The sequence below is a fragment of the Vigna unguiculata genome, chromosome 2 (genome assembly GCF_004118075.2).
Source record: "Vigna unguiculata cultivar IT97K-499-35 chromosome 2, ASM411807v1, whole genome shotgun sequence".
Lineage (NCBI taxonomy): Eukaryota > Viridiplantae > Streptophyta > Magnoliopsida > Fabales > Fabaceae > Vigna > Vigna unguiculata.
The window spans coordinates 14,595,772-14,667,860 of record NC_040280.1 but is presented as its reverse complement, the minus strand read 5'-3'; the positions used below and the strand labels follow the sequence as shown (position 1 = coordinate 14,667,860).

Here is a 72,089-nt window from a genome sequence, read left to right as displayed (position 1 = left end):
TTGGATGCTCAACTTCATATTCTACTGCCATTTCAATCAAATCTGCAACTCAAAAACAAAGCAACTCCAACAAAAGTCAACGACAGGAACAACAAAATTGTGTTTATGTTGGAGAATGGAACCTGAAGTGTCTTATGATGAAAGCCGCCATGTAATGCTATTTTTAAGCTGGAGAATGGGTCCTTCTGCTGTCTGCTGTTTGCTGCATTGACGTATCTGATGACCTATTCCATTTGTTGTTAAGCATTCATTATTCAGTAAATAAATTATGAGAACCTTGCTATCATAAGAAAAACTAATTGGAATCTGCTACAACAAAATATTATGCTTCTCTAATGCTATTAATTAACGATTGCCGATAAAAAGAAATGCTATTAATTAACGAATACTAGAGTTGTCAAGCCCAATGATTTGCAATAATCCGTTGACAATGTAACCGATTGAATTATGCATTGAATCCTTGAATACTTGCAATTGGATTATTCTTTTAAAAATATATGTAGTTACTATTCCAAATTTTATTTTGATTGTATATGTTTTAAGTATTGTAAATTATATTTCTAAAAGTTTTATTTAATTAATTTTTTAGACATTATATTTCATTTTGAGAGTTTAAGTAATTTTTTAAGTCTTTTATAATTTTATATTTATTAAAATTTATTTTAAAAATACTATAATTAGTTAATTAAATTTTAATTATTAAAAATAAAAATACCATATACAAGAACTATTAGGAAACTCTTACTGACCTTAACCCACCCTTTGTTTTTGTTTTTCTTTTCCCTGTTCATATGAATAAGTGTTTGGTAGGATAGGAATCTGAGTTATTCCTTCTAGACTATCGATGCAATCGTATCCATTTTTAGTGGATAAAAACCGGACGTTATTCTTAATTTGCATGAGAATATTTAATGGATAAAATAGTTTTAATATATATATATATATATATATATTATTTTTAATGAGTTCGTGTAATTTAACTAGTGATCCACATCAATTAACTAGTAATTCAGAGTCGATAACTGTAAGGTCCAATTTTCTGCCCTAATATTTTAAGGGTTGTCTTTGATCGAATGGGTCTAAGGGCTGGCCCGAAAAGGGGAAAATCATACCTAATGTGCCTAACCTTGACTTCTATGCTCATTTCGTAAAAACAGAATCCCCTTGCCTCCTTGAATAGCTGCACTCTCTGCTAGGGTTTGTTTCCTCATTGCTGTCAAGTTCGTCCGAGCTCTTTCCTACTCCACGTAAGTCATCCTACATCTCGTACCATCCATTCCTTAGTGTATGGTGTTTTACCCAACTAAGACTCTATAACAAGATTATCTTGCATTTTGTTCCGTGGTTTTTTCCATCTCCTAAACATACTCCTTAATCTGTTGCGTCCGTGTTTGTCGTCGAGGTCTTGCTTTAGCTTATTCCAGGTAAGGGATGCTAGGCCCTATTCTTGTAGTTCGATTTTCTGTCGATTCTATTGTTGTGCTGCGATTTTATGGCTGGTATGTTACTGTGAGAGCATAAATGTCTTTGTCTGTTGTATGGAATTGTGGGTGTGACTGATGCAGGGAAACAGTGGCGAGAAAGACGTGTTCTCGCCCAAGCGAGCCTGTCTCGCCCAAGCGAGACTTGTAGAGACAGACTAGACCCACACTCGAGCTCTCGCTCAGGCGGAGAGCTCTTGTTTGAGCGAGGCATCTCGCTTAGGCGAGAGGGGCTCGCCTAAGCGAGAACGCGTGAGGACTTTGGCTCGCCGCTGCGGTTTTAGCCCAGGCGAGGGACTTTGCCTTTGGGCGAGGGGTGGCCTCGCTCAGGCGAGGAGGGGCTCGCCTAAGCGAGAATTCGCGTTCCAACAACCCTCACTATTGGTGTTCTCACCCAAGCGAGGGCATGCCGCTTGAGCGAAAGAGCCCTTTCGCTTGAGCGAGGCTAATGCATGTAGTGGTGTGATGTTTGCTGTGTTTTATATATTGACTGGTGATCTACTGCATAATTTCATTGCCTTGTTTAAAGCATGAATGAGTTAAGTATGCAAGAACTGTGTGATCTTTGGATTGAAAATGATGGGTTGGATATGATCTTGGCTGTGATCTAATTGAGATGGTTGGTATCAATGTGGCATGGTATTGATATGAGATGGAGTTCCATATTCATGGTTTGAGAATAATGGGTTGGTAGGGATTTTACTAGGAACATGAAAGAGGTGGATTGTGAGGAACTGGTATGTAATATATATATATATATATGTGTGTGTGTGTGTGTGTGTGTGTATGCATGTTAAACCCTTCTTGATTGATTGAGAATGATTGGTCTGTGTTAGTGCGTAATTCCTTGGAGCCTCTAGATAAGACTTTTAGGATCGCGCTTCAGTGGTCGGGATGTAATTCCATGGCCCTGTTAGTGGGTGTCCATGGTGGTGCCCCATCTATATGGTCTGGTAAGGATTCAAGGTAAGGTTGCATCCTGACACTCTAAGGAGTCAATTAGTCTCACTTAGAGCGGACTAACTCTTGTGGTGAGAATAACAGGAGGCCTGAAACTCATTAAGGGCTAACTTTGTGTGGGGGAATTGATTCATTGTAACACTTGTAACACATAGCTCGGGGGTGAGCAGAGGTATCCACCACAAGTGCGAGCAAATGTATCCACCACAAGTGCAAGCATCCGTTGAATCCGACCAGATTATATGTATCTGGATGAGTCAATTCGAGTCTTAGTGTATTGAATTGAGGAGTCATAACATGCTTGGATGACGTGTGTATAATTGAATGTGAAAGTATATCTGATTACATGATAAAACCACTTTTGGCTTTAGCTTACCCTTCTGTTATTTGTTGTGGGTTCTGCTGTGTGGTTTTCTCTTTTGCGATGATCATCAACTTGTTGATGTGAGCAGATGCGAGAAACACCCGTGGTCAACAGGGAGGTGATGGTTCCGCTGCTTAGCCTTTGGATTGACTTCTGCTTTTGGGCTTTTCATTTAGGGCTAAGGCCCATGTATTGCTTTCTCTGGGAATTTGTTTAAGTCATTATCACTCTCTTACTTTACTTTGTACCTGACATCGTGGTGTGCCTCTTTTATTCGTCCTTTAAGTAATTGAGATATCTGTAGGAGTGAAGTTATACTTTATTATTCTCGCTTCTTATATTATACTGTGTGACATATCCTTTATGAAAGTATGTGTCAACGAGCGGTCAGCCACTTCAGCAGCACCATACGAACGACTCGCCGAGTCGTTCAAGTTGCGATGTCAGACATATGTAGATGTGTGTCAAACAACAACGTGCGGCAAGTAATGCCAAACGACAACAAAGATAAATAGGTCCCTTTATGATTAAGATTAAACATGTCAGTAATCAAGCTTGAAAAGCAAATGGGCCTTGATTAGGCCAATCCTAATTAAAGGCCCACGTAGAAAACTATAAATAGAGGTCAAAGGTAATGTTGTTAAGACTTTTCTCTCTCATTTATTACAGCATTAATTGCGATTACTGATCAAACCATTGCTGACTTAAGCATCAGAGCCTCTTTAGCAGGTACAACAATCTGCGTGTTTCACCAAACAAGCGGCAAAGGAGTTGAACGGACGAACGACGCGAGGAGTAGAAGACTAGACAAAATTGTTTAAGTAGACGTTAGGTCCCTACACCTGAAACACAAGTTTTGCATAAGTTTAAGTATGGGTAAACTTTTGTAAATTTAGAGTATTGAGGAAGTCTCTTATTTCTTAATCTAGACTATTTTTGTGCCTTACTTTATGTGTCAGCTTTGTTTTGTTCCGACTAGTTGGTATCCAAAGTTGAGGAGTTTGTAAATGGAAATGTGAAGGTGTGAGAGGGTAAGTACTAAGGTTTAAGTATCTTTGAGGAGAATGTAAGGATTCAATTTTATGTATTACGTGTTAAGGTAGATGAAAGTATAAATAAGGGTGTTAGATGATAAAGGGTAAATAAGTAGGGAGAACCTAAAAATAAACTAAAAAAGTATAGAATCAAACCAAGAAAATAGAGGAGTACAATAGACAAGTCCTACGAGGACAGGTGGAGTAGACACTATGTGCAAGGAAAATTATATGAAGTAGTAAGCATAGTAGGTGTAATAGGATAAACGAATCATATGTAGCAGGGTTGGGGTAGGCGATTCAAAGTTGATGAGACACGTGTGCATGAGAGAGAATGGATTGTTATGTAGGACTGAACAATGATCAGGTTGGGCCGAATTCGGGTCCAACAATCTAGCACAATTTGATTTTAATATTTGAAACCCATATCCTATCGTTTATGCTTTTGGGTAAGGCAGGTTCAAGTCATTTCAGATCTGGTTAAATGTGAATGGATAGGGAGTTATCCATAATGAAAAATGAGACAAGGAAGATAAGAACTTCATCAACTTACAGGCTTCCTCCAACTTCCCTACCGTCCTCATTTCTCTGCATCACGACATCACCACATAGACCACTGATACATACGACATGAATCTGTCACCTACGAAACAGGTCAAAACATACCCATCACCTACGACACAGATCAAAGTAGATCCATCATCTATGACGCATATCATAGTAGATTCGTCACCTATGACGTAGATCAGAGCAAATTCGTTATCTATGACGAAAATCAGAGTAGATTCGTCACCTACCGACACAAATCAGAGAAGATCCATCACCTACCACATAAATTCAGCAACTTCGACATCAGGTCTTGATGTCGACGTCAGAGAGAGATCATGAGTGGTGGCAATGGTGAAGAAAAGTGTTGCGACAAGAGTCGTGAGGAAGGCTTTGACGAAGAAATGCGTGAGATTCCATGACTCGAGAAAGTAAAGAGAGAAAAAAGAAAGATGAATGAGCTGCACAAAGGAGAAATAAGAATAGGTTGCAAATTAGGGTTTAGGAAAATTTATAGTTTTACATGTAATGGTTGCGGGTCGGGTATCCACAAAAAATTAAACCACTATCCATACCCAACCATTTATACTTTCATTTATCCATATATGGTAATTCATTTAACCCAAATCTGAAAAGAACTATCCGAATCCATTTTTTACTTTCTGGGTTTTATGGGTTCTAACGGGTTAAATAGTTGTGCTGAGCCCTACTATTATGACATAAAACTAGATTATCTTAGTATGACTTTATAGGTCATCAAGTTTCCTTTTATAAACCCTATTCTCTTGTTACCACCTATTTCTCTTTTCTCTCTCTCACCCTCCCTAATGCCGAGTATAGTTTTCTTTGGGATTGAAGACTTTATAGCATCATAGGACTTGAGATATTAGAAGCTAACTTATTAACTCATCAGAAGCATGAATTGAGTAAGTTCATCCTAAACTCCTATTTTGGGTCAACTCAATGATGAACTAGCATGTGAATCGATTTACCTAGTGTATGATTCTTTTAAGATTAAGAGAATCCTTTATAGGTTAGAGCTCTAGAGTATGTTTAGATTTCTTATTTGTAGTTTTCTTTATATAAAGTGGAAAACTTAAAGAAAACTTTTGTGGGTAGATATCTTGAACAAAGAATGCTTTAAGTTAGTAAGGAAAGTTAATTATTTGATTGATGTTTTGGTTTGTTTATTTTTTATGAAGTGATTTCATGTCTGGTAGATTTGTGTTATTATTACTTGTATATTGTGATTGCTGATTATTTTTTAATAGTGACGATGTTTAGTATGGCTAATATGAATGATTATTGACAATGTAGTCATTGTGTTTGTAGTATGGCCTCATTGTTGTGACGACTTATGAGATGGATGAACTTTGTCAAAATCTACTATTTTTGGAATTTCTTTTTTGTAAATAAGAATGTGAAAATCTTAAGTATATCAGTTTACTCCAATGGTTGATATGTAGGAAAACAATTTAATACTACGTTGAAAATTTCTTTAAACCTTGTAAATGAAAAAGGATACTGAAGTAGGCCAATAAAATCAATTGATGCATGTAAGAGTTGTGTTGTTATGGTGTAGAGAAAATCCTAAACGATAGAATAAGTATGTGAATTTGACTTAAAAAAAACCCTTTTATGAACTAAATTATAATTTAATGAGGTCTTCAATAAAATGGTTTCAATAAGAGCCAATAATATTAAACTAATATAACTATTTTTCGTGGGGATTGGACGGATGAGATGCCCTCTAGGTGAGTCTTCTATAGGCGAAGTACACGTTAGACGATGTAGGAGATTCATTTGTAGGCTAATTATACGCAAAATAATGTATTTGGTAGATTAAGTACTCATTATACAATGTGTTAGCAGATGCAACACTCGTCAGATGATGTACTCAGTAAACTAAGTAATGATCAGACGATACACTCATTGAGCAAATCTTTCATCCATTTAGTGAAAAAGATTTTTAAAATCTCCATAAAAAGCCCTGGATCCTTACTACTTTAGTTTAACTCTCTAGAAGAGCATGATGGAAGGTATTTCCAAGGGTATGAGATCCTTGGAGCGAGAATGAGGAGAGAGATTTCTTTCAGTTTTGAATTTGGAAAACCATGTACGTATTGATACTCACAATTATGTGTTTTGAAAGGCTTAGTAGAGTCCGGGTAGTGAGGTGATAATGTACATTATGCGGTTGTGTAGAACCTGGACTCTGATGTAAAAATCTACCAAGTGATTAAATTATTATTGTGTGTAAAGTGATTTAAACTAACTAGTGCAACAAAGGCCATAAACTACGATTATTTTTTAGCTTACTCAACGATTATAAAACCATAGTATATCAAACTGTAATAAAATATAAGTCTTTCTCACTATAGTTAAAACCATAGTATAAAAGTTACTTATAAAATATGCTTCTTTTAATAAATGTAGTCTATTATCACTTCTAGACTACGATTCTTAAAGAGTCACAGTCTATAGGTGATAATAGACTTTGTCAATTTTATCATGTCTCATTTTTATTCTGACTTTTTGTTTATTGTATGACATAAACTTATATTTAAATTTTTTTACCACTACAATAATATAAAAAAATACCACTATAACAATTAAAAAGAAAAATAGAAAGTGTAAATGTACTTTAAGCCAATATCATAAGATACACATTAACTTGTTAAAAATAATGTGTAAAAGCTAAAATGGAATAATTTCAAATATATATATATATATATATATATATACAAAAATAAATATGTAATTAATAAGTTTTAATTTTTTTTGTACTTGAGAGGAGAATGGATGACCTTCTAGAGAAGAAAATTAACGAGAGAAGACCATATCAATCCCTAGTTGCCCATCCAAAGGACTTCCTTGGATGCTCAACTTCACGTTCCATTGTCATTTCAATCAAAAGTTAAAGATATGATCAACAAAACTATGTTTTGTGTATATAATGGAACATGAAGTGCCTTAAGAAAGCTAAGTAATGTTATTTATAAGTTAGAGAGTGGGTCCTTCTATTGTCTATTGTTTTCTGCAATGACAAATTTGATGACCTATTCCATTTGTGCTTAAGCATTATTCAATAAATGTTGGCTCCTCCTCCAAGCAATGTTAGCACAAGGCAAGAAGGAAGCTCCTAGGTTGCGAAAGCTATGATATATGGATGATAATGGCTCGGTGATGGTGAGTATGTTGTGTTGCTTATGTACTGATAGAGAACTATCCATGGAAACCATACAAGACGAATGAGAAAAGGAACCGTGGCAATACAAGATGCCTATAATAAGGTCAAGAAGTCAAAAGATTGAAGAACAAATATCTTCAAGACTTATGATGATTGAAGAAGTTGAGAATCCTCAGAACATCAAGATCATAGCTTATAGTTCACTTTTAGCATAAATCATAGAGCATTTATAGTTGGCCCTATTTTTTAGCATCACTTTTAATTTTAATTTTATTTTTTAAGTTGGTTGTTGGGCCTTTATAAGTGGGCCTATTTTTTTAATATCTTTTGTTATCCTTGGATATCTTTTGATATTTTGGATATTTTTTTTATATCTTTTGATATTTTTGGATATCTTTTGATATTCTGGATATCATTTGATATTTTATTTCGTTCTTATCTTTTATTTTTTATCTTTTATCTTTTAAGGCATACATATATCAAGGTCTACAACAATTGTAATCACTTTTCATTCATTAATAAAGTTATTTCATTAAAGAGAGGATTATCTTGGTTCTTGGCTTAGGCCTTAAGGTTCTTATAAAAGACATGATCTTTGTGGCGAATCTTCCTTGACTTATCAAAGTGGGTTCTTTGTAGTGTCAATATTATTAGGTTCTTATCAAAGATAGGGATCTTTGTGGCAAACCTTCTTCAGACTTATCAATCTCCATCGTAGCGTCTTGACTTATCAATCTTGGATTGGATTGTAGCGTCTAGACTTATGTATCTTTGATTGTGGCATCTACCTTTTTGATTAGCTTCTTATCAAAGAGGGACCTCTTGTGGTGAATCTTCCTTTGCTTATCAATCTTCTAGATTGTGGCATAATCCATCTTTGTCTTATTATGCGTTCTTTACTCTTATTTTAATTGTTCTTTATAGAAGATATTCAAATTCAGAAAAGATTATCATCTTTTCGGTAAGGACCGTGTAACATCCCGATAGGATATTATAGGTTTTAATTAATAAAATAAAAATAAGAAAATAAAAATCACATTTATTATAAGTCCATTTCCCAAAATGCGGGAAATTTAAAACTTTAATATAACATAATTCAAATGTTCGCAATTACATTATTACAAAATCCACCAAAATTCAACATAATAAATTTTACATCAAAAGTCTAAATATGAAAATCCTTTCAAAAGCCCAGGTAGCCCCTGGACTCCGCCTCTAAGCATCTCCTAGCTCACCTGTCAAATCAGCTGCTCCCGGATAACAAGTTATCCGATCATCGCCACACACACAGATAGGGTGAGCTATGCAATATATATGAATATATACATGAAATAAATATTCCACCATCCCAACAATAACATGATTCAATATTTCATTGTTTTCAAATTACCCAACCATGATCTCATAGTCCTTCATGAGTCATATACATGAACTAGGTCTTGGGACTTCACTGTGCTCCCACGAAACTAACCCATTCGTGGTCCAACCCTATGAGCCTATCCTGCTCATAGTCCCGCCCTACAGACTCCTCGTCTGTAGTAAAACATCCAAGCCTCTCTCGCTCGAACCATGGCACGCACGCAATCACCATACTATGGACTCCTCGCCCAATAGCAGCCGACGGGAACATAACAGTTCCTTGCCCATCGTGCGCCCAACGCATGTAATCATCATCATACTAGGACTCCTCGTAACTTAGCAGCCGACGGGAACTACACAGTTTCATGCCCATCATGCGTCCAACCATCGAGCACATCCCAGACCCCTATTGGACTTAATCCTTCAAGCCCAAATACCACAAACACAAGCATATAACCACTACACTTTAAGAAATATCAAGCCAATAATCCAAACAGTGCATATAAGCTCGGCTTCCAGCCATTCTCGCTTAGGCCATGTGCTTTCGCCCAAGCGAGCACATTAATCTCGCCTAAGCTGAATCATCTCGCTTGAGTGAGCATGAAACAGTGGCCACACCACAACATGTCGCTTAGGCGAGCTTGTCTCGCCTGAGCGAGTCACATCTTCACCCAAAAACGCATAAACACCTCGCCTAAACAAGAATCTGACGCATACTGCCTCAGACCTCGACTAAACCTCGCTTAGGCGAGCCACCCTCGCCTAAGCGAGAGTATCTGTCGCTCAAACACCAAAATCCCTCGCCTGGACGAGAAGTCGTGCTCAATCATGCACAGGTCTCATCGCGTCCTCGCTTAGGCGAGCATGCCTCGCTTGAGCGAGTAAGCAAGTCGCTTAAAACCAAGCCAATCGCTTGGGCGAGATGCTCGACCCCTAAACCAATAGTGCAACCCTGCAACTCTCGCTTAGGCGAGAGCGACCCGCTTGGGCGAGAATTGCAGTATTCCTCTCCTGGTCTTGCGCGAAAACACTCCACACCCATACCAAGACCCAAATTAGACACTACCAAGCATTCTATCTCATTAAGCCGTCACAATAACATGGTTCATACAAGTTTGCATCATCAAACTAAAGGTTTGCCAAAGACCAAAACAACAATACCAAAACCCTCATCCCATTCATATAAACCACCCAAAAGAACTTTGTGCCTAACTTCAATCCACCAATTCTCATTTACAGTGCAGATAATACACAATCATACCATATAGAATCCAATTCAAAGCAAAACGCAGAAAAACGAGTATTATTGGAATACACATAATTCAACACCCCTAACCTGAATTCTTGATTGAAATTGAGAAGGAAGTAGGGATTCCTTAGTTCACCAAATTCTTTGCTTCAACCTCTCTCCCAACTCAGCCCCTCACTCTCCAATTTTCGCTTTCCTCTCAAGCCAAAACAAATTTACCTTTTATATGTGTCTTATGGTTGGGTTAAAGGGCTAAGACGAATTTAGGCTTTATGGTATGTTTAATTCTCATTTAAGGATTATTATAGGATGGTTTCCAGCCCCTCTTGGCTGCCCCTTCTAGGTTTACTTTTGCCCTCTCATATTCCCTCCAAAACCACACTTAAAAAATAAAGTTCTAGTTTATTTCCCAACCAGGTTTGAACCCACAACCCATCAATTATCAAATCAAATGCACAACCAATTCAATCAAGTCGAGTTTTGTGATACACTCCAATCAGTATAAGCTTACATTACCAATTCCATACCCATACATATTATTTAAAATTAATAATAAAACAACAACACATAATTGGCATACATAGGACTCAAACCCAAGTCCTTTCACACAATTAAAGTACTCTCAACTACTTGAGCTAGTACTTTTCCACATCACATCAAACAATAATTAATGTCATAAAGGCTCTTTCTACCCGCATTTATTAATTAATTAATTAATTATTTAATTAATTAATTTTTACGGGTCTTACAAACTGTATCATTTTGGTATTTAGAGCAAGGTTCTGGTTTTAATTTCTTCTTCTATCTTAATTTTTTTGTTTTTTCTAAAAAAAGGATTAATAATTGTGTAATTTGTTCTTCGTCTTGAAATAAAGTATTTCTGCATTTGATTCGTAGAAATTATCTATTTTTTTGTTTTTTTTGTTCCAACTAATTGTTTTTGGGTTTTGTAGAGCATTGTTTGTACAACGATTTGTTATTTTAATTCTTGTGTTACGACTACAAATTTAAGAAGAAAAAAGTATATAAAAGGAAAAGAAAAGTTCAAAAAGTCCAACATTGTTATATGTTGTAATATTTGTTTATGTACTAAATTGTTTTTTCCAATCAATATCTAGAAATCTCCACGTTGTTTAAATAAAATTCTTTTGGTAGTCATTTTTATTGTGTCTAGCTTTTATTGTTTTTGTGTCTTTAAAATTCTTAAAATTCTTGGACCTCTTAAGTCAAGCTTGCATTTCATAATGTTTTTTACACTGATTGTTTACTCTTTGTTTAAGCTACTAGAGTTCTTGGCCAAGCGTTAAAGAGAATTTTAGTGGTAAAAGACAAGAGAGTACATTTGTGAAAAAAAAAACCTACAAGTGTGATACACGAGTAGACTTTCGAGTGTAACACGCAAGCGAGTGGTGAGGTTTTAATAATTTCTATTATTTTACTAACCATTTTGCAAGATATGGCTTCTACACAAAAAGAAGCTCCTCATTCACCTAAAACTGCTACAATCATGGCTACGCTTGAAAGAATCACTACACAAATAACACAAATGCAAATACAAATGGAAAGGTTTCAAACAACCACTGAAGTAGTTAGTATGAGATAAGACAAGATGGAAAGAACAAGAGAAAGAGGTGCAAAATTGGTTCAATCTCACCATACTAGTGATGAAGAACTAGAAGTAATACATAGAAGAAACAAACAGATTCCTAGAAATAGGAGAAAAGAGGCACATAATTTTCGAGCAAGGAGAGGATGATGGATTGACCTAGAGCGGGACAATAAACAATAGTGCAAAAAAGCCTTTTTATACCAGTTAAAAAAGGTTTTTTATACCAGTTTTGGAATTGGTATAGATACAAGCAGTATAAAAATTTTTGACTTTCTATATCACATCCATGACAAGTATAAGAAATTATTTTTTTATACCGCTTCTAAAACCAGTATAAAAATCCACTTGGTATGTGAAAATTTTGTATTAAAAAGTGTCTTATTATATTAGTTATACTTCCAATCGGTATAAAAAGTTTCAACTTTTACACCTATTGTGGCCTTAACCGATATAAAAAGTGATTTTTTTGTTTTTTTATGAAAAAATCATTTATGCTTCTTACCACATACAAACCTATACATAATTACCCAAAGCATCCAAATAACATATTTCATTCAGTCAAATATTTACATGAAATACAATATAATGTTTATATGAAATATAATATAACTCCAAACCGAATGACTACATATTTAAGAAAACTCATAAAATACATAACATCATCTCCTATAAACACTTAAAAGATACGAAGTCCACTACTCATGGACTTCCTTCAAGAATCCTTGCTCCAATGGAGATGCGTCAAAGAAAATCTACATTGAGTCAACAAATTACCATATAAATTGTGCAAATTGGATTAAGTTCATTGTTATTCATCTTAAGGTTTGAACTAAAATCCGGATTCTGATATGGTAATTGATATTGGTCATATGAGGCTTATAATTGACTACCGAATGCTAAATAATATTGATACTAAGACCAATTGTGGTGATTCACCGTGAAATGGGCAAATGAGTAGTCTACTTATTAATAATCAAGAAATGAAATATAAATTAATAGATGAAAATTTATAGTCACGTCATCCCCATCATACATTTGAGTCTCATACAGTATGGCATATACGAAGGGTGAAGGAATTGAAAGTATTCATTAAAGTGCCATTGGGAATGTACTCATACACTAGCATTTGTTCACCCTTCTCAAAACATAAACCTACAAGACTAACGAGATTCTTATGATGGACCCTTAATAGAAGTTCAATCTTGGATTTAAACTCAACAACACCTTGCATGGATGCTTTTGTAGCCTGTTTGATAGCCACCAACTCCCTAGAGGGAAGAGTTCCTTGGTAAACCTTGTGAAAGAGGACTAATTACGTCTTGCAGATAAGTAAACAAGAAAAAAACTATTTGGGAAAAATACTTGGTTAGCAATAGTACTTATAACAAACATAAACAACGGTTATAATCACTTCTTAATTATTGAAATTTTATAATCACTTCTTAATCTGTTAAAAAATTTCATAATCAACATTTATATAATTCTTAATTCTTGTAAGTTAGCAGTAGTACTCATAACAAACATAAACAATATTTCTTAACTTACTTAAAACTTAAAAAGATAATCATATATCTATTTTAAAACTCTACAATCCTAAAAAAGATGTATATTATACAATGTTTACTCTTAAATACTATATATGGAATAAAATATTTATACGACCAACTATGAAATTGGTTTTCACACAAAAAGTATTTGATATGTAATATTCTTCTCATATATTTATTATGTAATTGAATTGTATCAAATTCATCTTTCTGAAACTTAAAACTCGTAATGAATCTAGTTTTAATGGATACACTAAATGAAACCTACTCTACCCAAAGCTAGGGGTAATATCCTTAGAAAGGATGGAAATAGAGCTCATAAAAGGGATGTGCAAATCCTCCCCCAAATCAAGTCAAGCTCCATCTACAAAGGCTTAAAGAATTTATGGTCAAATTCTCTCCAAGGAAGGGAGGATGATGAAGGATTGACCCCAACCAAGGATGGAGGCACATGCTTAAGAAGACTAAGCATGTTTAGAAAGGAAGTTCACTAATCATTCATCCCTTTCATTTGTGTTTGTTATTTTTGATTCCCTAAGTTGACTTAGTTGAATCAACTTTAGTTCACTTGTTGACCTTTGACTAGGTTTGACTTGTTGACTATAATTGACTTGACTTAAGCCAACATGCTAATCTATGTTTATTTGCTTTGTAGGTTAATTAAGAGTAAGAAAGCAATGCTAGGTGGCACATGGTGATTGGGGAGCATAAATGATGTGGAGGAGAGAGTAAAGCAAAGGCATAAAGCATAAAGAAAAAGGCATAAAGCAAGTGTACCTGTGTACCTTTGGTGTCCTTTGATTTTAGCACACTTTGACCACTTTTTGGAGACATATGAGACACATTCTTTGTCTCCTTTTGTGCTAGAACGAAATTAGCCTTGCACACACCATAGTTATTAGCTCTTTTGTCTCTCATTTTTGTAACCTTATGTGACCTAGTTTCTAGAAGCTAGGGTTAGGTTTTTGTAGAGACATCCTTAGATATCTTTTATGTGCTTAGAGGTCCCTAAACTCTTCTATATAAGGGGTGCTCTTAGACATGTAAAAGAGTTGAACATTTTGAAGTAAAAACACTCTTGTGTCTCAACCATTTGTGAGAGTTTCCTCCCTGGGGAGTGAATACTTTTAAGCCTTATCTTGCATAGCAAGTGGCGGCACACATCCACACATCTTCAAGGTTGTCATGGCTTCTAGGCTAGCCTTGTAGTGGTGTGCTTCTCACATTTTTACCATTTCTTTCCTTTCCATTTTATGTTTTCTTCTTCCTTTAATTGTTCTTGGTTTTCTATGGTTTATGTGCTTTTCATTTCCTTTTTGTTTGAATCAATCCATCATCTTCTTCTCTTGAGCTTTGTGAAGGGAACCTTCATATCTAGATAGCATGCTATCTTAATGTCCAGTGGGGATTTCACTTAGTTTTCTTAATCAACTCACACCATATTCAATAATCCTAAAAAGAAACAAGATAATCCTTCATCAGCTTCCCAATTGGCTGCATTTATAATGACGTTGAATCAATAAAAAACTACGTGAGAAGTCCTTGCAAGGAACAAAGTTTAGCCAAGGCTGCAATAATCACTTCGTACCAAAGGGGTTCAACCCTACAAATCTTTCTGCTCTTCTTTTCTAGCGAATGGCATACATCCTTGCAAGGGGTGCTGGTATAATAAAGACCACAACAACAACTACAACACCAACTATAATTCTGGTATGTGATGACTTTGATCCTTTTGGTTCTTTGCAAGTTCCAACAACAGCTCCAACTCCCTGCAAGTTTGAATCTGTCAGTCAATGTTCATTTGTAGGAAGAAAATAAAAAGTTTTAGTTTGTTTTAACGATGTGTTTTGTTCAGCAGAGGTCCAAATGAAAAATTGTTTGAACTTAACATATTACCACATGCTTGAACACTTGTTGTAGCTGGGAGTAAGGATGATTTGCTTGAGTTTTAACATAGTAATCAGTAAATTTGTAGCCTAAGCGTTTCTCAAACTTCTTCAATATCTTACACAAACCAACAACATTGACTTCCAGAAAGATGAGAAGCTTTAATATCTTTTGTCCCACTGCTCTATAAGCTTATCGTAGTTCAGTTATTCTACTTAAACGAAGCTCCAGCTGACTAACTTCATGTTCCTCTTCGAACCTTGCTATCCTACTTGCTAAATCCCTTGTTGTTCCAATAGAAAAAGGACAGACTTTTCAATCTGAATTAACAAAGAAAGTGAGTGAAACACAGTACAACACAACAAACATGGTCCTCATCATATAATTGACAATGAGGTTGGATTCAAACCAGACATATTAGACATGGATGTAATGGAAAAGTTCTTGAAGTAAGAATTTTACTTCCTTCTAAATAGAGATTTAGCAGGAACATTTTACACTCTTATTTTTCTCCCACCAGGTTAGTAGTGAAGATGTTGCTAACATGGCTAGGGTGTTGGCCTTGAAGGAAGCACTCATGGTAATCTTCATAGAAACAATTTATGATAAATTTCAAGCTTCATTCATTTAACCATTGATTCCATAGTAATTGACAAAGACCGCCACTTAAATTAACTAGAAGAGAACTATTTACAACTTCTAGTTTTAGGTTCTGGTTTTTAGACTTAAAATCATTAGTTAGATTTAGTTAGATTAGGTTAGTTAATTTAGCTTAGTTGGATTACCTAGAATAGAGTAACTAGTAAAAGTTTGGATATAATCTTAGGAGTAAATTTTTTGATTAAATTCTGTTTTAGTTAAGTAATTAGTTTAGTAAACCAGTAGATAGTTAGTTTCTAGTGTAGTATATTATAGTATAATTAACTTCAGTAGATAAAATAATGTAGTTTAGTGATTAGGCTTAGTTAGACTTAACTTTGGTAATATAATACTTGGTTTAGGAGTGTTCAAATTTCATAGTTATCATATTGCCTTAGAATCGTGAGTAGTATCCTCTTATTGATTTTTTCACTACCTATATTGAATTTTAATCAATATGCATTAGGTATGTTTCATTTCAAGTTTTTACCAGACCTTTTTACTAAATAAGATGTTGCTTGTGTTGAAATTCCTAAATGTTATTCTATGATTCTTGCTAATAGAGAGATTCCTATATATTGTGCAGCTCACCCATGGTTGAGAATGGGAAAGAATCCCATTCCTTTGGATATATCCATTTACAAGTTCATCTAGAATAATATAACCATGGCCACTCTCCGGAACATATGGAATAGCATAGCATGCATTTCTACAACCATGACTTTCAAATATTTTGAGTAGACAAAAACCAAGTCATTTCTTTGAGGAATTGTCTCAAGTTTGTATAAATTATTGATTTCTATATGAATTTTTAAAATCTTCGAAATAAATATTGTAGTGCACCAAATACATATTGTTAAATTGGATAACCTATTCACCCTAAAATCTTTGCAGAAACAGTTAACCCAACAAAAATAGAAAAAACGAGAAACATCAAACCTAGCAAAAATAGTAAACCCAACAAACAAGAGGAGAATAATAATTACCCGAACATGACAGTGAAGGAGGAGCGAAACACAAACGTGAACAGAGGAGAGCAACTCTAATGAAGGAACGAACACAAATGGTGAAGGAAAGAAGAATGGAGGAGATGGCGACAAAACAGTGAACGACAAACACAAACGGCTAATGCGAGCGGAGAAAGTGAGTGGTGAACGACAAACATCGAACAACGCGACGAGACCTCAATGGCAACGGACGAACACGATAAGACCCAATGTGGCGAGTAAATAGAGAAGGAGAAAAGGGAGAGCAAAAATTCTAGAGAAATAAATGAATTGTGAAGTGCAAAATGTCGTTGTGTGAAGTGGCAAGGCTGAGAGAAAATATTCAATATTGTATACCTGTTATAGTGCAGAACAGGGATAGATAGTCTTCTCCAATATTAAAAAATGTCACTAAATCACTTTTTATATTTGTTTTAGGTCCAACAACTATAAAATAACTTATATTATTTACAAAATTACCATTGTCTCTCTTTTTATACTTGACGAATTTAAACAAGTATAATATATAGGTATAAAAAGCCAATTTTGCACTTGTGAGAAGAGAAAATATGCTAATCAAACTTTTGACATTCAAGGGAACTAATGATCTTGAAGCTTATCTAGCCTAGGAGATGAAGCTTGACCATATCTTCAGTTCTTATGATTACGAGGATGAAGATACATTAACTATGGCTACCTTGGAGTTTGAAGGCTACTCTATAAATTGGTGAAATCAAATCACTTTGGATATAACTTGAGGAAGAACATTACAAATTAATTCATGGAGGAAATTAAAGCAAGCTATGAGGGAAAAATTTGTACCACTTTATTATAGAAGGAGCTTTTCAACAAATTGCAATGCTTGACAAGGAAATAAAAGTTTTGAAAAGTATGTCCAAGAGATGGAGGTTACATTGATGAAATCTGAAGTAGAAGAAACACATATGGCTATAATGGCTAGATTCTTGAATGAACTGAATAAAGAGATTCAAGACGTAGTGGAAATGCATCAGTACAAGATCTTGGAGGATCTCATCCATCAAGCTACAAAGGTAGTGCAACAACTCAAGAGAAGAAGTTCTTACAGAAAACCATCCACTTCATGGAAGGATAAAGAAAGATCTAAGAAGGAGGGAACAATTTCTACTACCAACAACACTAAAGATAAAGAATCTACAAGTGGTAAATGTATGGGAAAAGGACATATAGCATCACAATGTCCCAACGCCAGACAAGCCATGTTGATGGAGAAAGAAGATGTTGTAAGTGAATCTTCAGACCAGGAGCAAACATGTAATGAAGATGATGAAGTAGAAGTACCACCATTGGAGGTGGATCTTTTGATGGTTAGAAGGATATTGGGAAGCAAGAACAAAGAGGAGGATAAGACTTAACGAAGGAATATTTTCCATTCTCGGTGTCTCATAATGAAGAAGGTGTGTTCACTCATCATCGATTGAGGGAGTTGTACCAATATAGCTAGTTAAAGACTAGTCGACAAGTTAGATTTGGAAACATCTATACATCCTAGTCCTTATGCGTTGCAGTGGTTAAGTGAAGATGGTGAGTTAGTGGTAGATAAATAGGTGAAAATTGTGTTTCAATAGGAAAATAAGTTGATGAAGTAATATGTGATGTAGTACCTATGGAAGTAAGTCACTTGTTGTTGGGAAGGTCGTGGCAATATGATAGAAATGTGACACATGACGGTCTATCCAATAAATATTCTTTTATATTCAAAGGACAAAAAGTGACCTTAACCCCTTTGTCACCTCGAGAGGTTAGTGAGGGCCAAGTAAAAATGAAAGTCAAAAGAGAGCAAGACAAAAAAGAAAGAAGAGAGAAAACAAGAGTGGAAGAGAAAAATTCCGAAAAAGGCAAGAAAAAAGTGGTAAAAGTGAAAAAAAAAGAGAGTGGTAAAAGTCTTTTCTTGAGAGAAAAAAAGGTTAATAGAGCGGTAGTAACAAAACAACCTTTATATTTGCTTATGCCTAACAATATTTGCTTGTCATCTACCCAAGTTTCTTTGTCTTTAGGTATGGAGCAACTTCTTAAGGAATATAAGGATGTCTTTCCTATAGACATTTCACATGGTTTACCTCCTTAAAGAGGAATTGAGCATAACATGTGATGTGACCCCAACAAGGTTTATAGCATTGGGCCAACGCCTATGCCCATTTCTTTTAATTTCTTTTATTAAATAAATGTGTCTAATTGGGTTATTTCAAGTGCAGCCCATATTTCTGCATCAGCACGTCATGGATGTGTAATAAGCATGCTCTGTTGGGCCATAATGTTGGAACTGCCATGGCCCAATTTCTTCCAGTTTATTCACGCGCACCACCATTTAACGTTACAGTGTCAGGATATTCTGCCATCACGTTTTGGGCTTCTAGCCCAATTCCTTCAACGTTTGCGTCCAAGAGTGACTCAATTCTTTCACGCGTCCAGCACTCCATTCTTGCTGAAGCTAACATTTGTTTTCTACGTAGCAACACTTTTAATTAGGTCTGAGCCCAATTTTCCAAGACCTCACGCGTAACCTAAGGGGAAGCTCAGCTAAGTTTTCACGCATACAACTGCTAGGGTCTGGACAGGGTGCTTCTCTTCTTTCGAAAACCAATCTTCACGCGTGTTACCTATGTTAGGGTTTGCTTTCCATCTGCACACGTTTCTTCCATCAACCATTAGCTTCACGATGCCTTGTTATTAGCATTCCATGTGTTTTCACACCTTTGTCGTTAGGAACTTGTTAGAACGACATTCCCCTTTCTTCTTTTTTGTTTTCCGGCTGCCTTCACCTATATAAAGGTAGGCCATTCTCTTGTAAAGATAGCTCTGATGAATGTTAAAATTAGTTGAGATCACTCCTCCATTCGTCAGCTCACCCTTCACCTTAGATGAGGATTTCTCCTCCTAGGGTTTACCAAACCAGTGAGAAACCAGAGAGATCTGAGCGTAATCTCCATATCCAAGTCTTTTGCTGCGTTTTCCCTCGCCTTCCACGAGTTTCAATCGGCAAAACATCGATTGGAGTGGCTTTCTAGCGAGTGACGGAGCAGTCTCATCAACATGGATCTCATTTCGAGGTCGACATTTCCTAATAGGCCAGCCTATAGAAGCAATCCGGAAGAGACCAAAGAGATAAGAAGGCAATGGAGCAACTTATGGAGAAAGGATGGGTTCGAGAAAGTTTGAGTCTGTGTTCTATGCCAGTCATCATTATTCCTAAGAAAGATAGATCATGGAGGATGTACGTCGATTGTCGAGCTATCAACAATATTACCATCAAGTATAAACATCTTATTCCTAGACATAATGTCTGGCTTGATGAAATGCATGGTGCTTGTTATTTTTGAAAGATAGAATTGAAAATGGGTTATCACCAAATTCGAATGAGGCAAGGAGATGAATGAAAAAGTGCTTTCAAAACTAAATTTGATTTGTATGAATGGATGGTTATGCCCTTTGGCCTAACTAATGCACATAGTACTTTTATGAGATTGATGAACCACGTGTTGCGAAAATTCATTGGTAAATTCGTAGTTGCAATGAATATATACTTGAATCTACAATTGCAATATTTCATTTCTTCTTTTTATTTTATATTTGTATAAGCTCTTTGTTTACGAGTATGTGACCTGACCTCTCATTCTCTTACTTGGTCGACAAGTGGGGAGCCACTCAGGCTTATTATGCTAATAAGTAGTTGACTTGGGCATATGATTATGCTAGCGAGTAGGGAGGCAACATGTGTAACATCCCGTCAGGATTTTACTAATTTATAAATAAATAAATGGAATAAATAAGACAACACGTTTAATAATACCTCCTTTTCCCAAAACGCGGGAAAATTTAAAGCTTTATTAATTGAGCGGATAAAATTTAGAACGTCCATTACATAATTAAAACCACAACGTTATTAAGTCACCCATCCGGGTTTACAAATGTTTCCAAAACAAGGTAATACAAGTAAAAGTTCCCCCAAATCAATCCCCTCTCCGCGACTAAGCTGCACCAGAGCCACCTGCATCACCAACATCTGCTCTCGTGTACCGCGTACACGATCATCGTCACACACACGCAGATAGGGTGAGCTTAGCAGATAAAACACATATATATATAAAGCTATAAACATATATATATATATATATATATATATATATATAAATCAGTATACATACACATAACATCACTTAAATTAACTTTCCACATTGCCCTATATTTTTATTCCCTCAATTCGATCTCCAATACGTTTATTCGTGTTCTACTTCGTCTGCTGATTACTTCAAGGTGACTTGCTGCCATACCTATCGGCCACAACCGATAGAGCACGTGCGAGAAAACATGCTACGGATCATACACCGCAACGCCAGGTAGAGTTCCCATATACGAACAAAGCCCGTATCGTCCCAAGACTACCAAACTCGTCAGCCAACAACTGAGGAGGGCAATCTATCTGGACCCATCCGTACTGGCCACAACCAGCACACTCATACCGGCAACACTCGCCAACCCGAGCCACAACTCAAGGGTTTCTCGTGTTCATCCGCCATCCCGAGCCACAACTCAAGAGATGCTATTCCGAGCCACAACTCAAGGAATACCACGTGCTTAACCCCTATCCCGAGCCACAACTCAAGGAACTCCAGCAACCTCACCTCTAAAGCACTACCAGAAGCCTTGTAGAACACCCTACAAAGTCCAACAACTAGGACTTACAGCAGCTAAATCGCCTAGCGGGGGACACGTACCGCTAGGCGCCACAGTTTCCAGACCGCCTGGCGGGGGACACGTATCGCCAGGCGCCAAGCGCCTCAAACTCACAAAGTCTGCAACCACCGCCTGGCGGGACAGTCTACACCGCCAGGCGGACGCTGTTCCAGGAGCCACTGTCCGTGTCGCTGCCGCCTGGCGGAGCCTATCCAACCGCCAGGCGCCATCCAGTCCAGAACCCCACTATGTCCTTGCTATCGCCTGGCGCTACCCACTCCCGCCGCCAGGCGCTGCATCAGTACAGCAGCACTCCACTTGAGTTCCCTGTCACGAGTTTTCATGGTTCACTGCTTCTAGCTTCCAATGCTATTCTCACTATCTGACTCATAACAAGTCCCCTAGACTTGACTATTCACAATGCCCTTGCATTAATGGAAGTACCTTACTTGAAACCATTTTCCTAGTCTAGATTCACATACTCTTTTTATAATTTTAGTATAACTCACCCTTTTCTCCAAACAGTACTCATGCTCCTACCATACTTGTCCTCTTTTCTTTCCCCTTTTTATAACCTACTTAGATATACAAGTTCATCTCACTATACTTTATACTTATTTCTACTATACTTCAGATTACAGTACCACCATCCAACAAGACCATCTCAAGGTCCCATATTGCCTTCACCTAATTTTATGACTCCGAACTTCAATCAAATGCACTCATTTTTACACCAAGCTCCTACTGACACTTAACACTCGCTCAATCACAACAAGCACTCCCTCTGCAGTGTCACCTACGTCGCCTGGCGGCCAGCTTCGCGCCGCCAGGCGGTGCGTCAGTTTTGGAATTTCCCAGACCCCTCCTGCAACCAATTGCCCAGCCATTTTTCCACCTCTAAGAGTACACACAAAACTAATCCCAGCACAATCATCACACTTTAATTTATTGATCACCAATTCCTATGTCCAATTCATAGTAACACATTCCAATTCGTGATTTCTGATAACATACGCTCAACCCTAACTCATATTCATTGTTCCATTCATTTAACCTTCGATTAGGTGGTTATACCTACTGTTGATCATCATTACCCCTCTATAAGGATCACCACTGCCTTTTGCCCGATCAGATTTCACCCAGAATTCTAGAAAACCCAAAAACGAGTCAGATTGTCCCGCGCCGCCTGGCGGTTTAACCAGTCCCGCCAGGCGCTTCATCAACAAACCCAATAATTGGTTAAGACGCCTTGCGTCGCCTGGCGGTCGGGAATGTGCCGCCAGGCGGTTCCTCTTCCAAGAACCCAGAATACACCAATTCGCATGAGTCGCCTGGCGGTGGTTCATCACCCGCCAGGCGGTTTCTGGAAAATTCCAGAAAAACAGAATTTATGAAGGCTTTAACAGTACTCAAACAATCAATATACCATACAGTTACACACTTATAATTATATGCATAAAATTACTGAGTCCAGCTCCCCTAACCTGGAATTTCCTTTGCTTAATTTGAGTTGTGTGAGATATTCCAATGATCTCTATGTCTTCCCCCTTTTGATGTGGTCACTCAAACCTCACCAGAACCTCACTCAAACCTCACCAAACTATTGGCCTTTATGATCTGTTTTCCAGCCACCCAAGACTGCCTCTCAACTATCTAGGGTTCTTCCCAACCTTTCATATTCAATTCAAGGCCAAAATGCCAAAAACATAGTTTAATGTAAGTTCTCCAAGGTTCGAAGCCACAACCATGTAATCACCAAGTTTATATCAAACCATTTAACCAATTCATATTTCTTGCTAGGAATCACAATTCAATTATCATAATATACAAGAACATGTTTTCATAAATTTAGATAACAAAATCATAACATCAAAAGTTAGCATACATACGACTTGAACCCAAGTCCTCTCGCACAATCAAAGGGCTCTCAACCACATGAGCTAGCACTTTTCCACATCATACCAACCATAATTTAATATCATAATTATTACCCCTCCCGTATTTATTAATTAATTATTTATTTAATTAATTAAATTCTACGGGTCTTACAACATGGGCTTTGTTGTACTAGCGAATATGGTATACGTAAACATATGATTATGCTAACAAGTGAGAAATTACTTAGGCTTACTGTGTCATGACTATGGTTTACCCGAGGGTATGATTATGTTGACAAGTGGAGAGGCCACTTAGGCTTTATTATGCCGACGAGTGTGGTATACCCAGGCATATTATACAAGAATGAAGAAAAGATAATTTGTTAAAATAGTATCTCATTAAAACCCTACTTAATAAATAGTATGGAGAAAAATCCAAACTAAGAAAAAAGAGTACACATGTTCTTGTATATTTAATTGTAATAAACAATGTACATTCGATTGTAATAAATTTTTAAATGAGTGGCATTTGGTGTCCTTAGGACAAGTTTGCCTTTATTTATAAATAAAAAGACACACCCAAGTGTAAAGAACTTGGATTTTTTTATTTATTTATTTAAAGTAGTTTTAACTTTAAACTTTCACTCTTTATATTTGTTCTCCAATTTATGACACCCAACTTTTTGCTGAAATAATAATGAACTTGGACAACAAGAAAAACAAAGTAAAACCTTAATTAGATTTACCAAATAACATTTTTTGTGTTTGTACATGTTGATTTAATTTTTACTTTAACATTTAATTTTAAAAATAAAACTTTGTATTTTTTGTAAAGATCATTAAGCTCACATTTTTTTTTATTCTTGTTCACGTATGAGATATTGTGTTTTAGAGTACAAAATAAAACAACATATACTTAATTGAAAAATATCAAAAATTGAATATTCATAATTTCATTAATAAAAATTTAATTAAAAATATTTAAATTTATAAAGGACTAAAAACTTAATTATGCAACTTGTTATTTTACTTATATAAATAACGACTATGAAAGATAACAAACATACTATTCCAATTAACAGTACGAATTCTATTAATTTTTTTAAATACTTAGATAATAAGTTTTTAATAAAAATGTAATAAAATATATTAAAATTTATGAAATACTTAAAACTTAATTAATTTAAATTCTTACAATAAATATTTAGTTTTAAAAGAGATGGTAACTAATCTCATTCCAACTATAAAATAGAGAAACTCCGTGAATAATATACTTAACATCCCATTGTCCATTAAACTAATAAAATTAGTAAGCAATCTTGATAAAGAGACGAATATGTTCAAAGATAAAAATTAGATTAGATTTTGGTGTTAGTTTGGAGCAATCTAAATTACAGTATACATTTTATTGTGATAATAAAAAATAATAAAATTATGATTATAAAAATAAATATAAATAATTTTTATAATTTTATTATAAATAATTTCTATTTATTTTATAAACAATTTTAATTAATTATAAATAATTATTTTAATTTAAGAAAATTATTAAATTTAAAAAAATGGTATTTTAAAGAAAATTAAATTAAAAAAAATGTCAATTGGTAAGATAAGTATTTTAATTTAAAATAATAATTATATAATAAAAAATAAAATTAGAAAATAAATGAGAGTATATCTTAATTTAATTTAATTTAATTTAATATAATATAATATAATATAATAATATAGTTATCGAAAATATTACTTTTTGCGAGTCTTAATTTATATTTTACAGAATGTTCTCATTTATATATATATATATATATATATATATATATTAAGTATAGCAATCATTTTATTAAGGAACTAACAAATAAAGTTGTTGCTAAAAGAGGATGTTTTCTATGATGACTATGTATTTCCACTTCATTTTCTTTTTTTCAGTTTTTAGTAAATTAGATTTAAAATTTTTTGAGTGCTAGGTAAGAACATTTACCAAAAATAAAGATGTGATCATCAAATACAGAACCGTGCAGAATGGGCCGTGGATTTAGTAAAAATGATGACATAACAATTGTTTTTTTTTTCTGTTTTTCTATATTATTATCTTTTCTAACCTTTTCTAACAGTAAATATATTTTCTGAGACTGGGGCTTTTCTTGCCTTGCATGTCGCCTCGCATTCCATTTATCGCCATGGATTCTTCTCTTCCCGTTCATGTTGACAATGATGCTGACAAAGGGGTTAGTTGCGATGCTGACAAAGGGGTTAGTTGCGATGCTGAGAAAGGGACTTCTTCACTTCCAGTAAGATTACTTCCAATGCAGTGCTTTTTATCTGTTGTTGGCTTGCTCTTAGTGTGCTTTTAAAGTTGCATTGAAACTTTCTTGTTGTTTGTATTGGTAATTTGTTTTTTAGAGTGCTTTCCCCAACGAGGACTGGAAGCAGAAGTTAAACATGCTTTTGAATGATCAGAGTAAGCAAGAGTTGGTCTCCAGGGAGAAAAAAGATCGGCGTGATTTTCAGCAAATAGAGATTTTGGCCAGCAAAATGGGGTTGTACAGGTGATTTTTCCATTTGTGATTTTTCATTGTTTGGACGAGCTCATGCTAATTTGAAATTGAGTGTTAAAATTAGCCTATACACAAATTAATTAAATTTTTTTGTTTAACTTAATGAAAAGTCATCCTCATTTTTTTCTTGTTATTTTTCTCTCCTAGAAGTCTTAACCTGAATTCTGAGAGTTATAATTCTTGAATGCATTTATATATGGCAGTCATATGTATGCGAAGGTTGTTGTTGTCAGCAAAGTGCCTCTTCCAAACTACAGATATGATTTGGACGATAAACGCCCCCTCAGGGAGGTATGTTGACTTGTTACATATGTGATGTTGACTTTCCTGAATCATTTGAGGAGGATAAGCATTAATGAGTTTAGATAAAGTTTCTTATTGCTAATTTTATTTCACTGAAAAACTTACTAGCTATGTCTTTGAGAGACAGTTTCCTAAAGCTTCAAGAATTGACACAGGTGAACCTACCAACTGCTTTGTTAAGGCAAGTTGATGGATATCTTCAAGAATACCTAACCCACAAGTCAAGAAGGAAGGAAAGCTTTCCCGATTTGTGGTGTGCAACACCACGCGACAGCAGTGGTACAAATGAAGGGCTCTTTCGGCCACCTCAGTCACTATCATGCAGCAGGGCTGTAGTGGAGAAAATTCTCTGTCAGAGTTCACAAATGCATGATCAGCAAAGAGCTTGGCAGGTCATCTTCACTGAAATACACAATTATGGCCTTATTCTCATTCCGAGATAGACTTTATTTTCATATTTTATTTTATTTCTTTATGTTTTCTTCATAATTCAGATTTTAAGCAGTTTTTTGGCAGCTTCTAAGTTTGTTTATGATGGTGATACAAACCTTGTATTAGAAAAGAACATAAGAGAAAAATGTAAACATGCGACTCAGAATTATATATTATTTCACACTTTCTACAGAGAGTACAAGCATTGTATATATAAACTTTAAAGCCTATTGTTAGTGTGACAAACTAAGAAATAAAAGAACATCCACTTGAATAACTGAATGTTTTGCATCTCTCTAATAACCCCCTCAAACTCAAGGTAAGGGGATTTTTATAAACAAAATCCTTTACATTGAGTTTGGATTGTAAAAGCTCAAAACGACTAGAGAAAAGAGGCTTGGTGAGAGCATCTGCCCACTGGTCTAAACTTGGAATATGATAGACTTCAAGTTGTTTTGCTAACACTTGATCACGAACACAAAAGACATCAATCTCCATATGCTTTGTTTTATGTGCTATGGCCACAACACTTTGGTTGTTGAACAACACGATAGGCATAGCGAAAGGAATAGAAAGTTCCTTTAGTAGAGTTTGAAGCCAAAGAATTTAAGCAGAGGATTGAGCTAGACTGTGATACTCAACTTCAGGGCTTGATCTACCAATGACTCTCTGTTTGCAAGACCACCATGAAACAAGATTAGGACTTAAGTAGATAGCTGATCCAGAAGTGGATCCTCTATCATCAGTATTGGATGCCCAATCAACATCACTCATAGCTGTGATTGAAAGGTGTTGTCCTTTAGTTGCTGGTTGCATATGTAGACCATAGGAGACAGTTCCCTTAAGATATCGAAGTATTCTCTTAACAGCTGTCCAATGAGTAAAAAGAGGATACGTGAATTGGCAGACCTTATTGACAACATAATTGATGTTAGGTCTAGTGAGTGTAGCATATTGTAATGTCCCAACAACAGATTTGTATAAAGTTGGATCAGAAGACAAGTTTGATATTGTTTTGGACAGTTTGCAAGATGAGGCCAAAGGCGATGAAACAGGTTGGGGTTTTGTCATCTTGGTTTTATGCAGCAAATCTATGATATATTTACTTTGAGTCATCACAACAATTTATTTGCACAATAGTTAATTTCTATTCCCAAGAAATAATCAAATTTCCCAAGCTGTTTAAGAGAAAAATTGGAGTGCAGTTTTTGAGTGAGCTGCTGAATTAAAGGTGTAGATGTTCCTGATGATGATGATGTCATCAACATATACCAAAATGTAAACCGTTTGCAAATTATGTTGATAAGAAAATAAAGAAGGATCACACTTGTTGGACTGAAAACCATGTTGCAACAAAAGTTAACTTTAGTTTATCAAACCATTGTCTAGGAGCCTGTTTGAGGCCATAGATTGCCTTATTATGTCTGCAAACCAAAGACTTATCTGACACTTCAAATCCAGGTGGTTGAGTCATGTACACAGTCTCATCAAGAGTGCCATTGAGAAAGGCATTGTTAACATCTAAATGAAACAAATCCCATCCGTTAGTCAAAGCAATAGTAAAGATAATCCTAATGGTAATTGGTTTAATAGCAGGAGAAAATGTCTCATGAAAATCAAGCTCTTAAATTTGATTACATCCCTTTGCAACCAGTCTTATTTTATATTTATTCACAGTTCCATCAACATTTTCTTTTACTCAGAAACCCAGTTACAGCCAACTGATTTCAGAAGGTAGAGAGACCATATCCCAAGTAGGATTGAAGATGAGAGCATCACATTCTTGTTTCATGGCAGACCTCCAACTTGGATCTTTCTAAGCCTGTGTAACAGTGGATGGAGCAATATTAGTTAAAAACAACCTTGGTTTATGAATGCCCGATTTGGATCTTGTTTGCATAGAGTGTAAATTAAGAGGCCTAGACACATGCTGTTTTGTAGTATGAGTAGTGATAGGAACAATTGAGAACCAGGTTGAGACATATTTTCTAAATGGGTAGCCTAAGAGGAAACATTATGAAAATGAGTTGGAGGGGAGAGATTAGGAGTAAGACCGAAAGTTTGATTAGCCCAAGCTACGGTTTTTACCCTAGACCCATGTGTCTCCTTAGGGTCCATCTCCTCTAGGCCCAAAACCTTACACTACAACCCTAAGCCCAAAAGAAAACTTAGACTACTTGGCTCATTATACAAGGCCCAAAAGGAAAACCCTATACTACTAGGCCCATAAGACAAGGCCCAAAATAAACCTAATGTAATAAGAACTCATTGATGGCCCATGATGATAGGAGTTTGGGTCCACCTTCCACATATGACTCCAACTCTTCTTTAATGTGCTTGGCCATGGTTAGGGGTATGCCAAGTTTGTGAGACTTTCCAATAAAACAAGATGAACAAAAATTCACAATTTTATTGGATGGTTGAAATTTGCAAAGAGTCATAACAGTTTTTAAGACATGAGCATTTGGATGACCTAATCTAGCATGCCATAGATTGCTAGATTAAGAAATAGGGTTTACAAAAGATTTCGAGTTATCGACAATACTGGTAGTGGTGTAAGATTGTGGGATCTTTGACAAGGTAGGAGGAGAGCCAACATGAATGTTGAGGTTGAGGAAAGGAGTAAAGGCCATCAGATCCCACAACTCCTCTAGGAAGAATTTCATTTGGTGCCTGAGATTTAACAGTGGAATAGTGAGGAAAAAACTCAAAATAGACACCATTAGTAAAGCAAATTTATCGACACTAAGTAAATTTTTGGTAATTGACGGAACATGCAACAAATTATGAAGTTATCAGAGTGGTGGGATTAGTGGAATGCTTAAAACAAGACCCAGAACCAAGGACTTGCAAACCTTCACCATTGCCGATATAGATTTGATCAGGTCTGTCAAAATGATCAAATTGCTGAATGTTATGAGAATCTCCTGTCACATGAAAAGATGCATCAGTTTTTCATTAAATTTCTTACAAATAATTTTCTCAAATAGCACTAGATGATAACATGACAGTTGACATGTGGCCTGACATTTATGCTGTCAGCTGAATTACACTTTTGGTCCCTCCATTATCATAACTGTTAGATATTGTTTGATATTATTAAGATATTGTTAGATATTGATAACCACAATATCAAACAATATCTTCTATTTAATCTTTTTATTTTCAGTTACTCTTTTTACTTGTACTTTTCTCTATTATAAATAGATTACCCTATGTGTGGTTTATACACAAGGGAGATTAATCTCAATCCCTATTTTCTTTATTCTCAACAATAACCATAAAGGAAAGGAACCAAGACCGTAATTAAGGCATGGCAGTATTGTGTTAGGAAACACGACAATTGTGATGTTAACATCTTTATCACATTATCAAAATCAGTTAATATTTAATAGAATGATAAAAGAAAGCCGAAATCACATTATATCAGAACAGTGGTTGAAAGATCTAATTTGTACAATTGGAATATGCAGGACCAAAATCATGTAATTGTGATACTTGAAAGATTAAAAGTGCAGTTAAGTCAAATTTTTAATTTATAAAAAGCTTAGGTTAGAAAGTCAAAATATAATATTCTTAGTAGTTGACAAGAACAATAGATGGGATGGAGATCCAACATAACATAATTTTACCTTTTAACAGAAGTCTTGAATCATAACTATGTAATAGTAACTATGATTTTTCTTTTTCCTTTTTATCAAACGGGTTCTACTTTTGGGAAATTCTATTTTTTTATTACAATTTATAAAATATGTCTTTATCTGGTTCTAGTTTACTTCTTTTTAAGTATTGACATCTCTATATTCTATCCACTTGGGCCTGATCTAAGCTGATACTTCTGTTGCATATCTTCTTAGGTTTCTTTACCCTGTCAATGGATTTTATGTGGATCTTTTATAGATATAGTTTGAAGCAACCTCTAACTGCTAGGAATCATTTGCCAAAGATTGACCTTAATTTTTGTGATAATGAGTTAAAAGAATGTATTGGTCCTCGGTGCCTTGGTGGTCATTGTTTTATGTATTTCATCCAGAAAACAAAACTACTGTTTTTTATGCTTCAGTTAGCTATTCTTTACTCCTATCTGTACAAATTCTTGAAGATAAAAGGTCTTTTAATGTTGTATCCATCCATTTCAGGAATCTCCAGATGGAAGAAAAATTCTGGAATTTCGTAGCAGTCTACCTGCTTATAAAGAGAAGGAAGCAATATTATCAGCCATATCAAGGACTCAGGTTTGCTGAAATAATATATTTTTTTAATACTTAGTGACAAACGACTACACCTTATTGATATTGGAAGCCCCTCTTATTTTCACTTGGATACTAATTTGTTAGAGTCATTGTATTTGATTGGTAAATCTGTTTCGGTGTGTACAGATTTTTTTTGCCTTATTTTCTTTTATTTTAAGAGTGTTATAAGGCCCAACTAATGCCAAACCCAACCTTTTTAAAAGACTAATTGAACTTTTAAAAGACAAGGACCAAAATGAATCTAATTGAAATGGTAAAAGACTAAAAGTATCAAATAGTCTAACAGATTGTAATTGTAGTATAATATATATACTAAACAAATATGTGCTTATTATTTTATTTATTTATATGTTGGTAAACATTTATCCTTTGCAAATGTTTACATTATTTCTAATGCTTACATTATTTCTAACGACTTTCTTTTTTGAAATCTGTTTTCTTATGGTCGGCCCTTACTTATTAAACAATCTTTCTAAAGTTCTAGAGTGAATGTTAGATGCATACTCAAGATGCTTCAACGAGTCACATCTTCCATCTAACTTGATAGTTATATCATTGAAAAGTAAATCGTGCTTTGTTCTTTTAATTTGAATCTTTTTAATGCTTGGCTTCTCAAATTCAATTATAATTATTATTTACATATTTTTCAGGTACTTATCATATCAGGTGAAACAGGTTGTGGAAAGACAACACAAGTTCCACAGTTTATCCTAGAATCTGAGATAGAATTAGTTCGTGGAGCTGTGTGTAATATCATTTGCACACAACCAAGACGCATTGCAGCAATTTCTGTTTCTGAAAGAGTTGCCTATGAAAGAGGAGAGAAATTGGGTGAAACTGTGAGTTTTAATAACTGTTCCAATGTAATAATTGTCTTTGTTTTGTAGTACGTTGGATTTTAAAGTTTCTATCTCCTTCTTTTGACTTCTTTTGTGAAAGGTTGGATATAAAGTTAGACTGGAGGGCATGCAAGGGAGAGATACCCATCTTCTCTTCTGCACCACAGGCATCTTATTAAGAAGATTACTAGATGATAAAAAATTAAAAGGCATAACTCATATTATTGTTGATGAAATTCATGAGCGTGGAATGAATGAAGGTAGATTTTTGAACTTCATGGTGTATTTTTACGTTTTTGGAAGATTATTTATGATAATATTATTGCAATATTTTTTTTTTCTCTGTGACAGACTTTTTGCTTGTTGTCCTTAAAGATCTTCTAGCTTGCAGACCAGAACTGAAACTGATTTTAATGAGTGCTACCCTTGATGCTGAGCTCTTCTCTTCATATTTTAATAATGCTTCAACTATGAAGATACCGGTATGTTACATAAAATGAATGCCAGCTTGTTTATGTTGTCAAAGAGATAATTATATCACTAGGAATTTAGTCTAATTGATAGATCATGAATCTTAGTGACAAAGCAGTAATTTATCTATAACATCTAACCTGTAAAATGTCTTTTATTATTAATCAGTAATGATTTAGTGAGTTACATTACTCAAGCATTTATACAATTAGATAGCTTGAGCTGCAATCTTGTTTTAAAATCTCTAACTGTTCGACAACAGGCTTCACATGTTCTAACTTCTAACAGAATGACAGCTGGCTGGCTTTTTTCATATGCATAACCTCAGTTACCGTAGTAAGAAAGAGATATGTTCTAAAAAAGTGAGGAGACCAAACCTGACCCACTAATCCATAATCCTTAACCCTATAATAGGGCAAATCGTCTATCTTTGAAGAAGTCAGGACAAATGAAAGTTGGTGCTAGAAAATTGTCCGGAGTTTAACATGAGATCTAGTGTCAAACCCAACTAGTTTTTCAACACATTGATTACTCTCTTTAAAAATATGTGAAAAATGAATACACAGTATTATTATCTACAAATCAATTCAACCATCTATTACAAAGATCCCCAAGAGTGATAGAAGTATTAGACCGACTTTATATAACAATTTGAGAGTCACACTCAATTCACAGATTAGTCCAACCTTTGGAGATAGCAACTTCCATTGCCAGAATCACATCCTATCACTTCAGCATATGATGCATTATGAACACCAAGATACAAAGAGAAACAACCCACAATTGAAGCATGATGTTCTCTAAACATAACCCTACAACTGGAAACACAAGAGAACCTTTAGTCATCCCATTAGTATCGCATTTAAACTAACGACAAAGAAGAGGAAGCCAACAAATATTAGCACAGGATGCAAGCGGTTATGTTCCTTCCTTTTCTGCTTATAACCACTGCAAAATTCAATTGGAAGAATTACTGAACTATTTGTCTTGGTATGCTTCCATTGAGTCATGCCTCTTTGGTTAAGGATACCATGATCATTTGTAGAAGTTGGTCAACACTATTCCCACTAAAAATAAATTTCAGTGGAAAAACTTGACTTCTAGTATTGTACTTTTTAGGCCAGTCAGTTGAACAAGATGTCTTAGATGTATTCAAATCCTTCAAGACACACTATTCTTTATACAAAAAGGCCCAAAATGTTTTTGCTGGTAACATTCAACATCTCTTTTATGCAACTGAAAGAGTTGCTAGCTCAAATAAAGCAATCATTATATGATTTCATATATAGCAAAGGCTCGAGCTATGGTAAAAAACCTTAAAGGATTTCATGTGGCTAAGTAATTGGAGGATATGAAAGAAATTCTTGATAAGTTATACATGGTTTGAGAAGTCTACTCTCAAATTAAGGAATGGGAGATTATGAAAACACTGAAAACACAAGAAACAAGGGTTGAATTTTGTTTTTAAAATTTTTTTGGCACTTTTTGCAAATATTGTTTGATAGGGAAATGTGAAATGATTGTTTTATATATTAATCAATCAGTCGATGGTAGTTGCGTCCAGTGAAGGTTTTTTTATTTTTATCAACAAATGATTATTATTAGTATTTTGGTAGTGGGGAGAGTTGAACTCACAACCTCCCACCTTCCCTTCCAAATAGTGTTATCAAATTTTGGCTATGGCAGCGCCATGGTAGAAACCAGTAACGGATTTCCAAGCTGCCGCCACAAAAAGCTGGTGGCGAATCTGATTTTTCGTGGTGGTCCATAGCGATCACTTTTTGCATAGAGGCTGGCGAATGCGGAACGGAAATGGTGGTAAAGAACATAGTGGAGAAAGAAGAAGACGGAGAGAGACCAGTGGGACAAGAAACTAGGCAACGATGGTGCAACATTTGTGGAGAAGAGAAACCAGGACAACAAGGTTATATTTATTTTCTAGGGTTTAAAACACATGGATTGGGGCAACCCCAATAAAATTTAATTTAACCTAATATGCACACCTGGACAACATGGTAAAAAAGGATTTAAAACACATGATAAAAATGTGGGCTAGGCCCAATAAAATTCATTTAACCTAGTAGACACACGTTTAAACACACGCTCTCATTCTTCTTCAGCCTCCTTTTACCTTTGTTGTTACTGTCACACAGCCAAGCCAACAACTGCTGTAATCACTTGCGTTATTATTATTTGAATTTCTAGACATAATATCATTACTTTTTCATTAAAATTATATGTGGTGTCATTGCCATAACCCATTATGGTTTCTGTTATAACTTTTCAAAGGATGTTTGGGTTTCCGATATGTTCCGTTATCCTATATCGATAACACTGCATCCAAACTTGTCAAACCAATGTTATAACTTCCAAGTGTTAGTGGGGGAAGTTGAATCCACAACCTCTCCCACCCTCTCTTACAACTTTACCACTAAGCCATCTTCTAACTTTGCTTGTTTAAAAAAGTTCTCATTGCTCCTCTTCTTCAAAAGACTTTCCTTCTAAGTTTAATATAGATGAAAATAACATACAATGTAAAGAGATAAGAAAGAAGAGAGAACAAACACTATTTTTATGTTGATTCATATGACCACGCAAACTACGGGTGGCAAAACAGGCTGGGCTTGATGGGCCAGCCTGTCAGCCTATTCAAAGTGGGCGGGCCGGGTTGAGAATTTCAAATCATCAACTTGTTTTGGCCCGGCCCATCCAACTCGTCAATTTGATTGGGCAAAATGCGAGCTAGCCCACAGTTGAGATGGGCCGGGCCGAGATGACGGTTCAAATAGGCTGGGACAGGTAGACGACTGAGACATGGCAAGATGGTTGGGCCAACGGACAAGATGGGCCGAGCTAGGCCCAAGGCTGAGACCGGCCGTTCTAGGACCATAGTCGAGCTGAGCCAGCCCAGGCCCACAACCAAGCTGGGCCGAATCAGGTGCACGACCGAGACAGGATTATCGGGCCTGCGATCGATACATGGGTTACCTAGGCCCATAGACGGGTCGGCCCGGGTCAACGACCAAGATGGGTTTTCCGACAGCAAGTACGAGCTAGCCCAGACTGAAGTCCGAGACAATTCGGCCCGTGGCCACTCCTAAGACGGGCCGACAGTCAAGATGGGACGACCTTGGACAATGTCTGAGATGTGCAGGCTTCATCCAATGGCAGAAACGGGCCGCTTGGGCCCATGTCTGGTTTAGGCTGATGGTCGAGGTGGGCTGACCTGGGAGGACGATTGAGACGTGGCGGCCTAGGCCAACGATCGAGACTGGTCGGCCAGGCTGAAGATCGAGACACTTTGGGCCGACTGTTGGGACGGGCCAGCCTGAACCATCAGCAGATGTGGTCTGGCTCAAACTAACGCCCTAGACCGGTTGACTCGACAACCAATTTTTCAGATCGGGCTGATTGATGAGATGGATGGTCTAAGGCTAATTGTCGAGACTGGCCAACCTAAAACAAAAGTTTAATAATATATTTAAAAAAATAATATATATTTCATGTTTAGAAAGGAAGTTCATTGGTTGGCCCTAACCTACAGGGCTTTTGTGTGCTTTTTGGCCATGTGGGCTTTTTTAATTGGGGGCTTTTTGGCCTTATGAGCTCTTTTGGTCCCAACCCACGTGGGTCAGTGCCAAGCCTGTGAACTGGGCCAAATTGACAGCTCTACCTGTAATTGAGTTCCCCTAAGTAGACTAATATTGGGAAGAACAATGCGAGTCTTTGAGCTCATGGACGCTCCTGTCTAACCCCTTGATTATTGTTGGGGAATGTAGCCACTCCTGACTAAATCCTTGAGCACTCTTTTAACAAACCATTGTTGGTTCAACCAAGTGTTCTTTCACAAGCCACTCCTAGCTTAACTTGAGTATTCTTTTGATTCTCGGCCACTGTCGGTTGGCTTTGTTTAAGTATTCTTTCTACAAGCCACTTTTGGCTTAACCAAGTATTCTTTAACAAGTCACTTGTAGTTCAAGGAAGTATTTTTTGAACAATAGTTGCTCTTAGCTAATAACTATGTATTCTTTGCCAAATGGTCACTCTTGTCTAAGATAGATAGTTGGTATGTTTGGTGGTCACAAATCACACTTTAACTCACTAGAGAGGTTGATCATCTTTTGATGCATGTAGTATTGATACTCTCCTCTAGCTTGCTGATTGAACATGAACAATGTTCTTCTTTGAAACCTTAGTAGGCTCAAAAGCTTTTGCAATGTTTTGGCACTATACGAAGTGGTTTCCCTCTTTCTTCTTCTTAAATAGGTCTATATCAAATTTGGTGAAAGTAGTTGTTGTCAAACCGTTTGTGGCCATTGAACAACGTTAGCTCTTTTTGAATGCCTTACTTTTTTCTGAAGAGTATGATAATGATTATGTATTTAATGCAGTCGTGGTAGCAATAAATGCACTTTTCTTTTTTAAGCAACATCCTAATTGCTAGATGTACTTTTCTTGTTCTTGGGCAGTGTGCATTTCTTTGGTTTGTCTTAAAAAGTAGTGCCTTATGAAGAATATAGCTCTCCTAGAGTTGACAATGGTTAGTTCAGAGATTTGGTGAAGAAAAACAACTTTTGCTATTTATCAACGAGATCTTCTGATGTGACTTGTTCCTTGTCTAATGGTATACATTCCCTACAACATAGAATAAGCATTTATGTGTCTTCATTTGCTATGAGGTTAGCTTACATTTATATGCTTATCAGCTAAGTATATCTGTGCTATAGTAGATGTAAACTAAGATTGGAGAGAGTTGTTACATCTGTTAGATGAAGCATTTGTATCTTTCATTATCTGTGGTCGAGATAAGTTCATCGTCTTTCAAACAGAGTAATCATGTTTTTATACTTGGCTATTTTTATCACTTAATCAAAATCATAGGGTGACATACTTTTTCTCTAACAGAGATCATAACAACCCCGTGGAAGAGGTCGTAGCACCCTATGGAAGTGGAGGTTGTAGCAATTTAAGAGCATGTGGTGACAAGAGTGGACGTTCCCAATGTCCATACTACAATAGAATTGGTCATACCTAAGAAAGTTGTTACTCCTTACAAGGTTTTTCTCTACCATTCATATGGATATTTTGAGACCAAGTCGTGTCACATCTTTTGGTTTTGGATATTTTGTAACCTTCATTGTTGAATGTTCTTCTTCTTATCCTCACAGTATTCTCGGGCCAATCCACTTGTCCCCACACACAACAACAAAATGACATTGTAGAGAGGAAGAATTGTCATGTCACAAAAATGACACTCTCCCTAATGTTGGATACAAATATTGCTATGCATATTTGGGGAGATTCAATTCTCATTGCTTGTGTTTTAACATAAATAGTCCCTTCTTCTGCTCATGAAAATCAAATTCCTCGCTATATTATTTTTCGAAAATAAGCCTTTATTTCTTGTCTCTCGAAGGGTGTTTGGCAATACATTTTTCCGGTCATAATATCCTTCTAACTTTAGACACTTTCTACAAAGGCTATTAATTGTGTTTTCATGAGATACTCACCTTAAAAAATGATACAAATGTTATTACAACTATCCAAAGATATTATATGTTGGTAATTGGTTGATGTTGCTTTGTTTTATGGACACACCTTTTTTCTCATCCTCCATGGAAAGTCTTGCTTCCATTCAACGGGTTCTCCTTGTTCCATCCAGTTAAAATGTAATGTTATTTTATTACTTTAATAATTCTTTTCTAATGTTATTTTATCATTATTATTATTGTTTTATTACTACTTGTGTATATACTTGACTTTAGGGTACGTGCGCCTTGCCTTATTTTTTAGCTTGTATGTATGCATCTATAAGAAGCACACAATGTAGGTTGAATACATTGCTTTGCCCCAATCTTATTTATTGAAGTTGGTATTGGAGCGGGTATGATCCCACTTTATCTTCTCCTACATTGTCTCCTGTTGTCACCAACATAACTGTTGACATCACTGCTGTTATTTGCAGCTGTTTCTCCACCACTCTCCACCACCATTTCATCATCATTTGAAGTTATGGTTAGGTGTGTCTTGAGGAGTGTTGTAAGTCCCACATCGACTAGAGATAAGGCCAATTTAGAGTATATTTGTGGGTGCAAACATTACCTTACAGACAGGTTTTATGAGGTTTAGTTAGACTTTAAGTTCACTTCTTAACATGGTATTACAAGCCAGTTTTGTAGGGTTGAGTTAGGCTTACAAGTCCACTTCTTAACAAGGAGCATGACCTAACCCCGATTGTCTCATGACCTAACCTCGATTGTCTCATGACCAATTGATCGTCCACGTACTTATACTGTGCGTCTAGTCTTTGGTGCATGTTCTCCACTTGTCGCTTTCCCATTGCCGAAATCACTCCACGACACCTCTGTCTGTCTTGATGTCTACTTCTGCCTCTATCTTCACCCCATTTAAATATTTCTATGCCCGTTGGTGTTGGGACATGATCTCCCTCACACTCTAAGGGTTCCCTCTTTTCTAAAGATTTTGAATGGGACAATTCTGAAGATATTCCTAATTACTACGGAGATATTGAGAATATTTTTCATCCTAATAATATCTATTTAGAACATTATGTAGTTATTTGTGGAAGATTACGCCCAAGTTGTCGTGGGTACTTTTATTGGGCTTGGGTTTTTAACCTAAAACCCATTGATCTATGTTCGTGAGCCAACATTTGGGAGGGGAATGGATGAGATGTGGAAAAACAAAGATTTAACCGATTGTATGATCTTGCTTGATTATCTGCATATTTTATCTTTTTTGCAATCACACGTGGAATTTGAAATGGAGGTGTTGTGTGAAATCTTGGAATCACAGGATTCCATTATCTTGATTGCAATTTGAACTACATTCGGTGGTAGACTACGGTAATATTGTGACAATGGTTGTCTAACAACATGGGAAGACAGAGCAATATTCACTCTCATATTGTAGAAGTAATTAGTATATCTAGGCAATCATGATGTGTAAGCTAGGAGGTTGAGTGTTGGATAACCTCTAACCTAGCACCTAGTTGCAGCCTTTAATGTTTCAACTTCTTTGTATCTCCTTCATCATATATATAAATATCAGGAACAGTAGAGGGGACTAATTAAGCCTTCAAACATATTTTGTGTGTTTTAATCTCAACTTGGTATCAGAGCGGGTCGATCCCGCTCTGGTTTCCGTCTGGTCTGTCCACCGGCACTTGTTGCCATCGTCCGCGGCTGTCCGCCGCCATCCATCACTGTTAATCACTGTCTGTAGCTGTTCACTGCCATAAAACACTATCCAAAGCTACCCACTGTCACTGTTCACAAAATCGTCACTGTCTACCACTGTTCCGCCGCTGTTCGCCACTGTTCGCCGCCGGCTGCCGTCTCCCGCCACCTCAGTTTTCGCTGGCGACCACTGGATCTAGAGCGCCTCTCCGAGCGACAGCCACCCCCACCGGTGCCGGAACCGGCCTCCCGTCCACGCGCCGCCACGTGCCCCATCTTCTCCGCTGCGAAAAGGCGTGTCGTCTCCGGCCACCTCAGTTTTCGCCGGTGACTACTGGATCTGGAGCGCCTCTCCGAGCGACAACCACCCCCACCAGTGCCGGAACCAGCCTCCCGTCCACGCGCGCCACGCGCCGCGTCTTCTCCGCTATGAACAGGCGCGTGCAGCCCACGCGCCGTCTTCTGCTGATCGGAACGTCACAGCACCACCTCCGTAGCTCTCGCCGGAGTCTTCTGCTGCTGTTCTAACCCTCAAAACTCCGATTCAGTGAGGTCCAGATGTCACCCTTGCGGACATCTCCCTCGGTCGTTTATAAATCTCCACTGTTTTTTGCGTTTCTGCTCTCTGTTTTTGTTCCCTTGTTCAGAAATGGCCTCTGGAAGTGTTATTTCATTCTCTGGAAGTCCTTCCATTACTTCCGAGAAGCTAGATGGACACAATTACCTCTCCTGGTCCGCTGCCGTCGAGATGTGGTTCATTCGTCAAGGACATCATGACCACCTTGAGAAAGACGGAAGCCATGTGCCTCAAGAAAAAGCCGAACAATGGAAGGAAGCAGATTTTCAATTGTGTGCCTTGTTGTGGCAATCCGTGGAGCCGAGACTGTTAATGTCTCTTAGGGCACTCAAAACATGTCACTCGTTTTGGAAGAGGACTCAGAATATCTATGCCAACGATATCCAACGCCTATATGATTCGGCGGACAAGTTGGCATCTCTGAAAATGACCAATCATAACATGATCTCCTTCATGAATGAAGCACAATCAGCCATGGAAGACCTGCGGATGTTTCTCGAAGTCGACGCTTCAGATGAAATGAAGAAGCTGGACAAATACTATATGGTGATGATGCTTCGCGCCATTCATCCAGACTTCAATCACATTAGAGATCAACTTTTGACCTCTCATGAGGTCCCTTCCATGGACACCCTGATCCAGCGTATGATTCGTGTCCCGAAAGTCCCAACACTTGAAATTCAAGAATCTCATGCTCGAGTAGAATCATCTGTTATGGCCGCAACTCGAGGAAGAGGAGGACGTGGACCTAGAGGAGGTGGACGTGGAGGCCGTGGACGTCCTCAATGCACGTATTGCAAGAGGATGGGTACACTCAGGAAAACTGTTACTCCTTACATGGTTTTCCTTCTAAGACTGCCAATGTCTCTCAGGCTGACACTACGAAGTCCAAGTTCACTGAGGACGAGTATCAAGAGTACCTACGTCTCAAGTGCAGCAGCCTGACACAATCATCTCAAGCCCCGAATACTTCAACAACTTGCATTTCTCAATCCATTGAAAGTCACAATTCATGGGTAATTGATTCCGGTGCTTCTGACCACATCTCTGGTAATACCTCTTTATTCTCAACCATTTCATTTCAAGACAAACCTCATTTTATAACCCTTGCCAATGGCTCTAAAACTTCCTCAAAGGGAGTCGGTCGAGTCATCCTGTCTCCCTCCCTAACTCTAAAATCTGTCCATTTTGTCTCTAATTGTCCCTTTAATTTAATTTCCTTAAGCCAGTTAACCAAATTGTTCAACTGTTCAGTAACCTTTGATCACAAATCTTTTGTTATACAGGAACGTGGTTCGGGGAGACAGATTGGAAAAGGATATGAAGCCGGCGGTTTATATCATTTTGGATCTCGTCCACGAGTGTCATGTGTTGCAGCTCCTAGTCCTAAAGTGTTACATGATCGACTTGGTCACCCTCATCTGTCCAAGTTAAAAAAAATGTGTCCTGAACTTAGTGGTCTCCAAACCTTAGAATGTGAATCATGTCAACTAGGCAAACATGTTAGATCTACTTTTCCTAAAAAGTCTCTATCACAATGTAATTCTAGTTTCTCCATCATTCATTCCGATATTTGGGGACCTAGTCGTATTTCATCTTTTGGTTTTAGGTATTTTGTTACTTTCATTGATGAATTTTCACGATGTACTTGGGTTTATCTTATGAAAGATCGTTCTGAATTGTTATCCATCTTCACATCTTTTTTACACGAAATCAAGAATCAATTAGGTCGAGTAATCAAAATCTTAAGAAGTGACAATGCCAAAGAGTACTTCTCATCTGCTTTGTCTGCAGTTTTAATTTCACATGGTATCTTGCATCAGTCCACTTGTCCACACACACCACAGCAAAACGGTATAGCAGAAAAAAAAAATCGACACTTGGTTGAAATTGCTCGTACACTTTTGCTTGGTGCTCATATCCCTGTCCATCAGTGGGGAGATGCCCTCTTAACTGCATGTTTTCTTATTAACCGCATGCCCTCCTCCTCTCAATCATAAGGTCCTTGTCTCCATCTTGTTTCCAGATAACCCTCTTTTTCACATTCCTCCTCGGATTTTTGGTTGTGTATGTTTTGTTCACGACCTGTCTCCAGGTCTAGATAAGCTTTCTGCTCGTGCTCTCAAATGTGTCTTCTTGGGCTATTCTCGTCTTCAAAAAGGGTATCGGTGTTACACTCCTGAAACCAAGAAATACTACATGTGTGCCAATGTCACATTCTTTGAACAAACCCCTTATTTCTCTTCCTCTGTTCAAGACACCCATGTCATACAACAAGTCCTCCCTCTTCCTGTGGTTGAGTCCCCTATCTCAGATGTCTTTGTCAACCCGAGTCCTACTCCACCTCCTCCCGAGCCCCCATCCGCACCTACTGATACCTTCCCGAGTCCCGACCTCCAACACAGGACTCTGACGAATAGTCCAATTATCCAAGAATATGGTGAATCCTCGACTTCAGATCCTTCTCCTTCGTCTCTTGCTCCCATGCCTCCTGATGAAGGTAATTCCGGTTGGCCCATTGCTCTCAAAAAAGGTATTCGTTCCACTCGGAACCCCCATCCCATTTATAATTTTCTTAGTTATCACAGATTGTCGTCTTCCTATTGTTCTCTTTTATCTTCAGTGTCTTCTGTTCCTATTCCCAAAAATGTGAAGGAAGCACTTGATCATCCTGGATGGCGACAAGCCATGATTGCAGAAATGCAAGCTCTTGAACACAACCATACTTGGGAGCTCATGTCCCTCCCACCGGGCAAGAAGGCGGTTGGTTGTCGATGGGTATATGCAGTTAAGGTTGGCTCTGACAGTTAGGTTGATAGGCTCAAAGCCCGATTAGTTGCCAAAGGGTACACTCAGATTTATGGCCTTGACTATTGTGACACTTTCTCTCCTGTGGCGAAAATGACTGCTATTCGACTCTTCTTTGCAATGGCTGCCATTCGTCATTGGCCACTTCATCAATTGGATATCAAGAATGCTTTCCTTCATGGTGATCTTGAGGAGGAAGTCTGGTATGGTGTGCAAATTGCATCGCTCTTTATACGGCCTCAAACAATCACCATGTGCCTGGTTTGGAAAATTCAGCTCCATTGTTCAAAGTTTTGGGTTAAGACGCAGTGAGGTAGATCACTCGGTCTTTAACTCGCATACTTCTCCTGGGAAATGTATCTACCTAATAGTATATGTTGATGATATAGTCATTACAGGAAATGATATTGTTGGCATATCTCAATTAAAGGAGCACTTGTGTAGGCATTTTCAAACCAAGGATTTGGAAGGCCTCAAATACTTCTTGGGCATTGAAGTGGCACAGTCTAAACATGGCATTGTAATCTCTCAAAGGAAGTATGCTCTTGATATCCTACAAGAAACTGGTATGATTGATTGTAAACCAGTAGAGAGTCCTATGGACCCAAATCAAAATTTAACAATTGAAGCAGGTGAATTATTCTCTGACCCTGAAAGATACAGGAGGCTGGTTGGAAAACTAATTTATCTCACCATTACAAGGCCAGACCTATCCTTTGTAGTTGGAGTGGTTAGTCAGTTTATGCAGTCTCCATGTGTTGGCCATTGGAATTCTATCATCCGCATTCTAAGGTACCTAAAAAAGGCTCCCGGTTGTTATATGAAGATCGAGGAAGCTTTCATGTCTCTGGATATTGTGATGCGGATTGGGCAGGATCTCCTATGAACAGACAATCTACTACTGGATACTATGTATTCCTTGGAGGTAATATTATTTCATGGAAAAGTAAGAAGCAGAGTGTAGTAGCTAGATCGACAGCTGAAGCTGAATATAGAGCCATGGCATCACTAACATGTGAACTTATATGGGTGAAGCAATTTCTTCAAGAACTTAAGTTTTGTGACATCAAGACTATGAAGATGTATTGCGATAATCAAGCTGCTTTCCACATTGCTTCAAATCCAGTGTTTTACGAGAGAACAAAACATATAGAAATAGACTGTCATTTTGTTCGTGAAAAGTTGTTGGCAAAGGAAATATGTACTGAGTTTGTGGGATCGAATGACCAACTCGCAAACATGTTGACCAAGTCATTAAGGGGACCTCGAATTGAGTTTATTTGTTCCAAGCTGGGTACATACAATTTGTATGCTCCAGCTTGAGGGGGAGTGTAGAAGTAATTAGTATATCTAGGCAATCATGATGTGTAAGCTAGGAGGTTGAGTGTTGGATAACCTCTAACCTAGCACCTAGTTGCAGCCTTTAATGTTTCAACTTCTTTGTATCTCCATCATATATATAAATATCAGGAACAGTAGAGGGGACTAATTAAGCCCTCAAACATATTTTGTCTGTTTTAATCTCAACTATACAAACTTGAATTTGGATGTGATAAATAATTAGAGAATTGTTCTCAACTGATGTATTTCATATATATATATATATATATATATATATATATATATATATATATATATATATATATATATATATATATATATATAGCTTTATCCTTTGGGATAGGTACATACACCCAAAAAGCAGCTTTATGAAATCTATATAGAAAATTCATATGATGGCTCTCTATCATGGTATTCTTTTTAGCCCCTCATTAATCTCTGTCCTGCTCATTCAGTGCCTTTTTAGATGCAGATTAGGATTTTGACCTTTAATGGGAATGAACCTTAGGGTCATTTAACCTTGGTGCAAATCTAACATCCGGGTGGTCAAAGAAGTAAACACAAGTTGCTAGATCCAACACAAAACTTGAATATAGGAATTTTGCTAACACAACTGTGAAGTACTTTGGATTCAATCTCTTCTTACTGTACTACAAGTATGTCTTGCAAATCCTTTCCTACACTGACAACTTAGCATTGCTTCTCTATCCAACAATCCCATGCTTCATTCAAAATGTAGACATATGATCAACATTTCCTTTTTTAGAGAATTTTTTTGAACAAAAGTCTATTGGTTCAGTATATTCCAACTTGTAGAAATAATTAGTATATCTAGGCAATCATTATGTGTAAGCTAGGAGGTTGAGTGTTGGATAACCTCTACACCTAACACCTAGTTGTAGCCTTCAATGTTTCAACTTCCCTTGTATCTCCTTTATCATTTTTATATAAATATCAAGAACAGTAGAGGGGACTGAAGAAGCCCTCAAGCATATCTTTGTTTGTTTTCATCTCAACTCAACTCTTGATTAAAATGCAAATATTCTCATCTAGCCTCTCAATTTTCTTAGATGTCTGACACCATGTGACACAGTCAATGTTTGATAAATTTCCATTATGCAACCATCCTTTACTTCTTGAGTGTGAAACTAGACATTAAAATGAGTGGTTCGATAGCGGCTCCCATTGCAGGTGGCATGATAAGCCCAACAAACAACAAATCTTGCATACATCTTTAGAAAGGATCTTTTAACCTAACTCAACCTTACAAAATCAGTTTGTAAGGTGAGGTTTGCACGTACTTGTATACTGGAAAATCGTCTTATTTCTAGCCGATGTGGGATTTTTAACACAATATAACGTACTCATTGTTACAAGCTAGTTTGTCTAGGCAGTTAGATGGTGACTGAGTATTGAGTCACTCTTATATAAAGCATCCTTCTCTGCACTCTATTTTTGTGAAATCATTTACAAGTAGTCTAGTCTTATTTCTCTGTTTTCTCTGAATTCTATTAAACTGAGCAATGTTTTATTTGATGTAACCAGAGGTACTATATGTTTTGATTTTATGCAACTGACATTACTATTTTGGGACTAAAATCTAAGTTTCCCATTCTTATTGGTTGGGGATGGTTTAGGGTTTTACATATCCTGTCAGAACTCTATTTTTGGAGGATATTCTGGAAATGTCGGGCTACAGATTGACTCCTGACAATCAAATTGATGATTATGGTCAAGAAAGGATTTGGAAAATGAACAAACAGTTGCCAGGAAAGAGGAAAAGCCAATTATCTTCTGCTGTGGAGGTACTTAAAAATTCTAAACATACAGTTTCTCAAACCTTGCCATGTATTTATTAACTTATTTCTGAAAAATATGACCAGGATGTGGTAAGAGTTGCTGATTTCAATTATTACAGTCCACAAACAAGGGAGTCTTTGTCTTGTTGGAATCCTGACTGTATTGGTTTTAACCTCATACAATATATATTGTGCAATATATGTGAGCATGAAAGACCAGGTGCCATTTTGGTTTTCATGATTGGATGGGATGATATAAATGCTCTGAAGGAGAAGCTCCTAACACATCCTGTCTTGAGTGATCCAAACCGAGTTTTGTTGCTAATGTGCCATAGCTCAATGGACAGTTTGGAGCAGGTAATGACTTGTCTTTGTACACTGCTTATGTATACTCACTAATCTCTGTACTTATTTTCTGCATTATTATTTATTTTTCAGTTTTTTAATAAATGGAAAAGAATGCTATTGCATGAGTACACAAGATTTATTTGGCATTCTGCTACTGTAATACATATAATTTTGTCATTGGAAAAGTTAGGTATAATGATTTTGTCCCCAAGCATGATATTTTTTTAATAATAGAAATTATTGTTTGCATAGTGCTGATAATGAAGGAAACACCTTGTACATGTCAATATCAAGACAAAATAGAGCATATTATATGACACAATTTTTGTGTTTAGAAGAGCTTGAAGCTTGCTTTTTGATTCTTCGGCCTCCCTTTCTTAAATAGGCTTCATAGCATATCTTTTACATAAATATGAGAGATTGAAGGAGATATACAATAAAGAAAATGATTATATAAGATATCCTAGGACAAATTATCAGGACTGCTAATTAAAGACATTTATACACATTAACAGTGCACTCTTCATCTTTACTATCTCTTGGTTCTATCCCATTCATAGGGCTTCATGAGTTAAATCTTGGGAATCCTATGAAGAAAAATATGGTGATGGCAAGGAGAGCTCCTCCACTTCAAGTGATTTCTCATTGACTAAAACAGATTCTGTCCATGAAGTGATATAAATTGTAATAAAGACACGATGATTTTGAGGGTGATAACATTTGTACCCACTTTTGTTTCAAGGATAACCAATAAAGAAACATTTAAGAGCTTTAAGTTCTAATTTACTGAAATGAAGATATCAAAGTAGACAAAAGCAACATAACCAGAGATTCAATGAGGTAGATTTGACACTAGGGTAGGAGAGTGAACAAAAGACAATAGAGATTCAATAAGATTGATATCTGTTAACAAGTGGACTTTAGGACTAACTCCACCCCACAAAACCGGCTTGTTGGGTGAGGTTTGTACTCACTTATATACTATGAAATGCCAAATAACGTTTGCCCATGTGACACGTATAAATGTGTCAATAAAAGTAATAAATCATTTTGTCCCAAAGATAGATTCTAAAACAGGACTTGAAATATTAGAGTTAATTAAATCAAAAGGAATTGCTATTGGGATATGATGCACAATATAGTGCTTTGACAGTTGAGAAATATCACAACAGTAAGACTCGATAGAATCTTTGGTAAATAGAGGAGGCATCAAAGAGTTAATAAGACTGAACGAGGGATGTCCAAGTCTTCTATACGATGAATGCATATTTGGGAAGTCTATGTTTTTTATGTTCTTCTTTGACTTACGATTTCCCTTGTTTTGCTGGAGTCCTTGGATTTGAACACATACAACTCACTTTGTTCATTAGTGATTAGAATTGTCTTTCTCATGGCAAGGACTTGAAAGACACAATAAGAGGAAGAAAACATTATTGAACAATTCAAGTCTTTTGTAGGTGTCTGTATAGAGATAAGTTTATTGGCCAATTGTGGGACATATATGATATCCTTCAATTCTATAGATGATTTATATTTTCGTGTCTACATATGGGTGTACTATCACAATTTGCAACTGTGATGAGTTGTTCTTTATTCATTTTACAATATGATATTTATAATAATCACACTTTTAAAAAAATGAAATAAAAATATGCGGAAATAAATGTGTAGATTTTAGGGATATTTTTCCTTATTACTATAGAGATATTAGATATTTTTTATTCCAATAATCCTTATTTACTACATATGCAGAGGTTAATCTTTGAAGAACCTGAAGATGGAGTACGGAAAATAGTGCTAGCAACAAATATTGCTGAAACGAGTATCACAATCAATGATATTGTTTTTGTTATCGACTGTGGGAAGGCAAAAGAATCATCATATGATGCACTGAATAACACACCTTGTTTGCTTCCTACTTGGATTTCTAAGGTTTCAGTTCAACAAGTAAGCTTATATTATAATTTTATCATTGTCAGTAATGATTATATCTAACATGTTCTATATTACTTGAAAGCATTTTTTATTCATGATGTCTGATATGTAATACTGGGTTCATTTATTTCAATTAACTTTTGAAAGAAAGTTTTGGAAACTGTTTCTTATCAGTTTAGTAGGCCGAGTGCTGTATTTGGAGTGGTGGCAATATGCTTAGTCATAGAGCTATGTGTTTCATTTAAATAAAGGCAAGGCTATGGGCTGGTCGAAGTTTTTTTGTTTTAGAAGTGGAGTAGTGACTGAAAAACATGACATTTGTGTTATATGATTACATGGTTAACGTTTCACTATATGTAAATCAAGTTTCTCAATTACAATTTAGTTTTGAAAAACTTTCAATTATAGGGAAGTGGGTACTATACTTAGTTGGAGACTTCTATGGAAATATTTGTTGGAGATCTTATATTCGACTAAAGATATAACTAAATTATAGTATATAAGTGAGTGTAAACTTCACTTTACAAGCTGATTTTCTTGATGTTGTGTTAAACTTAAAATTTACATTAGAATAAGATTCAAATACAAAATCAAGGATAATGACATATAACTAATTATGACCTTTAGTCCTTGAAATTTGTGTCAAATTTTATTTATGTTCCCAAAGATGAAAGTGATTTTTTAGTTTTTCAAATTTTAAAAATTTTAGTCCCTCAAATTGTAGTCCTCCAAATTAAAAGATACTTGTAGTCCCTGAGATTAAAATTGTTCTTTTAAGTCTTCTAAATTGAATAATTCTTTTTGGTTATCAAAATTGACGTTGTTGTTGGCATAACTTGAACAATTTGAGAAATATGATTCATAATGGTTTTTGAAATATATTTTACTTTTCTTCCCTTCTCCTTTTCTCGTTCTTCCCTTCTCCTATTGTTGTTGATTGAGTGATTGGTATGGTATTACTATTACTATTAGATGTACCTGGCTTAGGCCCGTCTCTTTCTATTTTCTTATTTATAAATACATAACTCTATGTGCTCTACACATTAAGGATTCAGCCTATATCTCTCTTTTATTCTAACAATTCCAATGATGTAGTTTGTTTTTATCTTCTTTCTTTGTTACATCTTTGTAACATTGTCATTTATGGAGTTTCCACCAAAGTTTTATTTTGAGATTAAAGTAAAGTTGCCTGTGACTGGAATTGTGTGAACACAATGTTTCATTTTGCTTTATTAGATGTTGGGGGTTTCAAATTATTTGCGAACTTATCTTAAAACAGTATCTGGTAATCTAGATTTTGGAGGTTTAAAATTGTTACGGATTTTTTCTGAGATTGTTAGCCATGCGTGTAGACATTGTAGTGACAAATTTGTAAGTTATTTTTAAATTATTAAACTAAAAAATCATGTTTAAACTTAACAGAACTAAAATATCACTTTTAAGTTTGAGGGACTTCAAAAACCACGTCTAAAATGATAGTTGACTCATGTTTTGGATTAAAAAGATATGTTAGCCAAAAATGTTAAAAAGTGAATTTTAACATTATTATTTTTGTTAGTGTCATTGAAGTGCATGTTAATAGCCACGTTAGTAAAGAGTATTGTGCTGTTAGTTCCAATGGACAAAACACATTTTCTGAGATTTAGGGACTTAAAAACCAAATTTTCAATTCTAAAGAAAATGACCCAAATTTGGGTGACTAAAAAATTTAAGCCTCGATTTTTATTCTTTTGGAACAAATAGTCTGACTGATAATCTTTAGGCTGAGTTCTATTTTTCCTCCGGCAAATATGTAAATATTTAACAGATGCTTTGGGATTGAATACTTTGCCAGTGGTATGTCGATATGACCTATAGTTGTTAAATCTTCCATATTAGGTGGAAATGTCATCATCATATTTGGTATGCAGTGTGCTGGTTTTTATGTTCCACTGAGTAAACCACAATCGAACAAATTGTGATGGTTCAAAACTGCAATTACCTTCCAATTATCCATTTGACTTTTTAAAGATTTTATTCTATCTTACCATTTAACGTTTTGTTTTTCAAGAGAAGAGGAAGAGCTGGTCGTGTTCAACCAGGAGAATGTTATCATCTGTATCCTAGATGTGTATATGATTCTTTCACAAAGCATCAATTACCTGAAATTTTGAGGATGCCGTTGCAATCTCTCTGTCTGCAAATCAAAAGTTTGAAACTAGGAAGTATATCTGAGTTTTTGTCTAGGGCTTTACAGTCTCCAGAGATACTTGCGGTAATGATAAACTCAATGCTCTAATTTTTTGTTATAACATTATCTCCAATTCATGCACAATTCTTTTGTTATATTTGAAACACATTAACGATCTTTTTCATAGGTTCAAAATGCAATTGAATATTTAAAAACAATTGGAGCTCTGGATGAGAATGAGAATCTGACTATTCTAGGTTGGTTGATCGTTATCAGGCATGAAAAACTGCTAACTAATTATTTTCATTTAAATTATAGTCTCAGTTTGCTTATCAATTGTCAGGGCGCCATTTGGTAGTGCTTCCTATGGAACCTAAACTTGGCAAGATGCTGATATTTGGTGTTATATTCAATTGTCTGGATCCTATATTAACAATTGTTGCCGGCCTTAGTGTTAGAGATCCTTTTCTAACACCTTCGGATAAAAAAGATGTAAGTTTTTTCTATTTTAGTGACCTAGAATTTTTTGATCTACTCCTAGTTTCAAACTGTCATCGCTACTTTTTCTTGTACACTTTTCAACATCTTTGTGTGTGTGTGCGTGTGTAAATAGAGGATAATTAGGTTAAAAGTAACCTCAATATTTTCTTATTGATTAGGAGAAAATATCTTTAAAATATTTCCCTTTATTTTGACATATCTTTCAATTCCTTATCGTAAAGTGTTTGGTTGTTACAAATAGAGGTGATGAAAATGTAAATGGTGTGATTGTTATTAATAAAATAATTTCACATTTTCCTACACATTCCCGATCTTGAGAGTTCTGTTTTCTTCGCTATGTAAATAGCCACCATTTTTGGTTGTTACAAATAAAGGTGATGAAAATGTAAATGGTGTGATTGTTATTAATGATATAATTTCATATTTTCCTACACATTCCTCATCTTGAGAGTTCTGTTTTCTCTGCCATGTAAATAGCCAAAATTCTCGCTATCAGTCTTGTTGATGTTGTTGAGGTTAGTGGTTGGCCAAAACGGTGCATCCCATGCTGGTTGTCACAATGTCGATAGTTCCATAACTAATGGAGTTGCCTTGTATCGTCATGCACCACCACCAGTATTGACGTGTTTACACTTGTGGTGGTCACCTGGCTGACAAGATCCCAGTGGTGGTTGCAACAATGACGATGACAGTTGTGGTGGCGACAAAAAAATGTATATATATACGATTACTGTCGAACTACAGCTCTAGATACCATTCTTTGTTTCTTTGCCACCACTGTGCTACCACCATAGTATAGCCTCCTCGTCATATTCCCGTTGTCATCATTGGGACGTGACACGATGATTCTGATCACACCGATGACGCGACCACTACACTACAAAAATCACAACAATTAGTGCTCTGATGTGTTGCCCTAGCCCTTGTGGGTCTGCAATTCATCTACCCTCTTCTCCGACTACGACTTCTATTGTCAAGCTCGCCTATCTGTTCTCTTTTCAAATCTATAGATCTCATCGTGATCGTTGTTCGTTGGAATTTTTTCACTTTTTTGATGCATATTTCTCTCACTTGGCAAACAATTTCTTGCTCTACAATTATCTATAACCTCTTGCTATTCCTATGTGTGATCCAGTTATGTCAATGTGCATTTATCTAGTGACAAATTAGATGTAACTAATTATGATACTTGGACATTAGACATTCAATCTTGGCCTCTTCATCTACGGGATGTCAAAAATGTTTTTCTTAATGGTGATTTGTTGGAAGAAATCTTATGGAGCAACCTCCAAGTTTTGCTGCTCAGGGGGAGTCTTCTTGATTGGTATGTTGTCTCTGCATAGCCTCAAGCACTCTCCTAGGTCTTGGTTTGGTAAATTTAGCATTGTTGTTCAATAATTTGGTATCACTTGGATCATTTAGTATTTTACCGTCGTTCAAGTGTTGGTTGTATCTATCTAGTATTATATATTGATGATATTGTACTTACATCAAGCGATCACCATGACATCTAATAGGTAAAACAACATCTTTTTCACCACTTTTAGACCAAAGATCTTGCCAAACTTTGATATTTCTTGGGGATTGAGATAACACAATTCAAAAATGAAATTGTTATTTTTCAAAAGGAGTATGCATTAAATATTTTAGAGGAAACTAGGTTAGTGAATTCAAAGTTTGTTGACACATCCATGCATCCCAATGCCAAACTCCTAATTAATTAGGGGGAGCCACTCTTAGATTTTGAGAAGTAAAAGCATTACACATCTTGTCACAAATTCTTATTGTGAAAGCAAATTGAATGGCCCTGCTGAAGAAGTACTACACTCAAGCCCCATCCAGACGCATCAGTTTCGAGTTGAAAAGGAATCTCATAGTTAGGCAAGGCAAGAAGAGGGGCTTCAGTCATGGCTTTCTTCAAATCATCAAAGGCTTGTTGCTCCACCATAGTCCAATGAAAGGCGTCCTTCAACAAATCAGTTAGAGGTGAAGCAATGGCAGCATATCCCTCTATAAAACCATGGTAGTTCCCCGTCAACCTAAGGAACCCACACAGTTGTTTCACACTACAAGGAACCGGCTACTCTTGCATTGCCACAATCTTGTCATTCTCTAGGTCAACACCCTATTCTGTAGTGATATGGCCTAGATAGACAACATTGGATTGTGCAAAAAAACACTTGAATCTATTAAAAAAAGTTTTGGTAATCCAATAAACATTGAAAAACAAGTTGCAAATGGTTCACATGTTCTTGTAAACTCTTACGGTAAACTAAGATACTGTCAAAGAAAACAATAAGAAATTTACGAAGATGATAGTGAATCAACTAATGCATGGTGCTCTAAAAAAGTCGATGGAGCATTGCATAAACCAAATGGCATGATGATAAATTCATAGTAGCCTTCATGAGTATGAAAGGTAGTCTTGTAAGACTCTCCTGGAAACATTTGGATCTAACGATAACCAGAGAGCAGATCCAACTTAGAAAACCACTTAGAACCAATTAATTCATTAAGAAGTTCATCCACGGTAGGGATTGGGAAGCGGTCCTTGTTCATGACGACGTTCAACGTGCGATAATCCACACAAAAATTGCCATATTGCGTCTTTCTTGCGCACAAGCATTGCTAGGGAAGAGAAAGGGCTCAAACTCTTTTGGATGATACCAGAATGTAACATCTCTTCAACCTGCTTCTGAAATTGAGGTTATCGATACATTGATAGGATTAGTTCCTTTCAAAGGAGGAATTTTGTGATCAGTGCGTCATGGTGGATGAAGCTTCTTTGGTTCGTCAAAAGTAGTGGAATAGCGATGAAGGATGGCCTCAATTTCTTGGAGCAAAGATTCAATTTTGTCATCCTCAGGAGATGAAGGTTGTGCCTGAATGTGATAATACTATTTGATTGAATCAGTGGCTTGAAGTCGTTTAAGTTGTTGGGATGAAATTTCACTGACTTTGGGTCTCGAAATTCCTTGGAGTTGCACTACTTGGCCCTTTCTTTTGAACCTCATAATTAATTTATCAAAATCAGTAAGTATTGGGCCTAGACTTTTCCGTCACTACACTCCTATGGGCAAGACAAAAAGGTCTTCAGTGAACAAATGTGGATTTGCACCTCTTTACACAACTTGGAGCATTGTACTCCTCCCCATTACCAACTTGAACAAAGAAACCTTAGGTCGGGGTGGTGTCAAGATTCAAAAAACTTCACCAATCATTCCTGCAAAAAATTATTTGTACTCCCACTATCTATTAAAATGGACAATTGGACATTGCCAATCCGGCCTAATACACACAAAGTTTGGGGAACCGAATGGCCCATGAGGGCGTGGAGGCTTATCTAGGTTGGGGAGGAATTGGGTTGGTCTTCTAATTCTGTTATGGTTGGATTCAAGTTAGATAATAATTCTTAAAACTCCTCATCAGCCATTGGTGGAGGTTTTGGAGCTAGGATTACCATATACTGACGTTTGCAATGATGACCTTGGACATACATATCATCATATTAAAAGCATAAGCCCTTTTCACGTTTGGCTTGGAGTTCTTCGACACTCATGTTCTTAAGGATTGGAGAACGATTGGAAGTAGCAAGGTTGGTTGAGTGGGATAGGGAGAAATGGTTTGTGTTGATTTTGGGTGGTTTTATGTGGTGTGTTAAGAATGGAGGCTGAGATGTTTATCATGGTTTTTATCATCTTTGTCCTCCTACACATGTTGGCGCGGTTGTCTTATCCAAGTTGTCCAATTTGGTGTGTGAGTCATGTCAGTTAGGCAAGCATAGTCATAGTTCTTTTTCTCATAGTGTCTAAAACGATGCTTCATCCCCTTTTGCGTTAATTCACTCTGACACTTAGGGACCTAGTCGTGTTAAGTCTTGATCTTAATAAGTTATCTTCTTGATCACACAATTATGTTTTTTTAGCGTTTACAAGATCACAAAAAAGATACAAGTGTTTTTCTCCTTTTGATGATTATTTTTTTTCTGCAGATACCACCTTCAATGGGTCTTCTTTTTACTTTAAAAATCATTCTCCTTCCAATATGTCTCCATCTAATATCGCCAATATTCTTAGTTCAGTCAATATTTCTGTTATTTGTGATACTCCATTTGTGTTCGCCGTCAATTTCTTTTCCACCACCACTTCAGGTTTACAGTTGCTGACATCGTTCTTAACAACCACCGAGTGACTTAACTCAAGTGCCAACTACTTTGTCTCCTCTAGCTTTGATAACTGAGTCTGTATCGTCACTCGAGTGCTGGATGTGTCTACTTGATAGTAGATGTTAATGACATCGTTCTTACAAGCAATGACACAACAATGTCATCTCCCAGATGAAACAACATCTTTGTGATCATTTTCAGACCAAAGATATTGGAAAATTCAGATATTTCTTGGGTATTGAGGTGGCACAATCCAATGATAGTATTGTTATTTCTCAAAGGAAGTATACATTGGATATTTTGGGAGAAATTGGCTTGATAAATTCAATATATGTTGACACACCCATGGATCTTAATACCAAACTTCTACCAAATCAGTGAGAGTCTATGTCAGATCCCGAACAATATAGAAGATTAGTTGGAAAATTGAATTATATATAGTTACTCATCCTAACATTTCCTTTGCAGTTAGTATGGTATACCAATTTCTTCATTCCCTTTGTAAAGATCATTGGAATGTAGTTATTCGTATATTAAAGCACATTAAAGGATCTTCTAGAAAAGGGTTGGACATGTGTGTCTCCATTGGTGGTAACTTAATGTCTTGGAAAAATAAGAAACAAAGTGTTATGGCAATATCTAGTGCACAAACAGAATATATAGTATGGTTATTATATGATTGTATATGTTCTGAATGTGTTGCGTGTATAATGCAGAACACACAATATTTATTTATACTATTGAATAGAATCAATTACAATAAAGACACACAATAATATGAAATCAATCACCCTAATTTACGAGATTATGTAACGGTTGATTTGTTAGAAATTTGTAATTGCTGATTATATTCTAACAATTATCAAAATTGCGAGTTAACTCATTTACTTGAAGGAGTTTACGTGCCCACTTATTGCTTTCGGGTTTACTCATAAGCAAACTCGTTTTTGATGTATAATTGGTAAACTCGGTAGTAGAATAGATGGAATCAAATGAACTCTAGTTCAAAAGCGTTTTTGCGAGTTCGAGGGGAAAATTTTTTAAACTGCGTTAGGGATTTTTTGTGGGCGGTCTTCATCTTCTATACTACTGCTCTTCATTCCTCCGACTGCCATGTCGCAAAACACCGTTGATTTGCTCGTGCTCGCTTGATCTCTCTTCGTCGCACTCTCTATGTCTCTCTCCTGATTTGTGGAAAACAAAACCCATTCTTGATGTTATGCATAGACAAGGTAACACAAAGTTGCGGGTTGGGTTAGTGGGCCTTATTGGTGGAGATTAGGTTTTTTTTTCTCCAATCTTATCACTATTTTGGATTATTGGGCTTAATACAAAGATGCTTTCTTTTTTTCAGGTAAAACATTACGATAATAATAATAATAATAAAACATATAAGTAAATAAAGTAATAGTTAAAATATAATAATATTAAATAAATATTTAAAAATAAATTAAGTATCTATGTATATTTTTTATATAAGGAAAGTTAATCTCAAATTTATTTTCACTATATTTAATAATTCCTGATTTTTGTTCTTGTACAGAGAAGTCACATTGACTTCGTTCTTTTACCTCAAACTGTTTACGCAACTCCTTTGAAATTAATTTTTACTGACCTCCCCTTGCACGGGTACCCAAACATGCATATGGATAATTGGGCTTGAATAATTATGTTATGAGCACACCTATTTCATATTTATAAGAAATAATAATAATTACAATAAAAGAAAAAAGAAATTAAGACGTAATCCTTACAATTAAGGGTAGACAATATTTCCCTGGTTACATAATTATGACTTTAGGACTTTATTTGATTTATCAAATTTATTTCTTGCAGCTTGCACAGGCAGCAAAGTCTCAGTTTTCCCATGATTACAGTGACCATCTGGCCATTGTGAGGGCCTATGATAACTGGAAGGATGCCGAAATAGACAATGCTGGACATGAATACTGCTGGAAAAATTTTCTTTCTCCACAATCCATGAAAGTTATTGACGCTCTTAGAGTGGAATTCTTATCCCTGCTCAAAGATATTGGATTAGTTGATAGAAACATGACCAGTTGCAATGCATGGAGCTATGATATGTATCTCATTCGAGCAGCTATTTGCTATGGCCTATATCCTGGAATCTGCTCGGTTGTGGTATGTTCTTCAACACTCCATATATGGTATGTATTTGTAGTAGATTTTCTGGTGTCTATATTTTAATTAGTCCATACTTTGTCGTGCGTATGGTGCAATTTCATTTGCAGCATAAGGATAAGTCATTTTCTCTGAAAACAATGGATGATGGCAAAGTGTTCCTACATTCGGTTAGTCCATTCAAATCATTTCTTCTTCTTTTTTTTGTAGTTTTGACCCTGATTCAATGTTTATTTTATTTGACCAGAATTCAGTGAATGCTCGCGAAACTAGAATTCCATATCCATGGCTAGTTTTTAATGAGAAGATAAAAGTGAACTCTGTATTTCTCCGTGACTCAACAGCTGTGCCTGATTCTGTGGTACTTCTTTTTGGTGGGAGCATCTCAAAAGGAGATACCGTAAGTTCCTTCTGATTCTTCTAATGGTTCTTATGTTTAGTCTAATCAATAAAAGGTTATGGTTATTATCCTCTAGTTTTTAATCCTATGTTGATTTACGGAAATTCCTTTCTTTCTTCCAGGATGGTCACTTGAAAATGTCGGGAGGATATTTGGAGTTTTTCTTGAAACCTGCTGTTGCTGACATGTACCAGAGTATAAGGAAAGATCTTGACAAACTTATTCACAGTAAAGTAAGTGCAGATTGGTTTCATTCATCTACCAACTTAACCTTGATATTCGAGTCATGCAACTGTAAGAGGAAAAAGAAACCATTGAAAGTAGAAGAGAAAGTCATATTTAACATAATACTGAACCGTATTAACAGCAAACAGGGGTCATACCTTTCCCGCTTCAATGAAGCTTAAAAAAGTGAAATTTTACTCCACATCCATAAACAACTACCGCCAACACTACCATTAGCGGTCATGAAAAAAAATATTAAATCTAGATGTGTTATAATTAAATTTTGATCAAGTTCTATATATACCATGTGAAACTAGAAGAGAAAGGAAAAACTTCTGGCATTGCAAGACTGATTTATCACTGTTCTCTTATTTTGTCGAGAGCTTGCGTAACAAAGTTCCTGACTAGCTGCACAATATTTAAAAGTACAAATAATGGTTAGCCTAACTATCATAAGAATAACTAGAAAGTGAACCATCTTAACAACAATTTTTTTCAACATGGATGTATATTTAAAAGACAAAGTGCATAATTTTCCAATGCAACATCTAGGGGCTGGACTTAATATTTTTAGGGGGCCTAAATAAAAAGTCATATTTACAAACTCAAATTTAATATTAAATATTAGTCTTAATTTGTACTGCTGTATTCCCCTGGAAAAAGAAAAAAAAACACACGGTAGATCTTAGGGGGAGAGTAATTTGACACTTGAATGCTTTGAATAGGCAGTCTCAAACCCTAATTAAATAAAATAGATAGTTTCCGTAAGCTACATTTTCTTGAAACTTTATATCAAGAATGAAAGAGAGATATTGAAAATAAAACCCTAATTAAATAAAACTTGATATGTACCCCTTTAACTGGCAGTACGTTGTAGCATCTTCTTTTGTTGGACCAACCTGCAATGACTGTAATTTCTATTTAAAATTATTGTTTGCAGTTACAGTTCCCGCAGATGAGCATACACACATTCCATGAGCTCTTATTTGCTATACGGTTGCTGATTTGCAATGACAAATGTGAAGGCAAATTCGTGTTTAGTTGCCAGCTCCTTAAACCATCAATGATGGCAATGCAACAAGCATTGGTTTCAAGAACAGACAGTGGACCCGGGGGTGATAATACTAAAGGCCACCTTCAAACATTGCTGACACGAGCTGGATATGGTGCACCCTTCTACACCACCACGCAATTGAAGAATAATCAGTTTCGTGCTACAGTTGAGTTTAATGGAGTGCAGATAATGGGCCAACCATATAACAACAAGAAGAATGCAGAAAAGGATGCTGCGGCTGAGGCACTGCAGTGGCTTATGGGTAGAATGCAAACAGGGAATGAGGATATCAGTCACATGACAATGGTGCTGAAGAAAAGTAAGACAGATCATAATTGAGCAATGAAACATCAAGATGAACTTTGTAAAATGAAAATATGGATCAAACTGAATACAAATTTTGTCAACAAACAAACGCCACCGCATCTTCAGCGAGCAACATGCTGGGGTCCACATTGGTCAGCTTCGTTGCAAGTCTTATCCCCGTAGTTACTTCCTCAACACACAATTGCAATTTTGTTATGCCGCTGACCAACATGGCCCCTAATGCACCTGTATACGTATGCACTTGTTAGGACACTTTACCTATATCACCGAGAAAGTTTACAGGTATATGTTAAATTTGTAAGACTTTATCTACACTAAAATGATTTATCGTCTACATATTTTAGCAATAAGTGGTTTTTTGTTTGTTTAGAAACTCTGTAATTTCCTTTATATTTTAATGCACACTGTATACAGAGTAGCATTGCATTCTCCCATCAACATTTGTTGTCTTATTAGAATTTTCTCTGATTGGCTTAATTTTACTTTTGGTCTCGAGGTTAAAATTGCTCAAGTTCAGTATTCAAAGTATCAAAATTGGAGGATTTTGGTCCTTCCATAAATCTTCCGTTTAACATATTTGATTGATGTGACATTGAATGATAATGTGGGTAGCTCGATGTTATCGATATTGGAAAATAGAAAATACCGGAGACTAAAAAATCTTTTATAAAGTTATAAGCATATGTTATCGATACTAAATAACGAACAATACCGGAGCTTAAAAAACTCTTTATAAAGTTATAAAGAAAACATAAGCTTTGGAGAAATTATTTAGAGGTGTTAAATTAAATTTTTTATATTTAATTTTTTTAATTAAAAAAATTATTTTTTTACTTAAATTATGTAATTCAAACTTTTCAATTTTTAATCTTTTTAATGGGATTTATTGAATTCACGTAAATAAGTATTATAATTTTTATTTTTTTGAATTCACATAAATGAGTATTTTAATTTTTATTTCAATTCAAGACTATCCAACTAATTCATTGTATGCAGTTGAAAATGAAAAATATCAACATTTTATAAAGTTGGATTATACTAATTTGAGAAAATATAATTAGGGTTCATGCTAATTTCATACAAAAAATTTCTAAAATCATAGTTAGGGTTCATACTAATTTGAGAAAACTTAATTTGGAAGAAATATCGTACTGGAAGAATCATAGATCTAATATACATCAATCATACTAGGATACTGATTCATGAAATCATGTGAGTATACATTATTCGTTCTCTCTGTTCTTCAATTTCTTCTTTCTAATTTGTCTTTCTTTTATTCCACACTTTCTTGATGACTTGTTGTGGAAAAACTTATAATCAGATATAGAACCTTAATTTCTTAAATCTAGTTATTAATCAAGGTTCATCAAATTAATTTTTATTTTACTTTATAAACAATAAAAATATAATATATATATATATATATAACTTAATAAAAATAATATAATAATATAAATTTTAAATATATATATATATATATATATATAAATTTTAAATATATATATATATATATATATAATTAAATTAAAAGTTTGGAGAACCATGACTCTCTTAATCCAAAACGAGGTCCGCCAATAAAAGAAAACATCAGGTTAAAAGAAATATAATATATACATTATAAGAAAAATAAAAATATAATTGCTGTGCAAAAATAATAATATTATATTTAAAAATTCAAATATGAAAGTAAAGAAAAAGAAAAGAAAAAGATTAAGTAGTTGGCCCTTAACAAAAGTTAAAAAAAGACATGCAATTGACTAACGACGACAGGTGGTGGCTGGCGGCGAAAGACAACGGTGCATGGGCAGAAGTTTAAGCATTACTTAAATATTAGGTTAAATCCAAAGATTTTATCGGGCTATAAAAATCCAAAATTTAGGGGTTTTCTTTTTTTAACTTTTTTTTTTTACCTTCAAAATTTTGAACTGTTCTGCTCTTGATTAAGGATGTGAAAAATATTCATATCCGCGGGTATTCGCGAATGAAACATGCAACGGTTAGGAAACGAATATTAAAAATGGATATCCGTTATCTGTGGGTACATGTATTTTTTATACCCGCATGTTAACGGGGCGGGTACGAGTATCATAGTATCCGTACCCGTGGATACCCGTACCCGCTAAACTTTAATTCACAAAAATACCTATATATTAGTATAAAACTGACCTAATTTTTTCTAAGCTGCACATCTTGTCTTCTGTCTTCTTTCTTTCAGCTTCAAGTATTGATATATTGTCTTCTTCTAGCTTCTAGGTACACCCTTGACATTCTTCTCTTTCCTTTCTTTGAAATTGGGCATATACATCAAACCTTATATAGATAGTGACATTTATGGTATGTTTTTTGTCAAATGATGGAATCAAAATAAGAATACTTGACACGTGGCAGTTGAGGTTTATTATTTGTTTATTGTGTTTATTTTTCAGGAATCAATAAGAGAAAGTGGACTTGTTGATCAAAGCACTAATTAAAGAATTTCTATTGTGTTGAACGTCATTTTATATTTACTTTTATAATTATTTGGACTTGTATGAACTTGAATTTATTTGAACTTTATTTAAAATTTATGACAGTGATGTATTTTTATTTTATTTTATTTGAATTTATGATTAAATATTTGTTTTTTAAATAATTTTGTAAATACCCGCAGGTACCCATAGATACCCGCGAATATGAAAAAAATAAGTGGGTACCCGCATAACGGATACCCGACGGATATGGGTACGGGTACAAAGTGAATATTTATCCAGCGGGTAGGGTACGGGGGAGCCACTACCCGTACCCTACCCGCCCCGTTAACATCCCTATTCCTGACCTTCAGAAAAATAAATGAAAATTAAAAAGTGTATTGATAAGCAACAATTATGTGTGTAATTATGAGTGTTGGTGGGTCAACAAACTTATTTACTGTCATTTGTTTAATATAGGATTATTTATGTTTTTGTCCCTCATGTTTCAGTGAAATTTGAAATTAGTATCTCTTCCAAACTTTTGACCAATTTAGTCCATCTTTATAAATGCGTAGATTTAGTCCTTTTAACCAAATTTTGTTAAGTTTATTTGACATTTCAAACACATTTTACGATAATATTTTAGTTAACATTAAAGAGAAAATGTGTCAAATGGTGTAAACAATTCAAATACTATCATGAAATGCGCTTGAAACGTTAGATAAACTTAACAAAATTTGGTTAAAATGACTAAATTCACGTATTTCTAAAAATAAAAGACTAAATTGGTCAAAAGTTTTGAAGAGGGACTAATTCCAAATTTCACTAAAACTTGAGGGACCAAAAACATATTTAACCTTTTAATATATTACTAACTGAGATGCACCCCCAAATGACTAGTTCTATGAAATTGAAACGGAGTTCTCAACTATGAAAAACTGTTTTCTTCTTTCACTTTTTCAACAACATTGTGGTACTCATCCTCATGTGCTTGTATGGTCCACTTGTGATTATTGGTCAGTTATTCATTGAACTTCTTCTCCTTCAATTTTGTTTAACTTTTGCTTCAGCTTTGGCCAAGTATTTTTACATTATATATATTTTGAACATAATAAACGCGGATTCCGGATATATATTGCTTCAACTTCCCGGAAAGTGACATTTGCTTTCATCATCAAATAAATTCCCAACCTTCTGGACGTTGATATTCGGTACAAGATTTTTTGGAGTGCCTTCTAGATGTCCACACCCAGTTATCAATGTCACTGGATGTCGACTTCCGGTAGTAGTTGTTCCCGAAAGGGAAGCTTCCAAAAGTCAAGATGCGATAGAGTGTTTTTTCGTGCCTTCCGAAAGTTGAGCTTCGATAAAGGTTTGTTTGGATTGCCTTTTGGATGTCGACATCCGATTACCATGGTCATCAGATGTCAAGTTTCAGTAGTAGTTGTTCCCGGAAGTGGAGCTTCTGGAAGTCAAGATCCGGTAAAGGATTTTTCTGACGCCTTTTGGAAGTTGAGCTTCGAGAAAGGTTTGTTTCGAGTGCCTTCCGATTGTCGACATCCACTTACCATTGTAATCAGATGTCGAGTTCCGATAGTAGTTGTTCCCGAAAGTGGAGCTTCCAAAAGTCAAGATGTGGTAGAGGATTTGTTTTAGCGCCTTTTGAAGTCAAAGATCCGGTATAGGTTTTTTTAGAGTGGCTTTCGGATATCAACATCAATTACCAAGTTCCGAATGTTGAGTTTCGGTGTTATCTTTTCCTGGAAGTGGAGATGCCATATTTGTATGTTTCGAATTTCAATATCCGAAACTTTCATTTTTCTTATAATTTTCTTTTAATCTTTATTCAAAATATTTCTTATAATTAATATTTTGTAAGGTTTATTAATTATTTATGCATTTAATTTATTTGCTTGTTTTATGATTTTTTTTTTCATTTTAGATAACTTATTATTGAAAAAGTTTGTATTGTAGGTGGTAAGAATATTCTTTGTATCTAGAATAGAAGATCTCTCTTTAAGTTTTATGGAATCATAAGTAAATTTTAGTTTCATCTCATATTTCTCTTCTTTTTATAAATGAGATATGCGAGGGAGACTATACAGTTAATTTTATAACTAATGAGATATTTCCCACATGTGATGAGTTGACTCAGTGGGTTTGAGGGATAACTTCTGATCTTGGTTTTTGTTGTTGTGATTATATGATCTAATAAAGCTAATGGTCAACCTAGGAGGAAGAAATATGTATTGTTAGGCTGTGAAAGGGGTGGTAAGTATAGGAAGTGCAAAACTGATGTTCAACCTAGTGTTTCCGGCATGAGAAAATGTGATTGTCCATTTAAACTAAGAGACAAACTAATTTTTAATGGAGATGGTTGGGTGTTGAAGGTAATGTGCGGATATCATAACCATGACTTGTCACAAACTTTAGTTGGTCACTCATTTATTGGGAGGTTAAAATCTACTAAACATTTCTTTCCTATTGATATATGAATAAGAGTCAAGTCAAGCCTGCAAATATTTTGCTCACTTTGAAAGAAAATAATGAGTGTAATGTCATAACGATAAAGCAAGTATATTATGCAAGATACACTTATAAACAAATGTTGAGAGGTTCGAGAACTGAATTACAACACTTGATGATACTATTAGAACGTGATAATTATATCCACTAAAGTAGATGTCAAGACGAATCTAAGGTGGTTAGTGACCTATTTTGGATACATCTTAATTTTGTTAAATTGTTGAATGCATTTAATATTAATTTCTTAGTGACCTATTTTGGATACCAGCTACAAAACCAACAAATATTGATTGTCATTACTTAAGATAATTTGGGTGCCATCTACAGGCTTGACTTTCTTTGTTGGGTTTGCATTCTTATCTAGTGAAAGACAATCTAATTTCACTTGGGCTCTAGAAACGCTTAGAGGATTATTCATGACATCTGAGGATGGTCCACAAGTAATTGTGAGTGATAGAGATCTTGCCTTGCTAAATGTTATTGCCATTGTATTTCCTAGGTTATCATCTGCTTTGTCGATTTCACATTAAGAAAAATGTTCAAGCAAAAGGAAGATGAAAGGTGTTGGTCTTTCTAAGCCACCCCTCAACAAAAACCAATATGAGGCCCTTATCGGCGGTATTCATAACATATATCACATAGAGGCATGAAACCATAATTTTGGACAAATGGCTCAATAGTCTTATAACACGTTCCAAATCTTTTTAATTTCTTACCATGGGACACTAACTTCATGTCCCATCGATCCCAATAAAAAAATTACATAAAATATTTAAACTCATCCACCAATTTCAGCAAACTATTATTGACGTACTATACTAACCTAGCCCTCCCAAATAGCACGTGCAACATGATCAGCATAGTCGGTCAACAAAGAACTATCCTCGAGTTCTCCAGGAAATCCTCCTAAATCATGGTCCACCTGCTCCGGAACAAACTCCTATTCCTCGATAACTTTCTCTTACTCCTCATGAATTTATCAGTAAGAGTTGATGATGGACCAGTTTCTCCATGACGATTCTGGCCCATTTTATGGGCAGATGTCATGGGTTTACGTCCAAGCTCTTATTGCTCAGAAACCTCAACATGTGTAGAGCTCTCGCCACGAGGTACAAAGGCTCCTCCTATTCTAGCCATATCTATAATAAACAAATTCAAAAACATATTAAAATTAAAATTAATTACAATTAAAAATTACAACATAACATAAAAACACAAATAAATAACATAACAACTAAACTAAAAAATATAGATAAAATATTTCAAAAATCCTCAAAATAATAAAATTTTAAAGTTTAATCACACAGAAAGTCCCTGTTTTTGTTCAAAAATTTCAATAGGGTTCTCAGATTTTAAGTCGTCCCAACTGAGTCTTTTTTTAAAAAATATGTATTAAATATGTCCAAATCGTTAATGTTGTTAAAATCTTTAACGACAATGTATATTAGGCACTATTCGTGGACATATTTTCTAACGTGGAATATAATATGTGGTATAGGTAAAATTAGGAAAATCTGAAGGGGAAATTAGGACTTAGGTTAAAAATTAGGAATTTCTTCTATGATCTTGAAGTGAATGACATTGTGCATTGCCATCAGTTGAAGGAGCAAGGAAGGATACAGGATGAAGATTTGGGTGCGTTCTTCGTTTATCGAAGTAGTTGGTTAGGACATTTGGGTGCATTCGTCGTTGATCGAAGCACTAGTTGAAGGAGCTATCAGTAACGAAGATGAGTTCGTTTTCGTTGTTGGGTTTTTGTCTTTTGTTTGACTTCATTCGTTAATTGTTGTGATTGTTGGTTTGTGCGTATGATTTGGTTGGTGGGTTTTATTACAGTTCATTCCATATTTGGTTTGTTGTTTTGTTGTGAGATTAATTGGTTAGGTAGGTTATTTTAGTTCATTCCATATTTGGTATGGTGGTGGGGTTGCGCTTTTTCGTTTTTGTCCCCCATGTGGGTGTCGTTTAAAAATTTGTACAAGTTGTGGTTCCCCATTTGGGTGTGTGGGTGGTAGGGACTAGAATTTGTTAATTAATTTGTGGGCATATATATATATATATATATATATATATATATATATATATATATATATATATATATATATATATATATATATATATATATATATATATATATATATAATTTAAAGTTAATTTAAAATATTTATAGAAATATTTAATAAAAACATTAACTTTAGTAAGAATATCACCATAAAATTTATAAAAAAATAAATTTAGTAACAATTTAAGGAAGAACAATATTGCTTCATTTTTACAAAATTTGGGACTAAATTGAAATTAAAAACAAATATAGGGACCAAATTGAGTCACTTTGACACGTAGCACAACTGTGAAGTGACACGTATCAAAAAAATTAAAAAAATAAAAAAAAAAACAAAAATTGACACGTGGTGTTGACTTTAACACTGTTTGGTCAAAGTTAACGGTGAGGAACAAATTGAGTAATTTTTAAGAAATGAGGACCAAATTGAGACAACGAAAAACTTGAGGACCATAATGAAATTTCTTGACAAATAGAGGGACCAAAAGAGTAATTTAACCTATATTATAATTATAAAACATATATGTGAGAAAGGGGTGATAGATATTAGGTTAAGATATATTAGCTTTCAGATGGAATATTTTGTATATACATAAAAGAATGAGGAGATTTAGATTATTATCGGGTCTGGATAGTGTCAGATGGGAGGTTTAGGAAAAGGAAGAAAAATGAGGTTATTATGAATAAAGTACATATAAGAAAACACACTTCTTACCATATTGTCGACCTTCTTTCCAGGACCAAAACCCCAGCACTCAGAAGTACTCAAAATCTGTCCATTTATGTTGGCCACCACCCTACAATTTAACTATATTAATAACATATAAAAATGATTCTATAAGCACTTCATAACAGTAATGAACAAAAAGATTACTAATACCTGTAAGGTACACCGAAATATGTTGCACTCAGTAATTAATGCTTCACCACAATTTAACTCATGAAGTCAACTTTAAATTCAGTAATTAATGCTTGTTCTGCAACATATGGAACTATGGCTTGAAGCGCTGGAACTTCACCACAATGGCCAACACCGGATGCAGAGTTCAAATCAAAATCTTTCCCAACATTATCTCCACTCATTCTTTCAACAACAGTTGGAGCATCTTGACGAACTTCATCATCATGCTCACAAAGTTCAACCTCAACACCTACTTCTCCCTCAACATCTTGCCCACCTTCATCATCCCCACCATGACATCGAGAAAATATTTTCTCGCGCAATACAGTCATGTCCTCCTTCATCTTCCGTAGGTGTCTTCCATGATTTCTCAACCTCTTTAACAAATCTTTCGTCAAAGCCAACTTTACATCGACATGCAATTTTTTGGACTTTGGTTCCTCACTAAGTTGCAATGCTTCATGAATCATTTTATTTTCCTTATCTTCTTCTCTCAACCTCCATTCCCAGAATATCTAAATCGACACCAAAAGAAACAACTTTATGTTAAAAAATAGTAAACATTGTTATAAACCATAAATTGTATGGACTTTTACTTGGCTCTCTTGGAACAACTTCTCAATGCGTCTTGACTTTAAGTGAGCATCCAGTCAGGCCAATATTCTCAGAAACATTAATTCTAATTATGGCCCACACAAACAAAGTCTTTCTATAGTCCAAATCTACACCAAACAACATTGTAGATTACAACATTTTAAATATAGTACAAATAACAAATAATAATTACATGAAGTACTGTGTACCTATAAAACTGTTGCTGACCCACTTAGGCAAAGCTTTGTCTGCCCGAGTGTAAAAAACGCACGACTTAAACTTTTAACCAAATAACTATGAACTACTTTATCCCAATTGTAATTTGACAACTCGTCTATATTATCCAAAACACTACAAAGAATATTACTAACAATTTTTGAATTCCTAGGAAAGTAAAGCACAACAAAACAAACAAAAATATACAAACGACATACGTTATCAACGTCATCAGAGTCACTCTCTACCACACTCTTAATCATTTCAATAACATTTTCAACAGTTATTAATTTGTCTTTCAAAAGTGAACCGACTACCCCACAAACATTTTTATCAAAATCTACATCTAACCTAACAACACCCAATCCTAAACACTTGCAATTGTCAGCACAAGTAAACGGAATAGATCGTTGCATGACACGAAACAATTTCTGAGTAGGTAACCAACACTTCAACATCTCAAGCAAAAGAGAGTAATATCTGTAATGGTTTTCGTATGTGCAAACACCATTTGAATGATGTATCCTCAATCCTTGCACGATGACTATCCAAGATCAATCCATTCATCTCGGCAATGCACTTTGTGTAACAAAATGTACGCAATTGAGCCTAACAATCAATGAAATTGCAAAAGTTAATACTTCATTTAAATTTTAACAAAAAAGGATCACAACAAAATATACAAATAACACCATGCCAATACCTTCTCATTAAATCGAAATTGACCAGCCATAACGTTCTCATATCCTACTACTGCAAAAAAATTGCGTTCAATGTCATTGTTCCAAATAGTAACACAAACCAGAGGACATTTCTTACACAACACAGAATACAAACCATAGGACATTACTGAACCACCACACATTGAACAGGCCCTTCTGCCGAAACCCCAGAAATTACACAACTATCAACTAAATCACTACAAAATTAAAATCCAAACAACAACACACAAGCACCCAAATACGGAAATCCCCAAATGTGCTTTATTCAAAAATTGCAAAGAGCCACAACTCTAGAACACACAAAAGCGAACTACACCAATGGGCACTACAAATGCACAAAACAGTGACGACAAGACCACAAAATCAATTTTGCAAATATCCATAAAAAACAAAAAAAAAACAAATTTTTCCCACCAAAGCTCAAAACTTTACCAAAAATATAAATTCATCATCATCGAAGACTATAGGGAAATGTCTAATGGAAGCACAACAAACTTACAATGCAACGCCGTGAATGATGAAATCCTTCCCGTCGACGACTGCAGGTCGTCGTAGTCTCCGCAAACCCACACAGACCGTTGGAAAATTACACCGAACTCAAAATGCAACGGTCTGGATGAATGATATTCACCGGAAATAGTGGAAGTGGCCTCCGGTGTGAACTATGAAATGATTGTCGTCGAACATTTCAGGTGGTCGCCGTCTCTTGTTACCAACACAAATTATTACGATACTTCTTCTTTTGAAGCACTTCACTCTCTCGTCAAAAAATTTTGTCCAAATATATTTTTGAAAAAAATAAATAACCTACTAAATGACCAACGTCAATGAACGTCATATCCTATCACCCCAACGTCATTAGAAAAAGGGGGCCTCTTTGATCTATGACGTCAATAGACGTCGTTTCTGAATTAATCCGACATCACTACATTTTAAACCAACGCGAAATAAAATTCCCTTACCTTGCAAGTTTCATGGACTTCATCCCTTTCATCGTTATATAACCAAATTATAATTACATTTTTATACCACCAAATTGCAATGATTTAATTTCTTTATTTATTAAATACTTCAATTTATATTGTGTGTCCATCGTAAAATTAAAAAAAAAAAAAAAAAAAGTAGCTGTCGACATTTTTTTCTTCTTTATTTTCCATTTCTGGTCGCACTAATACTAAACCAACCGCTGCGGTTTCATCACTGGCAGCACCAAATGGCAATGGCATCAGCGCCACCCCCTTCCCCTTTCCTCTTCCTTCTCACCGCCATCTTCATGTTCTTTCACCTCTCCCTCCTCGCTCACTCCGTCAACCCCGACTTCCACCCTCTAATGTCCTTCAAAGCCGCTTCCGACCCTTCCAACAGACTCGCCCACTGGAACTCCACAACCTCAGACCCCTGCACCTGGTACGGTGTCTCTTGTCTCCGTAACCGTGTCTCTCGCCTCGTCCTCCAAGACCTAAACCTCACAGGCTCCATCCTCCCCCTAACCTCTCTCACCCAGCTTCGCATCCTCAGCCTAAAACGCAACCGTTTCAACGGCCCCATAACCTCTCTGGCCAACCTCACCGCGCTCCGCCTTCTCTTCCTCTCCCACAACAACTTCTCCGGCCCCTTCCCCGCCACGCTCACCTCTCTCTACCGCCTTGATCTCTCACACAACACTCTCTCCGGCGAAATCCCCGCCACGCTCAACCGCTGGACCCACCTCCTCACCCTCCGCCTCGACTCCAACCGTCTCCGCGGCCGCATTCCCAGCAACATCAACCTCTCTCGTCTCCAAGACTTTAACGTCTCAAACAACCTCCTAACGGGTCAAATACCCGAATCGCTCTCGGGTTTCCCTGGATCCGCGTTTTCTCACAATCCCTCCCTCTGCGGAGCTCCTTTGCAAGAATGTAGAGCCAAAGGCAAAAGCAACGGCAAAAGCAAAGGCGAAGCAATCATCCCGGCGCTGGCTTCCCCGTTGAAGCCGCGAAACGACACTGTTTTTGCCAGACCCAGGGGGCGGGAGAAAATAATGGGAGTGTTGGTCTTGGTGGGTATTGTGGTGGGTGACGTGCTGGTGCTGGCTTTGGTGTCGCTGCTTCTCTACTGCTATTTCTGGAGGAACTATTCTGCTGCTGCACAATTGAGAAAAGGGGGAAAAGAGAGGAGTTGGAATACGGTGGATGAGTATAAGGGTGGTGGAATGGTGTTTTTGGAAGGGGTGAGGAGGTTTGAGTTGGAAGAGCTGTTGCGTTCTTCGGCGGAGTTGTTGGGGAAGGGTGCGTTTGGGAGTGCCTATAAAGCGGTGCTTGACGACGGAACTGTGGTGGCGGTGAAGAGGCTGAAGGAGGTTAGTGTTGGAGGGAAGAAGGAGTTCCACCAACGAATGGAACTTCTTGGAAGGTTGAGACACTCTAACGTTGTTAGTTTGAGGGCTTACTGTTTCACCAAAGACGACAAATTCCTCGTCTCTGATTACATGTGCAACGGTAGCTTCTCATTCCTTCTCCACGGTAAGTCATCTCTTTTTACTCTTATCATAATTTCAACTGTTTCAACTTCGAAGAAAATGGATTCTGCTTAACGTAGAGAAGTAAGAATTAAACTTCTTTTTCTATTTTATTCTCTCAATTTTTTATCAAGAGTCTAAACATACCTGTTAAGTATCTTTGGATGAATTTCTTTAAACTTTTCCTAATAAAAGTGAAAAAAAAAAATTAATCGGTGAAAATTGAATTATATAATTTTTTTCAATTTATGGAAAAATTATTTATTTTATTTTCTTATTTAAAGTTCATACTATGAAGAAGATTATCTAATAATGTGAAATTTCACTTCTAGATTTATTTACGAATTCCCGTTACTTTTGGTTTTTAGTTGTTCAATTCCTCTGCTACATTCAGTAAAAGTCAACTGTGTTGAGTATTTAGTCAACTTTAAAATGATAAAATTCACTTCTTTTTTCCTACGACCTATTGTAATATTGTGCATAATAAATACTTATATAAAGTTTAGAATAAATTATAGCAAATATAAATATTCGAATTAAAAAAATGATCCATAATATATAGGTAAGTAAAAACTCCAATTATGACAACAACTATGAAATTGTGATAACCTAGCCTTCCATTCTCCATACATACCTTCTGATTCAGTTGTAAACACTTATTATAAAGAATAGTTGTTAAGCTTGTTTAATATTTTTATTTTTATATGATAAAGAAGCATTTTTCTTAAATTGGGTTGAAAATGATATAGAAATTTAAAAATAAAAGTATTTCTGAACTTTTTGAAAATTTTTAAATAATAACATCAAATAAGATTTAAAAAATTACAATTTACATA

The 72,089-nt window shown here is 35.8% G+C and overlaps 3 protein-coding genes across 4 annotated transcripts in view; 2 read left to right on the top strand and 1 right to left on the bottom strand.

The window, feature by feature from the left end:
* Positions 1–250, bottom strand: part of LOC114173917 (probable mannitol dehydrogenase) — a 3,728-nt gene extending 3,478 nt beyond the window's left edge. Inside the window, exons 1-2 of one of the 2 annotated variants that reach the window (XM_028058591.1) lie at positions 123–250; positions 1–42 (exon numbers count right to left, since the gene is read on the bottom strand). The exon at positions 1–42 is cut by the window's left edge and continues 67 nt beyond it. In XM_028058591.1, coding sequence (XP_027914392.1) covers positions 1–31 — 31 coding nt within the window. In that variant the 5' untranslated portion in view covers positions 32–42; positions 123–250. The other variant, XM_028058590.1, reaches the window with a different exon arrangement.
* A 25,230-nt stretch (positions 251–25,480) lies between these two features.
* LOC114173675 (DExH-box ATP-dependent RNA helicase DExH5, mitochondrial-like) lies at positions 25,481–59,719 on the top strand. Its single transcript, XM_028058192.1, has 19 exons — positions 25,481–25,729; positions 25,842–25,987; positions 26,200–26,287; positions 26,455–26,691; positions 30,871–30,966; positions 31,635–31,823; positions 31,924–32,083; positions 32,175–32,305; positions 45,857–46,024; positions 46,103–46,375; positions 48,119–48,313; positions 50,352–50,555; positions 50,659–50,728; positions 50,815–50,963; positions 56,974–57,279; positions 57,390–57,449; positions 57,527–57,679; positions 57,802–57,912; positions 58,845–59,719. The coding sequence occupies exons 1-19, from the start codon at positions 25,592–25,594 to the stop codon at positions 59,295–59,297; spliced, it is 3,327 nt and encodes a 1,108-aa protein (XP_027913993.1). The 5' UTR covers positions 25,481–25,591; the 3' UTR covers positions 59,298–59,719.
* A 10,149-nt stretch (positions 59,720–69,868) lies between these two features.
* The window catches only part of LOC114168386 (probable leucine-rich repeat receptor-like protein kinase At1g68400), a 5,314-nt gene continuing 3,093 nt past the window's right edge, over positions 69,869–72,089 (top strand). The window contains exon 1 of the mRNA XM_028053179.1: positions 69,869–71,257. Within this exon, the coding sequence (XP_027908980.1) occupies positions 69,970–71,257 (1,288 nt within the window). The 5' untranslated portion in view covers positions 69,869–69,969. The remainder of the gene's footprint in view (positions 71,258–72,089) is intronic.

Bases quoted from the DNA above. Each gene is read 5' to 3' on its own strand.
- LOC114173675 (XM_028058192.1), top strand. From the start codon at position 25,592: ATGTCGCCTCGCATTCCATTTATCGCCATGGATTCTTCTCTTCCCGTT. The intron at 31,824-31,923 runs GTGAGTTTTAAT...CTTTTGTGAAAG, and splicing joins GAGAGAAATTGGGTGAAACT to GTTGGATATAAAGTTAGACT. The intron at 48,314-50,351 runs GTAAGCTTATAT...TTGTTTTTCAAG, and splicing joins CTAAGGTTTCAGTTCAACAA to AGAAGAGGAAGAGCTGGTCG.